Source organism: Stenella coeruleoalba, assembly GCF_951394435.1.
Source record: "Stenella coeruleoalba genome assembly, chromosome: 2".
In the NCBI taxonomy this organism is placed as follows: Eukaryota; Metazoa; Chordata; class Mammalia; order Artiodactyla; family Delphinidae; genus Stenella; species Stenella coeruleoalba.
This window is the reverse complement of record NC_137147.1, coordinates 159,180,604-159,252,692: the sequence shown is the minus strand read 5'-3', so window position 1 is coordinate 159,252,692 and position 72,089 is coordinate 159,180,604. Positions and strand designations below refer to the sequence as shown.

Below are 72,089 nucleotides of genomic sequence, written 5' to 3'. Positions count from 1 at the left end.
GCCCAGCCCAGGCCCCGCTGCTGCTGCTGCTGCGAGGTCCCATCACATGGAGCCCCCGCCGCCCCCAGCCCTGTACCCCGCAGCTCCGGCACCGACCTGGATGCAGACAGACTCCACCATGGCTAGAAATGCAGCTTGGTTTTAAGGCTCCAAAAACAGAAATGAGCTCAAGCTCTGGCCTCTCAGCCTTCCCTCCTCGTTGCCCACCTAGCTGCCCCAAGCAGGACAGCCCTTAGCTCCCAGGTATCCCTCACTGGCCTGGACCCTCCCTCTTCCCCAGCGGCTTTCCTCCACCGCCCTCTGAGGAAGTGCTTCCCCGGCATCCTGTCCTCCAGGACACGCTCAGGCCTCCCACACCTCCTTGCCAACGGTGAGCTGCTTCCCCACCCACCCCTGGCGCCGGTACACCTTCCCCACCCCAGCCTCTCTCTCCTTCCTCAGGCCGGCCCAACGCTCCCGTCCATCACTCACCTCTTTACCCAAGATATCAGTGTCAACGTGGGGACAACACCCAGCAAAACCCCAGGCCGTACCAGCTCCCACACAGGGAGGGTTTTGCCTTGACGATTTCCTACACCAGTGCCAAAGGGACTGGGTCCCATGCCCTGCCCTGCACATCCTATATTTCCTCATGGGTGTCTTGCGGCAAGACACCAGCCCAGAAAGCCCCTTTTCTTACTAAGGGGTCTGTGGTGTTTCCACTTAAGGATGCGATAAGGCCCTCCAGACAGCTCTGGGTCACCAGTAATTATTTCATTCTTCACCATATAAACGGTATCAAGCAAGTCGGAGCTCGGTCGGCATCAAATTCAACTTCAGATCTCCATGGGTTGGGATCCATGAAGCAACCTCGCTGCCTTCAACCGTTCCCCTGCTCACCTTGAGAACCTTCCACCTGCTCCTTTCACCTTCTGCCTCCTTGGGACAGCGGCCCAGGCCCTTTAAAGTGTCCAGGGAATTCCCTGGTGGTCCAGTAGTTAGGACTTGGTGCTTTCACTGCCAAGGGCCGGGGTTCAATCCCTGCTCGAGGAATTAAGATCCCACAAGGTATGTGGTACAGCAAAAAAAAAAAATTTTTAATAAAATAAAGTGGCCAGGCTTCCATGGTGGCACAGTGGTTGAGAATCTACCTGCCAATACAGGGAACATGGGTTCGAGCGCCGGTCCGAGAAGATCCCACATGGCCACAGAGCAACTAAGCCCGTGTGCCACAACTACTGAAGCCCATGTGCCACAACTACTGAAGCCCGCGCGCCTAGACCCTGTGCTCCGCAACAAGAGAAGCCACCGCAATCAGAGGCCTGTGCGCTGCAACGAAGAGTAGCCCCCGCTCGCCACAACTAGAGAAAGCCCACGTGCAGCAACGAAGACCCAACACAGCCAAAAATAAAAACAAATAATTATTTTTAAAAAATAAAAATAAAAAATAAAGCGGCCAACCCCCCGAGGACAAAGAGTAGCCTTCTTATTTCTTTGCCTTTCTCTCCCCAAGACCTAACACAACGTGTAGCTCACGGTTGAGGCTCGTTGCCTGGTGGGTCTGTTGACCTTCTAAGGGACACATTAGGGAGACGCAGGCTCTGAGAGTGAATTCTCTTTCCAGTGTTTCCCAGAAGGAGGTGTTACATCCACCTGCAGCAGAATCTCCTACAGTCCTTGCTGAAAATGCAGATTCTCCAGCCCCTTCCATACCTGCTGACTCAGAATGTTGGGGGTGGATCCTGGGACGCTGCATCTTTTAACAAGCTTCCCAGGTGCGTCTCCTGCACATTGGGGTTACTGGGCCATCAGTTCAACTCCATTTTAACTTCCTTAAGACCTTTCTAGGTGGTAGGGAAAGTTGAGTTTTGATTAAAGGAGGAATATGTGTGGAAGTGTTTTGTTTTGTTTTTTGCAGTACACGGGCCTCTCACTGTTGTGGCCTCTCCCGCTGTGGAGCACAGGCTCCGGACGCGCAGGCTCAGCGGCCATGGCTCACGGGCCCAGCCGCTCTGCGACATGTGGGATCTTCCCAGACCGGGGCACGAACCCGTGTCCCCTGCATCGGCAGGCGGACTCTCAACCACTGCACCACCAGGGAAGCCCTGGAAGTGGTTTTAAGTCCCTCAGCAACTGTAGACATCTGTGCACATCGGTGGCCTGCCTACTAACAACTGACGTGAGATCACCTTGCCTGACCCTGCCTGGACCATGAAGCCTCTTTGATTATCAGTCCAGCCTTTATAAGTTGGTCACGCATTGGCAAGTGGCGAGCCATCTTCTATCACATTTCCCATTTGCTATTGACCTGAGGCCTGAGCAAGAGAATCGTGGAGTCCCCGACCCTCGCTCAGGTGAGACAAGCCCCACAGGTGTGTGAAAAGCACAGCTTGCTGGACCCTATGGGTGCTGTCTTCTGGGTCAGGGTAAGGGCTGTAGGACATGAATTAGTTCATTCAGGGTTAGCAGTCTATCTGATGGTCAGGTTTTTGTGAGACAGTTCATTTGGTTCATTTTGATTAAACCAAAGAGCAGTTGAGTCATTGACTCAGTGAAATCAGGGTGGTCATGCACACACAGACCCAGCCCAGGAGAAGCTGCTTTGTGACAAGCCATCAGGATAAAAGAAAGAGGTGAGGACAGAGCGTAGTGATCTCTGCTACTCATAACTCCAAGTTGGCATCGTCTATCCTCCTGGAAAGGAGTAGAACTTGCCTGAAAATGTTATGTGATGAAAATGGAAGGAAGTGGCACAAGAGACACAGCCTATACCCAAAAGGGAAAACAGGTTTACAGTGTAGCTCTGCCCAGTGGACAAATATATGAAAATATGTGAAAAGAGATCTATTTCATTCTCTTTAGCCTTGTGATAGCGTACATATATTTCTCTCTTCTATAACCAGGTCTTCTTTGGCACAAAGTCCAGAGTGTTTGTCCCTGCTGTAGGAGGCTACTAGCCCAAAATACCTCCAGAGAGAAATATAGTCAGCCCTCTGCATCCACAGCTTTCACACCCACAAATTCAACCAACATGTCAAAAATATTCGGGAAAAAAATTCCAGAAAGTTCTACAAATCAAAACTTGAATTTGCCACGCCGGCAACAATTTACACAGCATTTCCATAGCATTAGGTATCATAAGTCATCCGGAGAGGATTCAAAGTATACAGGGGGATGTGCAGAGGTTATATGCAAACACCACGCCATCTTATATGGGGATTTGAGCATCCCGGGCTTTTGGTCTCCTGAGGGGTCCTAAAACGAACCTCCTGTGGATACTAAACAGCAACTGTACTCGATTACTTCTGAAATCATTTAAAAGGCTGAATTGTGGGAAAACTAGGTTTAGGAGATGCAGGGGAGGTGCTTGATGAAGGAGTGTGTGTGTGTGTGTGTGTGTGTGTGTGTGTTTTCTTTTAAAAGATGGGTGCTATTTCAGACTCTCTCACATAGAAATATAACAAAAGAGTGTGAAGCTCAGAGCCACAGCGTGCCCATCTGTCGACAGGCCGTTCAATTAACTTATTGTTACCAGTGAAACACCAGCTCGGTGTGTCTGCAGAAAGAGGAAGTCCCGGGTGCTAGAGTGACAACAGCCATTAAGCTGCTGGCAAAGCCGAGCAGACAAGTTGTTCCTCTGGAGTCAGGCTGCCTCTTCCTCCTTGGGTTCCTTCCTTCCCTCTCTGTCTTACTTCCTCATCTTTCCTCCTCCCAGCTCACACCTCTTGCCCTTTCTTCTCTTTATGCCTTCCCTCATCTGGGGAAGAGAAAAGGCCACCTCCTCCCTTTCAATCGGGCATTTCTTCCTGAGCACGAAGCCCTGGTGGAAGAGAAATGGGCTGGGTTCTGAGAATTTGCTGAAGCTTCTATTTATTTAAACAGAGCCAAGGAAGGGTGATGGGGGAAGATCGTTTTTGCCACCTCAAATGAACATCAAACCATTCCCCACCCTTCCCTCCCATCATGAGGTCTGATTTTCCGCCCTCCACCCTCTTGCTGACAGCTCTCCCACTCTCTAAGTCATTTCTTGGTTTCACTCTCAAGGGGCAGAGAAGACAGCAAGGCGGGGCACAAGCCCTGGTTCAAACCCCAGGGTGTACATACACTGGGGGCTCCCTCACCCGTTCCAATCTTGGGGGGGGGGGGCGTTGGTTTTCTGCAGGGGCAGAACTGGGCCTCTCTTGACTCATGGCCATGGAGCTTGCAAATTTAGGGCTGCCTTTATCATCATATTTTCACGATCTGAGTCCACTGGCAACTGCTCAGAGGGGAAAACAATAACCCTCAAAGGAGAAATGTGAATGCTATAGACATGGATATATTCTAAGCATTAGAGCTAATTATAGGGGATGAATCACAAATTTAAACGTCTTAAATATAGGCATAAAAAAATAATTAACCCTCAAACAGGAAGCTGCTGAACTGTCAGATCGCACCGTTTGAGAACCAAGAAAAGCAAGTCAGCACCCTGTAAGCATGAGAAAAGTGAGGTTAATCCTCTGCTGGGGTTTCAATATTCTGTTCATTTCTATAGGTGTGCTAAGGAAGGTCCTTATACGGGTGGAAGAGTCTACTCATGGGACTGAAACTGTCATGGTGGAAACACCCTCTCTTCTTTAGAAAGTGACAGTCTCCAGAAGATACATCCAGCCTGAATCTCCCAGTGGGAGCGATTCAGCACTCATCAGTATAAGGATGTTTCAACCTACAAGCAGACAGACTCCATAGTTTCATCAGGCAATTTCATTCATGTTTTAGTTGCCCTCCACTCAGTTTGAAAAGCTGTCTAAGAATCCCTTCACGGGCATTCTCTGCATAATCACAACATCTCTTTGTCTGGGATTAGACGCGCCTAGAAATAAGAAGTTGTGGTCTCATCCAACGATACCCCCTTTGTTCCCCACTGGGGGTCAAACCTAATAATACAGACCCACGTGACAGTCACAGGTGAGGGTGAAAATGAGTCTAATGGCGCCAGATGAAGGAAACGACTCCAGGAACCAGAAGCCGTGGGATCTAGGTTCAGTTACTTCAGCAGCACCGCTGTGGTCAAGCACGTGCACCTGCTGCCTGTGATGGGGATTAGCAGTCAGAGCACTTCCGTTCACGGCATCTGGTATCAGAGTTACCAAGGAAAAGGCACCAGGCACAGGATGGAGCCACACTTCCACGTGGAGAAGAGACAGAATCAAGGTCAGGAGAGGGGTCAGCTCTCCATGGCCACGGGTCCCTCCCTTCTTGTGCTGCTGCAGAAGGACTCCATCCCCTCCTCCCAGGGGAAAGACGTAGCGGTGGGGTTGGACGGATGCCTTGTGATGCACACGCCAAAGCAGAACAACGGAGCTCATGTGGAATCTGAAACAGGGAAAGATATCCCCACACAAGGTGGCAAGTCCAGCACCGGCTGTGAGGACCCTACATCTCTCAGTAAGCAAGTGTTCAGACCCAAGGCCCCTTCTCATGTGACCTAGTGGGGGTGAAAGGCCTCCATGCTCAAGGCTGCCCTCCCAACAACTAGGATCTTAATCCTCGAACCACTTAATCCCACCAATCTGTCTCCTCATCTATAAAATAGAGACAACAGGGACGACCCTACTTCTCCAGACAGGGCTCTCATTAGAGGAGGCCGTTTATGGAAAGGAGCTTTGAAAAATGATAAACCCGGGACATGGACGTGTAGTGAATAACCCAGTAAAGTTCTCAAGGAACAGTACAACTTTTACCCCATTTGAAGTAAATTGTTAATATCCAAGAGTCCACTTGGGGCCCAGTCTGAATGAAAATCAATTTCTTAGCACTTCTTGACACCCCTGGGTTCTTCCACATCAAATTTTGACATAAGAGTTCTTTCTTTCCGTCCAATGACTGTCTCGAGTTTTCATGTTCCCAATGCATTTCCCCTTCCCCGAGAGCACCCATGTCACTGCTCTCCTTCCTCTATAGACCTGTCTTAATTTTTTTTTGTTCCCAAATCCCCGGTTCCATGATGGTTGATGCTGGCTTTCACAATCCAACCTTCATCTCTCCACTTGTCAATTTGATTTTTTAAAGTGCTTAAATTGAATGCAATTCTGCCTTTTTTTTTTTTTTTCGGTCCGCGGGCCTCTCACTGTTGTGGCCTCTCCCGTTGCGGAGCACAGGCTCCGGACGCACAGGCTCAGCGGCCATGGCTCACGGGCCCAGCCGCTCCGCAGCACGTGGGATCTTCCCAGACCGGGGCACGAACCCGTGTCCTCTGCATCGGCAGGCGGACTCTCAACCACTGCGCCACCAGGGAAGCCCCAATTCTGCCATTTTAATGGTATTTTACAAAAGCAGTTAATACACACAAAATATCTGACTATGGTTATTTGAAAAGACCAAGTTACAAAATTTTATGTAGTAACAATTCCATTTAACGCATACACACACATCCTGCCCACTTACACACTTATCCTAAAAATTGAAAATGTACATACTTCAAAATATTGAGTAGTTATCTCTAGGTAGTGAGAACAAATTTCAATTTATTTTCCTTTGTGCTTATCTATATTCTCTATGGTCTTTAAAATAAGCATGCTTTTTTTTTGGAAAAAAGGAAAGAAATTTATTTTAAAATGCTGCCTCTTTCCTCCTGCAGAAGGGAACATATTGTACTAAATAAATCAAAGACAAAGTGTCCTCCTCTAACTGAAATTATCTTCATCATGGCCCCGGTGATCTGAGTAAGAATAAATCCATCATTTATTGCAGTGGCTGCAAACTTTTTCCAGAGTAAGAAAGTTTATGTCAACCCCATACACGCATATAGGTATACATGTGACTGAAAAAATTTTCAAGAAAGATTACGAAAACACAATATGTTCTGATATTTTGTATTCTATGCGATTCCAGTACTTTAAGGCTGGCTGCCTTGCACTGAATTCACTAACCACAGTTGGAAAGAATCTGATCTATTGCAGACTCCTCATCTTACAAAATTAGGAGCCTTACCGTCAAACTCGGTTGCCTTCCGGGACAAAAGGCAAGTCGCTCTAAAGAACATCCCTGGAAGAGATTGTTTCTCCATCACCTGCCGCATCTCCAGAAACGAATTACGCTTCCGTTCTCTGAGCCAGATCCACACATTTTCGGTGCCCGAATCAGCCAATACCAAAAGGAATGTTCCAACAGCTGCGCTTCCGTGAGAAAGTTTATGATACCGATGTCTTGATTTTAGAAATGGTGACATTGGAAACAGTGTTCCCTCTTGGAAATGAGTGTGAAGGCTCCTAAGCTTGGCAGACTCACAGATACAGAGAACAAACAAGTGGTCACCAGGGGACAGAGGGAAGAGGGGAAGGGCAACCTAGGGAGAGGGGATTTTAAAAAGGGTTAAAAAGGGTTATTATGGAATTATATGAAATCATGTGTGTGAAACTTTTGAAAATTGTAAAGCACTATAGAATTTAAAGAGTTTTTCATTCAATTAAAAAAATGTTTAAACTCCTTTTGGGATTAAAATATATACACAACTATATATAAAATAGATAACCAGTGGCACAACAATATAAATCAACTATACTTCAATAAAAAATAAATAAATAAAATAGATAACCAACAAGGACATACTGTATAGCACAAGGAACTATACTCAATATTTTGTAATAGCCTATAATGGAAAAGAACCTTAAAAATATATTTTTATATATATATATAATATAACTGAATCACTTTGCTGTACACCTGCAACTAACACAACATTGTAAATCAACTATATTTCAATTAAAAAAAATTTAAGTGTCTCTAGGAAAAAAAAACTCCTGCGCTTGGAAACCAGTATAAATTTCCATGGAGCAAAAGAGGTGAAGATGGAGCCAAATTCAATCACAATCTAGTATATTACACGGCTAGCATCTCACAGCTTCCTATCCTTGTCATCTTCTTGTCTTTTAGTTAACGATAGAATTGGATGCAATAATATTAATAATCATCTTCTTCAAGCTTATAAGATCTAAGATAACACCCAAGTTATGATGAGCTACAGAATATCCGTTATGTATAAGACGAATGCACGTTCCAGCATATAACTGTCCCCTGGAACACATCACACAAACAACAGCACTCTGCCTGGAGGGACAGGAGTGAAGGTCAGCGGTAAGGAATCAACCACATGCAAAGATGCTGGCCTCTGAGGACTGCTCCCCTATCAAATCAGGACGGTTCACTCACACGCTGATGTGATCCGAAAACACTTGCAAATTCTCGCGGTAACTGCTTCATCACCATGTAGATGAGTTTCTAACCAGTGTGACCAACATGCATGGTCAGAACGCTTTCTAGAATGATTCTGCCACTGAGAGTGTGGTTGTGGCCTGCTATCCCTAGGCTGAGGTTTCTGGAGTTTCCATTCGTGGTCTGGGCAGTGATGATCTGATTAAGCTGCACATCTGTGAAGGGTTTGAGGTGAAGGAAAAAGGGAACTGGAATGGTTCTCACCTCATCAATTCTGACCACATCCTCCCTCTCCGATTACCCCCAAGAGGAGGGAAGAGAAAAGAGAGCAGGAGTAGAATGAAACAGAAGAGATGAAACAGAATGGAAGGAAAAAAGGAAGAGGGGGGAAAAAGAAAGCTGGAGGGAAGCCCCAAAGTGACTTATTCTCAGAAACAGAAGCCCAGAGCCCAAGTCTCCAAAGAACCAGAGCTTTGTTTTATCTTAATTTCTGCTTCCCTTCCTTCTTTTCCTCCCCAGTCTATCTCCTACGTATGAACTTTTAAATGACAGTCATCTGTGAACATTGGTTTATTAAGTAAATATCTGGACATTCAAAATGGGCTTTTTATCAGCAATAAGATTATGTGAAACTACGTTTTACGTGCACAGTGTCCTGATGCCCTTGTTATAACGGTGGCATATTTGAAAATAAAAGCTTTCAATACAATATGCAAGATCCTCAAAACATTAAAAATAGGATTACCATATGATCCAGCAATTCCACTTCTGGAAATATGTCCAAAGGAAATTAAAACACTAACTCAAAAAGATATCTGCCCCCTTATATTCATAGCTATTTACAATAATCACGACATGGAAACAACCTAAGAGTCCATCACTGGATTAATGGATAAAGCAGTTGTGAGATAGACAGATAGATAGATAGATAGATAGATAGACAGATAATGGATTAGTATTCAGCCATTAACAAAACCCACGAAACTCTACCATTTTGGGACCTTCAAGGCACTAGGTTAAGTGAAATAAGTCATACAGACAAATACTGTACGATCTCACTTATATGTGGAATCTAAAAAACAAGCAAACAAAAACAAAAAAACTCATAGAAAAAGAGATCAGACCTGTGGTTACCAGAGGCGAGGGTGGAGGAAGAAGGAATTGGCCCAAGGTACATACTTCCAGTTACCAGATAATAAGTACTAGGGCTGTTACGTACCTGATGACTTCAGCTAACACTGCTGTATGATACACACCAAAGTCATTAAGAGAGTAAATCCTAACAATTCTCACGACAAGGGAAATCTTTTTTCCTTGTTTCTTTTCTTCTTTCTTTTCTTCTTATTGTATCTCTATGAGAAGACGGATGTTAGCTGAACCAGCTGTGGTCATCGTTTCACAATACACGTAAATCAAACCATCAAGCTGTATGCCTTAAACACTGATGCATATCGATTATTTCTCAAAAAGACAGAGGGGGAGCTTTCAAGTCATGACTTTTCTTTAGTTTTTTTTTTTTAATAAAGGCCTAATTCCACTCTGTTGCATCTATTATCTTTCCAATAAAATATATATCTAAGTGCATTACAATCTCAGTGGTGCAGGAACCCAGTGGAAAAGACGGCTGGGAAGGAAGAAGCAAAAGCGCATCCAAGAGCAAAGATGTAATGAACAGAAGACTGTTCACTCCCACAGCACTCGAGCATTTCAAAGTATTTTACTGTCTCCCTGAGTGGCAGGTACACGTTATACCCACACTGGGGCACGGATTCTCAGAATTTCTGCTGCTATCCCATCCACTAGTTCCCTTTTTCATTTCAGGAAATAGCTGACAGGGAAATTTGCGTAACTTGCCCAAGGCCACACAGGGACTGAGTTGGATGTGAAATTCACTTGTCCTCGAAGCTTCGTGCTAATCCCACCTCTTGACCGCCAGCCAGGGTTAGCCTTTCCGAGGCCACTTGAAGTCACATGGTGACTTCACAGAGCCTCTGCAGTGATAGAAAAAAGCCAGCTCAAACATGGAAAACGCAATCAACCAGTTGGCTTCATCTTCCTACCTCCGGACAACTAGCTTGACTCACCTGAGTCAGTCGAATGGACTAATTATTTTTCAACTCGTGAAATCACATAGACTCACTGTTTTGGCACTGCAGCGACAGTCAGAGTGAGTCATGGGACTAGAAGTTATAGGACAGCATTCAACATGGCAGGTGACCAGAATATTACTGTTTCAAGAGATCACTGTCATCGGACCCTTGCTTAGCTGTTGATCGATTTACTGAAAAACATAAATCAAGTGTACAACTGGTTTTAGCAGAACATCCTGGAAAGTGGTATCTACCTGCAGAGAAGCAGTAGATACATGTCAGTTTCAGTCACTCCTGCACTTACTCATTCGCTTTCACTGTGTACCTACTGCACGCCAGAGGATGACGCCGTATGGTGTTCAAAAATAAATAAATATGGTCCCTGCCATCCTGGCTTTTGCAATACAAAAAGGAGACCTAAATAAAATTGGGCAGGAATTTTTAAAGGGCTAAGTAGAGAGTTCTAAAACCTCTGTATGGGATCATAGGAGAGTGAATGATCCCGACAGTGAGTTCTGGGGGAGAACCACAAGAAGAGGTCGGTGTCTGATCAGGAAACTCTAGGACAGGAGAGTCAGGGGCAGGGGAACGTAGGCACGAAGATCTGTGGAGAGCCAAGGCCTAATCCAATGTGGCAACCAAAGAAGTGGACCCACACAGGGAACAACCCAAGACAGGGTTCCACAAATTCTAACTTCTCTCATGGGTCAGAAGGTGGGGGAAATGAGAACAAGGAGAATGACATCAGAGTCTTGGGTAGGAAACAAGTGGAGGCACGGGGAGGAGAACTACGTTTTGTTTATTGCCGTGTGTAAAGCAATGTGCTGGGAGCCTTACATAAGTCATCTCTCTTAGTCTTGGAGACAATCCTACAAATTGGGTATCTTTACCCCTGCTTTACCAATATCTTCCAGGATTTCCAGAGAGCATTACCAGTTTACAAAGAACTTTCACATGCACTCCATCCTCACATTCCTACTCAATAACTAAGACAGGGATCCTCATTTTATGAAAGAAGAAACTCTGGCCTTGGAACCCAGGCAGCTTGCCAAAGACAGGAGAAGAGCCACTGTGCTTTTTCCATTTTTAAAAATTTATCTACTTTTTAAAATTTATTTTATTGAAGTATAGTTGATTGACAATGTTGTGCTAATTTCTGAGGTACAGCAAAGTGATTCAGTTATACGTATACATATACATTTTTTTCATATTCTTTTCCATTCTGCTTTATCACACGTTATCGAATATGTGCTATATAGTAGGACCTTGTTGTTTATCCACTCTATATCTTTTTTTCATTTTTTGATAGCCTTACACAGCTGGCCATAGCGCCAACTTAATACCCTCACTCTCTCCCCAGCCTGAGTCCACATGTTATCTGTTATTCAATCACCAATCCAGCTATCTGAAATCCATTTGAAAGAAACTCAGATTTGTAGCAGCAGCCTCCAAACAGCTCGTGCAAGGTTTGGAAAATTCAGCTTCGTGGTAGGAACGGCAAGCAGGGAGTACCATCCCCACAGACATCTTGGGGGTGCACCATTATGCCCTGTTAACTTGAAAAGAAGACTCAGTCTGAAGGTCTTGTGGGGTCTACACAACCCAAGCGAAGCCACACAGCCCCAAGAGCCTACAAAACTATTGAGGTAGTACATTGTAGATCAGCCTGGAAAAAATTCCATATCGAGATTGCCCGTCTCAACAAAACTTAAAAAAAAAAAAAGCTAGTCTCACTTGGCAACTGTATGGAGACCACACCCTGTGCAGCACACACATACCTGGGCTTCATCATTCTTGCACAAGGGAGTTTCAGAACGGCCAATAAAACACTTCAAGATAAAGCTCCTTCAACTTTGAGCACTGTTTTAAAAGTCCTCAGGCAAAGAAGGTTCTGAATTTCTCCAAAACTATAATTTAGCAGCCATAGCAAACAAGCTAGTGGTTTGATAAGCTAGAGCCTACTGCCATCCGAAATCCCAGGAACACAGTTTTCCATTAAATATCTCAGCCATGTGGGTATTTACCTAGGGAAATCCACTACCACCACCCCCCACCCGAAGTGCTACTATCAATGCAAGAAGCATGAAGATTCAAGAAACCATAGGACACGATCCCATTCGTCTCTGCCTCTGGATTGAATCGCTCTCTAATTAAGCATTGCTCTTTTCTCAGAGATCGCCCAAATCCAGAAGAAGCCTGCACTATTCAGTCTCTTCCAACATGTGACTTACTCAAGTCTCAACAGCATTCAAGCCCAAGCCCAGACTATAAACAACTGGGCTGAAAAATAAACACCACCTAAGGCAATAGGCCAACTACTAGAAAACATTTAGTATAAATCTAATGGGGGGAAAAAAGGCAAAACAAACTCTGTTCCTGTCCCTCTCCATAGCTTTACCCAAAAACAGACTATCCATCTAGAAAGAGCCTAACGATTGAACGGAGAATACCCGTAGCTCCCTCCACCAGCTCGTGAAAAGAAGCCTATCATTTCATTTCCTTGAGCTTCCCTTTCCTCATGTGTAAAATAGGGATCATGAGAGCTGTGTCCTATTTACCCTGCAATGATGTATGGAAGAGTAGCAAGATACTGTCTGTAAAAATACCTCGATCTCCTCTGAGATAGGGTACCATGTAAATTTCAAGTGTTGTTATTACTACGTTTTAGCGCACGTGAAATCTGAGCAATAAAAGGCTGGTCATCACAGGGTGAAAACAGAACAGGATACAGCACGAGGAGAGCGGAAATCCAAGCTACGTGATTCGAGTGAAAAAGGAGAACTTCCATCTGACCAACAGAAGAGAGCCCAGTGACGGAAGAGAAACGTGTGTATCCAAGGAGAAAAGTCGACATCAGGACATCCTGACCCGGTTCTTGGAAATCAGTCAATAGATCAGAAGTGAAAATAAGGTGAACTGGATGTTTATTCAAGAAGCTCCTAAAATCCCAACTCCTCTAGGAAAAACTTGGAGAAAAGCTAGCAAATTGCCCACACGTCTACACTGTCTGTTCTTGGGTATCTTCCAGAACTCGCCATTATACAATCTGCACATTCCTCTGAACTTAGACTTGAGGAATGCTTTTATTTTAAAATGTTCGGTTTCTTGGACACATACCTTACATATATTTCTGCCATTTTCTGCTTTTCCTTTCTATAGCTCCTTTCCAATGTTGTCATTTTCTAATATTTTCAGGTAAATATCATGTCCAAGCAAAATCTTTTTTACCAACATGGCTCATTCATTAATTTACTTGAGCAGCATATATGGAGCACCTAACACGTACCTGAAAGAAGTTAGCAGAACGAGTAAGAGGGACAGACGAGTGATTCATAATTTGACCCTAATTCTGACCTTACTAGTTCTATATTCCTTTTAAATGACAATATACTTCCCCATTCATCTGTTAAAAGATAAAATAGCAATATATCTGCATGATCACATCGGAGCTATCCCAAACACAACTGAAATGCTGTAGTATTGATGTCCCAAACGTCAACAATATATCCCCATGATTAGTGGGGCAAATATAACTGAAATTACATCTCCATATTTGTATTTGTCCATCTCTGGACCTTCTTTAATTTCAGGAGAACTGGAATCATACCAAGTTTTCAAGAAAAAGAATGTGGACCGTGGTATCTATTTTGTTCTCAAGACTCTTCCAGTGGAGCCTGGAAAGTCTCAACACCTGAACATCTCTGGTTACTCAATAAGTATCTTGTGGATTGATTACTCTGGTGGTTCACGACTCCAGCAATACTCCTAGGTCACGTCCCAGGCTGGGAAGTGACAGCTCAACGTCAAGTTTCTGTCAGTTTGCCTTGGATGGTTTCCCCCGGTTAATTAACTTTCTCTTGCCCACACAGGGGCACAGATGCTGCTTTTCTCTCGGGCTCTCCCTGCTCTGTATTCCCATAGAATTTTGCCAACCGAAAGAGCCAGGGCTTCCCTGGTGGTGCAGTGGTTGCGAGTCCGCCTGCCGATGCGGGGGGCACGGGTTTGTGACCCGGTCGGGGAGGATCCCACGTGCCGCGGGGCGGCTGGGCCCGTGAGCCATGGCCGCTGAGCCTACGCGTCCGGAGCCTGCGCGTCCGGAGCCTGCGCGTCCCGAGCCTGTGCTCCGCGGCGGGAGAGGCCGCGGCAATAGGAGGCCCGCGTACCACAAAAAAAAAAAAAAAAAAAAAGAGCCGACTGTCATTCATAAACTGGGCAGCTTTCAGGTGTGCGTGCTCTGACGAAAGGACTCTACAGAGCTTACAGGACACCAGTGTCAGCTCAGGACTCTAGAGCTATGTTTTTCAAGCTTGGGTCCTTGTGGTCCTAGGAGTGGGGACTGTTAATGATTTGAAGGAGAAAATCTTAGTCAGAGAAGTCATTGAGGGTAGGATTTGAAAACAATCATTTTTCCCCAAAAAAATGACTCTATTCTTTGACTTATGTAACAAATATATTATTCAGTCATCACCTAGCTATTTTTTCCCTGTACCTATAAGCTAAAGAAATTGAGGCAATTAGCTGAAACTTTAAAAATACAATAGATTTGTCTGAAATATTACAATATTCAGAAAATGGAAGCTGGGAGGTAGAGTAGATTTCTTTGAGTTCCAGGTAGTTACTTTCTTTCCTTTTATATCTGTAGTGCCAGCCTTATTATAAGAAAGCATAAGAAATAGGAAGTTTTAGCAAGACTATTATACCAAAATCCCAAATCAAATAGAATAAACTCTACTGTTTTCCATGATATAAAAACTCAGACTCTTATGCGTGTTTCTTCTTTGGCTCCTTGGAAAACCTCATAGCCTCTCTCTTGTTTAATATAGAAGAGAGTTTGCATTTTAGGCAAATAAATATTTATGTTTGGTTCTGTGTCCACTTTAAAGCAGTTTTTTTTAATTGGTGTATAACATTCCTCAATGGATCTTGTGAAAAATTGTTTTGCAATACCCAAACTCCTTTTCTGAAATATTGTTTCGATTCGGTTTGTCTCTTAACACAGCTCCTATAAATATCTGCGTGTCTCCCTAATGCACTGCAAAATTGACAATTTCCAGACTGACCAGCGATCAAACAATCCTATCACACGGGCTCATTTGATTCAATCACTAAAACAGCTTAAATAACTAAGACACAGACTGAAACACCATAGAGCCATATATTGGTAATTAATCTGAATCAACTTCCAATGTTCCCTGCGTTGGTCTGTGTAGATGGGGCAATAGACTGAACCTCACCTTCACCTGCTCACACATATGTTAGGCAGCACGTACAGAAAAACAAAAACGAGATGAGATGTTGTCTTCCCTTCTTGAAGTGTAGCGCTTTTTTGGGTATCTGGATTTCACGGTAGCAAAGAACCTAGGAGCAAAATGGAATTTTCCTGAAGATTTTCTTTGGGAATCTTAGCTCCACCTTCATCCAAGTAGTCTCTCACTGGCAGGAACTTTGAGAGCGAAACTGTTAGCTGTCCCTCAGCTTTGTTTTAAAGCCTTGAGTGGAAAGATGTGGCATAGAAAAATGCAAATTTTCTGTACATGGGACCCAGCTGGTCTCATGCCTGTGGAAACATGAGCAAGTGATGCTTGAAGTACCCTCTTAGTAAATGTTCTTACTGCAGAGCACTGCAGAGAAAAGCAATCTGCGTGCGAACAGTACCGGCGGCCCAGAGGCCAGAGCCAGCTGAAAGGCAGGAGGGCAAAGGGTGATCTGGAACGGGAAGCTCGCCACTACATCCTAGAACAACCTCAAACAGCATGCAAATACCATCCAAACACATCGTCTCCATTAAAAAGCATGTTTTTCATGCAATGAGTTAATAACTTTCATTGGCTTCCTAATAGCATTTGCCTCTGGAGACCTTTTCACTATTTAAAAATCTCAGTAAGTAACCACAAAAATATTACCAAGAGCAGGGACTAACAGTGGGACCCGGGCTGAAGGGAGTGTTTTCATCTGTGGCACAGCCCCTAGGAAAGAAAAGAGAGCCCATTTCTCTGCCTATTACCCAGAGGAGGAAAAGAGTCAAGTGGAGATGCATTCGGATGAGTTCTTTCTGAGATGTTGGCGATATAAACCAGGCACACTTAGAAGCATGCAGAGAAGGGACAGCAGGAGAATCATTTCAACCGAAATGAAGGCGTCCATTCAAATCATGCTGATCCCAAATGCAATGGACGATGTTTTTTTCTTTTTTGGAGTTTCCAAGGAAAGTCTCGTGGATCCTTTTTAAGTCGTTTTTCTCTTCTCCAACTTCTGTGGATACCAATTCAAGGTAGAACTAAAGCTTTGCTCTTTCGGAGTCCCACAGTCAGAAGCTGTGCCACCCAACAAAACAGCTGATAGAAATGCGTTTAGAAATGTTACGCTCGGGACTTCCCTGGCGGCCCAGTGGTTAAGACTTCGCCTTCCAACGCCAGGGGTGCGGGTTCAACCCCTGGTCAGGGAGCTAAGATCCCACATGCCTCACGGCCAAAAAACCAAAATATAAAAATAGAAGCAATATTGTAACAAATTCAATAAAGACTTTAAAAATGGTCCACATCAAAAAAAAATCTTTAAAAAAAAAAAGAAAGAAATGCTACGCTCTACACCAATATATGTGTCAAAATATCACTTACCAAAATATGACATTAGAATAATTTCTGAAACAGGCTCACAGATGTAGAGAACGAACTTATGGTTACCAGGGAGGAGGGGTGCAGGGGAGGGATAGATCGGGACTTTGGGATTGACATGTACACACTGCCATATTTAAAATAGATAACAAGGTCCTACTGTATAGCACAGGGAACTCTGCTCAATATTCTGTAATAACCTAAACGGGAAAAGAATTTGGAAAAGAATAGATACATGTATAGATATAACTGAATCACTTTGCTGGACACCTGAAACTAACTCAACATTGCTAATCAACTCTACTCCAATATAAAATAAAAATTTTTTTTAATTTTTTAAAAAAGATTTATAGAAGAAAAAAATTAAACAAATTCAGAAAAGTGCAAAAACAGAGATGATTTCTGAATGTTTTTCGGCAAACTATGAAGTAGAATCCTAAACTCTTCATTCACTCCTTTTGCAAGCTTTCATTCAGCGCTCTTCTATTCCTTGATCTATGTGGGGCTTTAGGGAGGAAAGACATTCTTTGCCCTCAAAGAGGTCACAGTCTAATGGGGAAGGCAAAGAAGCGATCACTGGGCTTGATAAACGCTTTGACACAGGTAAACATAAGGTGCTGCTGGAGCCCGTAAAAAGAGTCTCCATCCAGATCTGGGTGGAGGGAGGAGTTGTAGGGAAGGTTTTCTGGATGAGAGGACACCTGAATCAAGCAAAGGGGTCAGCAGAGCCATCAAAGACAATGACAGGCAGCTTGAAGAGCTGAAACACGGCCCACAGGCTGAGTGGTGACCCTCGGGGTTGAGGCCATTAGCCCAGACCAGATAACGTCCTTTGCCACGGCATCCTGTGAAGTGGGGATGCTATCGTGGAGACAATGGGGACCTGGTAAAAGTTTAACAGGGGAGGACCATACTCATATTTGCTCTGTAGAAAGCTCACGGTGGCAGCAATTTGGAGATAACTGAAGTGGACGCAGATGAGAGACAGGGAGACTTGTCAGGACGCTGTTGGAAAAATCCAGGCTACAAAAAAAAAATGAGGAGGGTTTGAACAAGTGCCATGAAGAGCTATCTTCAGGTAATAGCAACAGGGTTTTATGACCAATTAGAGGTGAATGAGGACGAATCGTGGACGGCTGCCAGGCTTCTGGTTTGGGTGGCAGGGTGGCTCACGGTACCATTCGTCAAAATAAGGAAATCCAGTTCCTTCCTTCTGCCTGTGGCTCCTTCTGACCTCTAGATGATCCCATTTCTCAAAGCTTCAGCCAGTCACTGGGAAATTCTGCCCTCAGTGGCTGATGCCGGTCCACTCCGAGTGGACAATTTGGATGGACACCTTCTTTCTTCCAAAGGTGAGAACCAAGAGGAAGTTCTAATTGGGAGAGGCGTAAACCCGGGCCTGACCCACCAGACTGTCATCAAGGTACATTAGCAGAAGCCGTATGCAACCCTATGACGGAAGGAAGGCGTTACTATGGAGACGTTTGCCCTCATCGTGCGGATGCCAACGCTTCCAGAGGTTGGATTCCAAACTCACTGATGTCTTTGCCAAAATAAAGCCAAATGTACGTCTTTCCATTAGGTATCCAGGCAGGATGCACATAATTAACAGAAAACAGGCCATGAAAGAAATTCATTCAGTGGAAAACTGTATACGTCTTAGAAAATACAGTGTATCTCACTGAGAAAGGTTGGTGCTATTTGAGGGTACAAACTCTTTGAAGATTCCCGCTCATCAGGTTGTTGTTTTTTTAAATTTAAATGTCCATCGTGTATAGAAGTTTGTTTGTTTGTTTAGTTATTTATTGACCGCACCGCGTGGCATGCGGGATCTCAGTTCCCCAACCAGGGATCAAACCAGTGCCCCCTGCAGTGGAAGCACAGAGTCTCAACCGCTGGACCTCCAGGGAAGTCCCTCACCCATTTTTATTACGCTAAGGAATTCTGGCTCAATCTGAATTAATTTTGTTAAAATGTCTAGATCCATTTCGGATATTCTGGTTTGGGAATTGTACGCTTGAAACGATGACCACACCCCACCCAAAGGCGAAAGGTTTGGGGAAAAGAAATGTTTCCCCTGAAACCGTCACATTCTTCTCACTGGGAAGGAAGATGCTTGGACCTGGCTGGCAGCAGCGTTGGGAAGGATTAATGAGTGTTTGTAGAGCACTCCCAGGTCTGAAGATGAAAGACATCCTAGGAGCACAGCCTCTAATTGATGTTTGCTATTTTGAGTGTCTCACTAAAGGACTTTTCTCCATGTAAATGAACTCTCATCCCAAAGCTTTTAAGAAGGACATAGGATTGAAGAGTCTCAAGTGTAGTCTTCTACCAACACGCTTTTTTTTCATCAGTAATTTCAGACGTGGCAATTTCACACTCAGTAGTGATTATCCCTGCTCAGGAAGAATATTGACTTCAGGTGCTGTGATTTTTTTTTAGTCTGAGTCTATTTACAGCCAAAACAACCATTTAATTCCATTTCTTTGGAAGAAAATCAAATACATAGATAAACAAATAAATAAACCCAAGGCTTCAAAGGGCTAAATGATTTACTTTCCAGTCTATTTTTAAGCAGCGCTGAAATAGTTTTGTTTTTCTTGTACATTGGAAATAAACAGGTGATCAAACATCTGGATGTCGAAGTGTATATTTGGTTTGGCTTCATTTCCCAACAAGTTGTTTTCATAATCCAGAGACTCAAAGAAGAATCAAGTCGGTTCATTCAAGTCCCAAGACAGGCACTATTTCACTTTTAATTTAGCAATAAGTTATCCACCGGCACCTAACTCATTGCCCCATTTGGTCAAATGTCTATGCATCCCAGGTTAGAAAGTAAATTCAGTGTTATTTTATGGCAGACCTGGCCACTAAAGCAACATGCCCCAAATCTAAATGGAGAAGAACTGACTCCTTCTCTGATGACTTGCTTTTCCCAGTCCCAAGCAACCTAGCAACACCCCATCTCCATCCTTCCTTCCAGTTCATATTAGTATTTAGGACCATAGAAGATGATGAGCTCAAACCCACCATATCCTCAGTTGAACCAGAGACTTAAGTTCCCACATCAGCAGATAAAAAATTAAAGGACAGTAGTAATTATAGATTAAACATTACATCTTTCCCGATTTCCTTGATAGTTGTCAACGACTAAAGAAGCAGAGACACTCAATAAAGAATGGAATTCGGCCACCATTACACAGATCTTTCCAAATCTAATTTCACCAGCCAAACCTTAGGCTGGCTCTCCTAGAGTTGACCATTTCGAAAGAGACTGGACTTCAGGAAATGTCTCTGGGAAATTCATGACTTTATCTGTCATGTCGCTATCAGTCTCAAAAAGAAAATAGCTGAGTTTGAGTTTGGGTTCATGGTGGACACATCTCTAAATTAAAGCAAAAGGGCCAGTCACCTTGTTTCCAGTTGAGGGGGCCTGGGCTTTTATGAAGCCCATGGTACTTCCTTGATTATGAAGATTCAAGAATACAGGAAATGGGGACGAAGGTTCGCCTGATGTGTTAAACACTATCTGAGATCCTTTCATACATATAGCCTCCAGCTCCACACCCCCGCCTCCAATCCGGAAAGCACACCCTTTGGGTCTTGCCTCTGTTAAGCTTATCCCCTTCAAAGCTCCCTTCGGGATCTTTTAAACACAATTTTGCCTTTAAAAAAGATTTGTTTCGTAGATTTGTTCATTTGTATAGTATTTTAGATTCCACATATAAGTGATATCATATTGTGTTTGTCTTTCTGTCAGACTTACTTCGCTTAGTATGATAATCTCTAGGTCCATCCACGTTGCTACAAAAGTCATGATTTCATTCTATCGGGTGGCTATACAGAAGAAATAAACACAACATTGTAAATCAACTATACTTCAATACATTTTTTTTTTAAAGTGCAGGGATCTTGATATTTGCTGGAGGGGGGGTTGGTATACACCATGCCTTTCCCTGGGCACTGCACTCCCTCTACAGCTGGCCTGAATCTTGAGCCAGAATTATCCCAAACTGGAGGGGAGTTGGGGGGGATATCAGAACCAGTATAGAGCACTGTTCAGGCTGGGCGTGCACACACAACACAGCAGAGGCCGCGTGAGGCTGTTTGAGGAATACAGCTCCATCGTGAAATCAGATTTTTTTAAATAAAATTAAATGAAGGGCAGAGCAATGATCATCTGTTATAAAGTTTGCCCCTGACAGTAAAAGCTTTGTTATCGGACCCGCATGGGGAGTGGCTGCTGGTCAGCCAGATCTTCTGGTTAGCTAAGGCTGGATTCGCATTGCCCCGGGAGCTTTGCCTCTTATCTCTTCTCCGGCTCTCCCTTTTAGAAATGAAAGAAAGTGTATCTGGTTTGTGTGCAAGTCGCCATTTACAGTGAGTTCATTTTGTTTGTCCAAAAGCAGCAGGAATCATAGGGGCCACTTCCTAGCCACCCTGCCCTTTGGGTTCTCGCTGATCTAGTCTAGTCACTTTTAGCTGGTTACCAGGATGAAGATGTTGTTTGGTTTTTTGTTTTTGGTGTTTTTTTTTTTTTACTCTAACACCTTAGGGTTGATTTTACTACCAAAAACGGGGTTGACTTTTTATTAAACAATCTTCCAGTGGTAGACTCTCAAAGGCACAAAAATGGGAAAAATGAGCCTCAGGAAGAAGCTGAGAGGGATAGAAAGCTCAGCCTCCCGGGTGCCCACATGGCTCTCCTGTCTTTACCAATTATCACTCTTACGGACTTCAGCAAGTCATGTCACTTCCCTGGCTCTTCATTTTCTCATCTGTGAAATGCTCATATTAGAGCAAGGGATCCCTAAAGCCCCTCCCGAGCTAGGATTCTCCACACACCTTCAAGAGAAAAGATGTTTTACTTGCGTTCCTCCTCCATGAGCCTCCAAATGGCTGTTGCCCTGACCATCCAGACCATCTGAAGGTTTTAAATAACTCACCGTGGCTCAATCCCCTGGAAAAGGAAGTTCGTTTTAGGTCAATCCAGTGCAGATTGTCTTGGCAAACCCCTGACATTCAAACTAGGACATCCAAGCTCACGTGTGTCCGTGAATTCTCTCCATTTTGGACGTAAGGGGAGCCCCGAGTCAAAACTTGGCCTGAGCCTCTTTGTTGGAAGCCAAGACTCTGCGTGCTGGAACAGAACAAATGGAACAGGAGCCGGGAACAAGCCAGAGCTTGACACTGCCCCCAGGACATCCAGATGTGAGGGCCCTGCTCGCCAAAATAAGGGCGTCCCCACAAACCCAGATCAGGCAGGGGTTCCTGTCAGCCCCATCACACAATGTCACAGCGCAACGGTGTGATGGGAGACACCTTGGCTCTGAAGCCAGAAGTCTGGGTTTTGAGGCCTAGTGTTTCACTTATGGTGTGACTTTGGGTAGATGACTTATCTCTGCCTCTGAGCTTCCTCTTGTAGATCCTGGTGACCAGCTTTAGAATGATGATGGAGATTGAATGAAATAATATATAAAGTGCCACACACCATGCCTTGTACGTACTAGATACTCAACACATTGTGAGTATTAATATTTCAGCGAGTGGCTTGGGGGTCTCGGGAGTGGTTCATGCAAATCCTTAGAAAAGGTTGATGGGAAACCAGCTTGCACTGGCCGGGAAGACGGATCCAACTTATCTCACAGGCCGCCTTTTTATGAGGGTAGGAAGGAATTTCTACTCCTCAGGGGAGATTAAGAAATAGAAGGGGGCAAGATTCTCTTTGTCAAGGGTCGAAACTGACTCGTTCCTTCTGGCTGGAGGGAAGGGATGGCCCCAGAAGAACTTTAGGAATGAAGGGAATCAACTCATGAAGTGACACTGCAGTTTCTCTGTGCTAATAACAGCAGGGAGGTGAGGGAGAAGCGCATAGATGTGAGGTTCAAAGAATACCGAGGATCTCACCATCTGTACGAGATGGGGCAGACCAGCTGTAGGACCCAGGGGCCCCTACTTCCCTCCATAGGCATTGATTTGCCTTCCTACCTAAGAGGAAGCAGAATGGAAAAAAAAACACATGAAAACCAATCTTGGGACAGTCAACACCATATTGGCCGATGCTTGAAGTGCCACCTTCAAATCCCCAAACCAGAAAGGTGATGCCTAGAAGGGTCCTTTCAATAAGTGTCAACCTCCATAAACATAACAGATTCCATCTCAGGTCAAGCAGCACCCAAAGGAGAGGAGAAAAATCCAGAAGGGAAGGTCCATGTCCACTGTCCTCCCATTGAGTCTCCAGGATGTCAAGACAGGGTCGTGCTGAAGGCTCTTCCCTCTAGGCTTTCAGGGGCTTCACCTTCTGGTGGGGAGCCCAAAAGAAAGAAAAGCCAGAAAAGCAGATGTTCCCTATACTTTGGTGCTGCCTTGTCTCTGTGTGACAGTCTATTTTTAAAGATAATGGATTAAAGGATCATATCATTAAGTTGAAAAGAGAGGTCATTATTTGGTACACCATCTCACTTTAAAGAGAATCCTTGGAACAAAGAGCCACAACTAAAAGTAATTAGGCTGAGGACTCAGCTGTTGCAGACATATTATGGGTGACCCTATGCTACGTTATAGGGTGTCAGACAGACCCGAGGCCGGCAAACAAAATGGATTATTTTGTCATCAAATGTACCAGAGCAGGAGTCAAGAGGCCTGGGCTCCAGCTAGGTTGAAAATTTGCCGTGAAACTTGAGAAAACCACTCATTTCTTGGGGCCCTGGTTGGCTCACCTGACGTGAAGGCTGGACTAAAATGACTCCTTAGATCCCAGAGTTAGTGGTGGCCAAGGTCATGGGCTGTAGAGTCCTAGACCTGAATCTGGTTGAGTCCTGGCTCTGTCCCTTAACAGCTGTATGACCTTGGCAATCGTCTATAAAATGAGATGACAGAAATATCTACCTAGGGCTTCCCTGGTGGCGCAGTGGTTGAGAGTCCGCCTGCCGATGCAGGGGACACGGGTTCGTGCCCCGGTCTGGGAAGATCCCACATGCCGCGAAGCGGCTGGGCCTGTGAGCCATGGCCGCTGAGCCTGAGCGTCCAGAGCCTGTGCTCCGCAACGGGAGAGGCCACAACAGTGAGAGGCCCGCGTACCGCAAAATATATATATATCTACCTCATAGGATCTGGGGTACATTCAATAAGTTAATGCACCAGGCATTGTGTGTGAGCACCAAGATGGGAGAAAGAAGAGAGGGTCCCTGTCTTCAATGAGTTTTCAATCAGTAAACGGACCTAAAATGAGCCCATTTGGTAGAAATAAATCTCCACTAAAGGAATAAGGTAGGTTTGAGCACCTGTGTGACCTGGGTCGATACATTTCTTTATACGAATTCATTCTTAACTAATAATAGCTGCGATGCCCTAAAAGAAAAAAAATCAACATTAATAGTTATATGAAAGATCCTACCTGGGCATCTGACACATGGTGGGACCTCGAATAAGTAGGTCAGAATTTGTACAGAGATTCACGCATCAGAGCGACGTGTTTAAGAAAGGCAGAGATTATAGGGCTTGGGGCCAGATGGTGCCAGCTTGAAAAGACAAGAAGGAAAAGACATAGAAGAGAAGAGAGAAAAGAATTCTGAGCAAGGTGAAGGGAACTGAGGCAGTGAAATGGCTCGGCCATCCAGGGCCAAAGGGGCTCAGAGTAAGATGAGATCAAAACCACTCCTCAGGGAGAGGGGGAGGGGAGTTATCGTTTCATGGGTGTAGGGTTTCACTTGTACAAGAGGAAAAGAGTTCTGGAGATGGAAGATGGTGACGGTTGTACATTATGAATGCATTTAATACCGCTTAAAAATGGCTACTACGGTAAATTTTATGTGAGGTGTGTTTGACCACAAACCACAGTCTCTCCTCAGGACTGGAGAGAAAAGCAGCCCCAGGGAGGCAGATGGTACTGAAGCCAGGGAGAAGAAATCCATTTACACTCAACACTTAGGATCTAACGGGGAAAAGCAAACCGAAAGGCGATAAATCTTGATGGTCATGATAGCAGAGTAGTAGAATTATGGGTGACTTTCATATATTCTGTATATTTTTTAAATGGGTGACATTAAACCTGTATCACTCTTATAATACGGAGCAAACTACAACATTGTAAATCTAATATACTTCAATAAAAAAAAATTTTTTTAAAGAAACAAACTTACTTTTAAAAAAAATTTAAACCTCTGGCTGCCACACCAAATTTGATTCTTCTTCAGATTCAAAGTCAAGCCACAGTATTCATGGCAAGGACGAGTCCTGAACCAGGACTGCCCGTCAGATGAGGGACAGTCTCTATGGCTTCATTATGGTCTGCTTGTCCCCCACCCCTGACTTCTTGAAAGCCCTCCAGAGCTTGGGGCATTTGCAAAACAATCCCAAGGCTTTTTTTTTTTTTAAAACACCCTCAGGAATTTTCTGCCTCTAAAACGTACCTTCTCTATTTTTGTTTGTTTGTTTTGGATAGATATTTGTGCTTGTGACATCAAACCAGACTGTAAATTCCTGAGGACAGAAACTGGGTCTTGTTCCTCTTTTAAGCACACTTGGCATTTAGCACATAGAAGGGGATTTCATCAACGTCTGTTAAATGATGAACGTTCCCTGTCTGTCCCTTGCCATTTCCCCGGCCCCCTTTTCCCCTGGTGTCCTTTGCACCTGCTGGGATGCAGCATTATTTCTTGCTGTTCTAGAGATGGAAATGCATTTTACTAATCTCTGTCTAAGCAGAGGCCATCACCTGTCACTTCCCCAGGGCCCTGGTGTTTGGGAGCACAACCTCTGTGAATGCCAAGAGGTGACCCCAAACCCATGGTTAGTCACCCCGGGGCTGGCTACCGGATGGTGTGGTCCACTTAATAATAATACTTAACGCTTAAACTGCTGCTTCCACGAGCCCCTTCAAAGCCTTTTATGATCATTAACCAATTAAGGCACGGTCCTGCCCTAGTGACTACAGTTATAATTCCAACTTTACAGATGGGGAAACTGAGGTGGACTTTCGGTGAGCTGCCGTAGGCCAGAGTCCGCTCTCGAGCCAGAATTAGAAGTTGCAGATACCGACTTCTGGGTTGAAGCCGCTGTACCCCACACCTCTCTTATTCTAAATCAATGGTTCCTGAGTAAGTGGGTGGACAGGCCTCCACACAAGAACTGTGTCTACAGTTTTTGAGGGAGGAGTGTAATTCTTCATTCAGGACTTTTTGTCATTCTCCGGGCTGAAGTTGAGTTCAGCTTCCAAAGGGAATAATAAACAAACAAACAAAAAGAAAAAAAAATGGGTTTGCCATGGATTTTTATTTTCTACTCTACATACTTTCTGAGCATATGTGAAATGCATAGGGCAGTTTAGAGCAAATTAAATACTGTTACCTACTTCTGGCCACTCAGCAGCTTCCTCTTAGCAAAAAAGGATGAGAGAGAGAAAGAGAAAGGAGATGTAACAAAACTTAAAGCTCTGGGAATCCTCAGTCGGTGACAGAAATGATAATAACTGCTCACACCTACGTGACATAACATAGCAAATGACCAGGAGGATTAATACTTCTTGTCTGGACTTCCCTGGTGGCGCAGTGGTTAAGAATCCGCCTGCCAATGCAGGGGACACGGGTTCGAGCCCTGGTCCGGGAAGATCCCATTTGCCGTGGGGCAGCTAAGCCCGTGCTCCGCAACTACTGAGCCTGCGCTCTAGAGCCCGCGAGCCACAACTACTGAGCCCGTGCGCCTAGAGCCCCCATGCTCTGCAACAAGAGAAGCCACTGCAATGAGAAGCCCAAGCACCACAACGAAGAGTAGCCCCCGCTCACCGCAACTAGAGAAAGCCTGCGTGCAGCAACGAAGATTCAACGCGTCCAAAAATAAATTAAAAATTCAAAAAAAAAAAAAACTTCTTGTCTTAGAGGTTAAGACGCTACGTAGGAAATTTTGATTGATTTGTTTAGCAGAAAACTAAATGACTCAAACTATCCAAAAGAAAACCCAAGGCTCTGAATGTCTGAGTGCAGACTCCAGCAATTAGCACAAAATAAAACCGGGCACCTCTTCCAACATAGCGTGTTTGGGGTTTTTTATTAATACCAGGACTGGAAACAAATACTTGAGATTCTTATAAAAGCGAAGTACCTCTCTCTGGGCCTTCTGGTCTATGAAAAGATTAAATGCCACAGCAAAGGGATCCAGAGTACAGGAGAGATTTGCTGGGGTTCTGAAGGACCCCTTCTGGAGGGCCCAGCTTGCTCAGAATCTGGGGACCAGAGGGTTGGGGTCACCGGGAGGGTGTGCTGAGGACATGCCACACTTAGCACACATGAAGTCACAGAAGTGAGGAGGGACGAGTCAGGGGACCTGACCCAAAGAAAGGATGCGAGCTGAAGAAAAGGATGTTTATTGACTTTTAAATAAGACAATATTCTGTTGTTCTAAATCCCAGTAACCTACACACGCAGTTTCCTGGAGGGAGGGGGAGTTGAAGATAACAACGGGCCTCCCCCACCTAAGCCTGTGAGGCACACATTTCTTGTGTTCCAAAAAAGAGAGAATTCTTTCTGTGCCGCAGGAAACTCTTAAAAGCGGGCACAGCCCTTAAGATTTGCAGCTGAAAAACATTTCCGTTTATAACTCCCTGAGATGTCCAGCCAAATTCATCCCATGCTCATTAGCAACATGGCTGAAAACTCGGAACAGAGAACATATTTTAGGACAAAATTAAGACCTTCCTCTTAGGGGTCAGTGCAACGTGGTTCCCCAAACAAACGCCAGGAAACAAATGAAATCCTTAATAGTTAAGTCACAAGTTCCCTCTTTAGGCATACATGAGAGGTGAGTTCACGCCGAATACAGAATTGAAGGGGGTTTTTTGGTTTTGTTTTTATGGAATTAACCATTGGAATTAAAGTAATTAAATGCTATTAGCCTAACCGTTCTTGATTATTAGAATAGCCCAGGTTTGAACCGAGTGAACTCAAGGTGGCTTTCAGATCCCACAGATAGTTGGCCTTGAACTCTGTTTCATTTCTTGCAGAGGTGAAAGGAGCGAAGAAATAAATGCTGCGTGACTTGAAACAGAGAAAGATTTAGCCTTTCCCAAGCCCAAAGAGCACCGGACACAAATAGATGCTTACGGCACCTCTGCTCAGCCTTTCTCATCCCAAAGCCCCTGAATAGAGACAAAAGGGGGTAAGATCAGGAACTTGAGAGGATGTAACAGAAAGAAATATACAAGACGTGTATGTTCCTGGGATTCTCCCCTACAGAAAGTGGCTGTGAGGCATCGCATGAGAGGTCCGCTGGCTGTGGAAGAGTTAAAGTTTTATCTCCACACCTAGGGTTGCCAGATAAAATACAGAACACCCAGTTAAACTTTAATTTCAGGTAAGCAACCAATAATCATTTGGGATAAGTATATCCCAACTATTGGATGGGACATACTTTAACGTAATACTCTTCATTGATCTGAAATTCACCTTTAAGTGGGCATGCTATATTTTTATTTTCTAAATCTGGCAACCACAATCACAGCAAAAAGTTTTTTGCAATGTACAAAAGTGAAACATCGGGGAAGAGGAATATAAGTACATGTTTATAGATATAAAAGTAACACAAAAATAGCTAAGGTAGGGCTTCCCTGGTGGCGCAGTGGTTGAGAGTCCGCCTGCCGATGCGGGGGCCACGGGTTCGTGCCCCGGTCCGGGAAGATCCCTCATGCCGCGGAGCGGCTGGGCCCGTGAGCCATGGCCGCTGAGCCTGCGCGTCCGGAGCCTGTGCTCCGCAACGGGAGAGGCCGTAACAGTGAGAGGCCCGCGTACCGCAAAAAAAAAAAAAAAAAAAAAGAATTTAGCGGCTAATGACTGAGCTCTTACTAAATGCCAAGCACCGCAGGAAGAACTGGAGCCCATTATCACCTTTCATCTTCACGGCCACCCTACAAGATATTGTTATTGTCACTTTCAGATGAAGAATCAAGGCCAGTGGAGGTCAAGTGACTTGCCAGAGACCACCTAGCTGGCAAGTGGTGGAGCTGGGATTGAATCCCAGCACCTGTCGGACCGCAATCTCCTGCACTCAACCAACATGGTCCATCACCTCCCAGGTGTGAGGCTGGGTGCGAGGTTCTGGCAACAGCCCCGATTAGAACTCAGGGAGCTGAAGCTCCTCATGCCCATGGGTGCCATGAGAATGACCCTGGAGCATCCTCTGCCTTCTCCATCTCCCACTGTCATCGGGGTTCTGATGGCCTGGGATCCTGGTGCTTTGTCTCACAGTTTTCACAACGACCCCACCCAGGAAGAGAGCGTACCCCCACTGGGCTTCCACCCTGAGTGCCTCCTGCAATGGATAAAGGAATCTAAGTGTCGCCCAAGAGATGCTTTGTCATGGGCCTCTTGAAAGCCTGGAATTTTTGGAAAACATCATCCCATGTGCCTGTTTGTTTCCCACTTGAGAGTGAAGGGGCTGGGAGAGGAGTTACAGCCATCACTGGGGAGCTCTTCTGTGCCTGGGACTTTTCAAGCTTATGCTTCTAGAGCAAACAAACCTAGGGCAGCCCAAGACAACGCTGACATCTAAAAGCTGCCACTCAAATTAACACCTTTCTTCTCAGCTTTGATTCCCTTCAAGCCACGCCCCAACATGATGCAGTTATCTCCCCAGATCTGAGTTTTGGGGAATCGTCAAAGTTCTGCCACCTTCCTCCTCGTTGGTCCAGATTCAGGGTGGGAGAAAGAAAGAGCCCTATAACAGGGGCAATGGTGGCTACATGGTTCATCGTTATGATTATTATTTGCTGAAAGCCCAACTGCACATTCAGCAGGGTTGTAACTGCCCAGAACAGGCGGGGAATGCCCCCCGGTCATTCTCAGGGAAGCCAGCGGGCTCCCCTCTGCAGCATCAGATAATGGTGAAGATGATAAGTTTCAGCTCCCGGGCCTGAGCCTCCTCCAGTATTTGATCCCAGTAAGGATCTGATTCCCTCCTAATGGCAGTTCTCTTTGATGTCTGAGATTCTCCTGAGGATAAGGGAGGTGACTCCGGGCTCCTGGCCTGACTCAGTTTTGACTTTCTTGCAGCTCTTAAGAATGACTCCCACCCTGCAACCTATTTGCCAAGGTCTGCATGGAAGTTACTAGTGCCATTTTTAAAAAACAAACATCCGGCAAGGCCTTCTCTTTTTTTACGCTAAGGATGTAAGTCTTTAGCCACCCAATAGGAGTCCATTGTTTCAAGAAGCCAAAGGGACGGAATATTGTGAAGATTCTGGCCTCTAGACACTCTGCAGGTCCCGGCTCTTCTCTGCCATTGAACAGAGTTTCCGTGTGGGTCTCACCGACTAGCTGGGTGTAGCTTAGGGAGTAAACTCAATACCCTACTTCATATTCAGTCACAAATATTTGTAAGCCACCAGCATGGAGGTCTCCATTTCCCTCTCAGGCAGGTAAGTGAGGGTTGGCTCACCCATCCTGGGAAGGAGGCTAGTGGCTGGTGGGGCTGAGCCCCGGGTCAGGGAGCTGCGCCTACTGGTGTGTCACCTCACTTGCTGAGTCACTGAAAACCCCAAAGTGTCCAGCTGGGTTGGGAACTGTAAGAAGAAAACAGACTTCCGGGAGCTCCCCTGACTGGCATCTGAGAATGGTCAGCGGCCCCATTGTTACTGTGGGATGGGAAGGGGTTTATTCCAAGTGCTCAAGGTCTGGACCAGAAAAAAAAGTTCTCGCATTAATCAAATTCACACACACACACACACACACACACACACACACACACACACACATCTCAGAACAATTGATAGCTTGCTTATGTAAACAAGATCAGCTCACAGGGTCTGCGAGCCCAGGTGGGGTTAATTGCAGGAATGGAGCATCGAACAGCAGTTCAGAGGCCGCCGTGCAGCTCCGGGCTGGGCTCCCAACAGAACCAGGGGCTGGACTCCCAACAGAACTCATCCATCTAGTGACCCGGTTTCCCCCAGGAGGTAGGTCACTGCCTTGGGAAAGGTCAGGAAGCTGAGTTGGACCAAGAAGGTGGAGGGGGTGGGGAGAGAGAAGAGCTGGACCATGGGGCAAATTCCAGCAGGTCTGAATCCAACATCCAGGATGATAGGATTCTTCTGCGCCTGCTTCCTCCTTCCAGAACCTCATTCTTCCAGATTCTGCACCTTCTAAAGTAGGGACGACTCCAAAGGCCTAAAATATTCTGGACGAGGGGACACCCACCACCCTGAGATCTCTACTTCTTTAAACCTTGCAAACACCTCCCTACTCCCAGCTACCTCCGCCCTCCGGCCGGCAAGCAGCAGCACAAGGTAGGTCGCAGCTGCCTTCCCTCCGCCCGGGAAAGGGAGGGAGCAGGTGGGGCTCCTTCCCAGCAGGTGCCTGGGCCTCGCCTTTTCCCCTGGGGCGAGAAGCAAACACAGGTGCCTCCTGCCGCTCCTTTCCTCCTAGAGAGGTGTCCCAGCCGCTCCCTCTGGCCCCCCAGGGCTGGAGGCCTAGAGAGGGCCCTTTCCTACCAACTCTTTCCTCAGAGCAGAAGCCTGGGGACCCAAACCTCGCCCTCCCTCGCTCCTTTCCCACCAGTCCCACCACCTGCAAGGAGCTTTAGGACTCCCCGTAAGGTCTGCTTTCTCCACGACCCAAGCCTCCTCCTCAAGTCTGCCCCCAGCCAGCACCCGGGCTGCGGCCACCCTGCAGGAGGCGGCCCCGTCCTCGAGGAGCTGACAGGTCCAAGAGCACACAATTTGGTTAGTTAGGCTTACAACGTGCCCTGAAGCTCTGGTTTGATCTTTGAGTCCCTGCTTCTGGATCTTATCTGACCCTGGACAGAACAGGACTCCGGAGAACATACCTCTTCTCCCCCATTTTTAGTGCCCTCCCTGGGAAGGAGATGGGAAAGAGGATTCTTCGAGGTTATGAAGGCAGAGGGTGAAGGATAGCCATCAGGTCTTTTCTAGAAGTTCTTCAAGGAGAACCTCAGGTCCAGAATTGATGTGTAAGGCTAAGCTGGAAAGGGTAACGTCAGGAGAATGAATGACACACCGAGGGCCCTTCCTGGAAACGGCCACCATGTGTGTCCATGGACCCCTGCCTCCTGTCTCCGTGCGTTCAGGGCTGCCAAGAGGAATCCCAGACAGACTGAGATCAACCCATCACAGGACGGTTCACCGCCTCCAATCCATCCCAGCTGCTCCGGAGAAGGGATATTTCTTCGTGACCCAGGAAGGGTCATGATTCCCTGGTAGGGAGCAATTCAGGGAAGCCATGTTCTAAGGAAACCCAGAAGCTCTAAACCTCCCACATGGGCCTTCCAGAAGGAATCCCACAGGGAAAAGGCAAACATGGCGGAGAAAGTGGTCCAAGGAAGGTCCTCCAGGGAGGCTGGCAGTGACGTGTGGCTGGAAGAAGAGGGACAGGAAGGTTGACGTGGTCGGGAGTGATACAAAAGTGGCCTAGCCTATAAAATCTACCCAAAAAACCAAGGTTTAAAAATAATTATAATTTTTGAAAGACCAAACATGGTTCTAATTTGGGGAAGAAGGAAAGTCAGAGAAGCAGAAAAGGCAACAACAGGTAGGGACAGGATGGGATTGGGCAGAAAGCATGACGGAGAAGGGAAAGGGAAACAGACGCCATGCAGGAGATGCGGCCAAGATGCTGTCCTTTGTGCCTGGGGCCCCTCTCAGGGTCCATGTCCCTTTTCTCCTGGACGTGGACAAGCTCAGACCCTGTCCATCTAGTCTGAACTTGAGCTGAAATGCCAGAAGGCCCCCAGCTCCTTTCTGCTGAAAATATAGTCACTAGATGTTTGGGCAAAAGGAACATTTTCCCAGAAGCAATCAACTAGGGTTTGGGGGTTCCTCTTGATGATGACCCCTCATTATTAAGCCTGAAGGCTGAATCCCTTCTTCTGAGACCTGCCAGTGAAGCAGTGAGAATTCCTACATTATGGAGGTGGAATATCCTTGGTCCTCCTCTTCGTTTAACCCACTTTTCTCAGCCCAGCAGCCTTGATAATCAGTCTTCTCGTGAAGCTTCCATAAGTCAAGCTGAGAACTGACCAATACACCATTTTATAGATGGGGAAACTGAGGCACTTAGGGAGGTGAGCACCCCAGCAAAGAAGACCCCCGTCTCCAGCAGCCCTCATATGACCGGGAGTCTCTAGAGCCCAGTGCCCAGGGGAGGAGAACATCAATGTCCCTGTCATTCCTGCTGGGAGAAGGGGAATATCTAATGTTGGGTCTATCCAGGCTGAGCTTCTAGCGTCCTTCCTAAAAGGATGTAACAATAACACCACCATCTTCTAGAAAGGTTGTTTCTTGTCTCCCATGAAATTCCTTCCAAGCAATAGGACTACAACCAGATAAAAGGTAATTCCAAAATGGCTTGCATAACTCCCAAAGAGAGCCCTAGCTGCCCATCCGCACAGCTGAATGTGTTCAAAGACTAGACCTAGAAGGACCTACAGAGACTAGCCAGGCCATACTCCAATTAGATGAACAATGAGGTGTCAAAGGACCATATGACATGTTCAAGAGCACACACTAGGAATTGACTAAATTGGCATTACAACTTAAGAGGAAGAAATTAGCATTATTATAATGAGCGAGGCCCTCTCTCCTAGCCTATATACAGAATACTGCTGTGAGCATGGTGCCTATGAGTTACCTCACTGCTAACTACAGAATGAGTTATACTGTCAACAATATAAGCTGGGATAAAACGTCCTCCCAGAGCCTCGAAAAAAGAGAGAAACATGACATTGGGGTTCATCATAATTCAGAAAATTGAGGGTATGCCTTACTTCCAGCAAATTCTGCCCTATTGTATTTATATTGAGTTTTTGTAGTGGTAGCCTTTGAATGGACTGGGGAGTTGGCTGTGGAAAGTAATCCTATGGTGAATCCTTTCTATTAGCAAAGCATCTTTTTGCAAAGCAAATAATTCCTCCCGACATTCCTTAATCAGTTTTACTTAAACTGAAGTGTGTTGTCTGTCCTGAAAGCTGATCTCCACATTACTCCACGCACAGCTCAGGTTCCATAAAGGACAATATTTTGGGAGCAGCTTGGGAAGAAAGCATCTGGGGAGAAGTGGATCCGGAAGACAAATCAGATAGATTCACTCCTTTCCTAATTCTTCCCCTCTACTCACCAGAGCGAAGCCCCGACCTTCATGCCCACAAAGAAAGGTTTCTGAGGAATTTTGTGAAAGAAAAATAATTGTTAACAGGATGGACAAGGAAGCCTGTCTTACGGTGAAGAATAAATGGTATCAAAAGGCAAATATTCACTAATTCTCAGCAGCATTATTCCAGTGGGAAGACACGAGAGGGAGGGTCCTAGATTGATGAAGAAAAGAGGAAGAGAAGTTCGGAAATTGATGAAGAGATGAAACCCATCCCAGGAGTATAATTAATATTTTTAGCTCTATTATTGGTTGGAGTTTTTTAGTGAAGCTATAAAGAAAAGTTAAAGGACCAGGGATTGCTTCAAGGGTAAACCGAGGTGGAGTCCATTCAGAGGAAGGGGGTGGCCAGTTTTTTCTGCCCCCACCATCCGCACCAAAAAAAACGACAGTGAGGAATCAGGGAGAGCTCAAAGGAAGGCTAACGTTCTTCTAGAGTTTTCCTTGTGTTCTCTGATTATTAAAGCAATTCATGAACCATTGTGGGAAATGTGGAAAGTTAAGTATGAAGAAGTAGGGGCACCTATAATCCCAGTAACCGCTGTTAATTTGGGGGCATATCTCTGGAGGTCTTTAAAGGCAGAGGTCATCCTTGCTTTCTGAAACGCTGCACAGGAGGGCAACTCCAGGGCAGGACATTTTAATTCCACACCAAGGAAGCCATGGTGCTATGCTCTGGTTCCTGCCATGTAAGACTGCGTTCTGTGGGGCAAGGGTCCTGGACTATCACAACTGCACATTCCCAGGGCCCCTTTCCCCACCCACAACCCCAGCAAGTGAGCCCTAGCCTGGGGAGCCGCCGCCAGGTCCAGTCCCTGCCTGGCCCGTCTGCAACGCCACACACCCATCCAGGTGAGGGTGGACCGCTCTGCGTCCTGACAAATGGGAAAGCATCACCCGGGGGCACTGACTGCTCCTAAATCGAGTTTTCAGTTCAGGGAAAAAAAATAAGCCAAGCGAGGAATTTTCCACTGCTCCATTCATCATGAGAGCAACAGCCTGGGAGCAGGAAACAGCGAGGCAGCCCGTCCAAGGCTCAGGGCCCTCCCGGCCCAACTATGACTCTCCATTCCCTGGCAGGAGTCGCCTTCCACTGGGTCCACCCTGATGGATGTTTCTGACCTAATACATAAGTGGGCAGCAGGCCGAGTGGCCTCATTTCTTTCCACGTTCCACGGGAGCTGCAATTTGAATACTATCAGAGGGATGCTTCTGACAGGGTATCTTCCCATCTTGGGTTCCCAGTGGCTGATACACCCCTGAGATTCAACTCCTTGGAGGAAGCCTTTTCCTGCCCCTGTGTTTCTCTCCCGAGACAGCTCAGAACAGTGGCTAAGAGGTCACTCGACCACCAGCCAGCTGTTCGTCACTGACCCTCCCTCGGCCGCAACATCCTCCTCTGTAAAATAATAATAGTATTTCCCCCACTGAGTTGTTTGTGAAGATTTATTAGGATAACACAGGCACTAAACCTGGTACATGAACCCTTAGTGAGTGCTGGTTGTTTCTGTCTAGCAATGCATTCATTCAACAACCATTTATTGATAACATGTCCTCTGAGGACACGTGGTTTCTGCCTTCAAGGAACTCATCATCCGGTGGGGGAGACAAATGTTAAAAACAAACAACAGTGACATGGCATGATAACATCTGTGAGGTGCGTGTTCTAATCAACCTTTTGCACACTATCTCATACATCTCCTCAGTGACGCTTCAAGGTAGCTATTACTGTGCCCATTTTACACATGATGAGCTGAGGTCCTGAGGCCGCTGGGTTGGTTAGTAGATGCTCGCAGATTTGAACCCAGGTCTTCAGAGTCCAACCCCTATGCTCTCGATCCACAGTCACCAGTCCCTTTTTTCTCTCTCTTACAGGGTCCCTCAAAGCTTCAGCTGAACTTCCTGAGGATAACTCAGAAGACCACCCGATGCCGAACACGACTTTAAATCCTAACTCGAGTGCCTTCACCCATCACGTGATCAGCTCCGCCAGGCTGATGCAAGATTACCGGCAGATTCCCATGCATCTCGGTTCACGCTATGGTCACCGCCACTGCTTCTTGTCCTTATAGAACTGCAACCTTGAAAGTCACTCTGGGACATACAACCAGGGACTAGAAACAGCCACCAGGCCATTGCCGCTGAAGCCTGCCCTTCAATGCCTCGCAGTGATGATTAAACATCCCCTGTTACAGGAGCATAAGGAAGCCAGGCGTCCTGCACAGACGAGTAGAGCAGAGAACAATGGGCCAGATTTTCCTGTCTCTCAGGGGAGTCACTCTCTCATCTTTCAGAGAAAAAAAAAAATCCCACAATGAGAATCTGGCAGGGTAACCTAAAGGTGGCCCAGAGGAGGGCAGGCGTCAGGAGAGGTTGCCGGGACACAAAGGTCCACCCAATACCTGAGCTGCCCACATTCCTACCCCAGGCTAAGAAGCAGAGAGGAATTTTATTTCCTGTGACTTCTTATTGTCTGCACCACTCATTTGCATCACATACCACCCTTGATGGTGGGATTGACTCAGTCTGTACTCTCAGAGACAGACTCTGACTCAGTCTGTCTCAAGACAGCTGAGAGTACAGTCTCAGTCTCCTTTCCCCACTCTGGTCCCGGACTTCTGGGCATAGCTACAGAAAGTACCTACCTTCACCCAGGCCCACCCTCCAGCGTGGCCTCCACACCCTGCCTGGCCCCCCTGGCCTCCCTGCAGACAGCCTGGCCACCCGCCTTATGAGAATATGGTCTCATCATGACGTCTCTCGAGATCCCGCCATAGCCCCGAACCATAGAGGTGTGACATGTGTGTGGTGACACTTTCCTCTGCCCCCTCAACTTCTGAATCTTTTTCCATCTCTTCTTCTTTTTTCTCAGGAGAAGACTGATGCTACTTCCTTTTTCCAAGGCCTTTGCTCCCGACCCCTCTCTGTGGGGTTCTCTCCACTCGGCCCCATCTGTCTTGCACCTTGCATCTTGCCTTGTTTCCAGCTACTCCTTCCCTTCTGCTCACCCACCTGATTCCATGGTGGCCCTCCCAGCCCTTGAACTGAATCCCCCCACCTTTCCTCTGGCAGGGATTCCCCAGGGCAGGGTCTGCGTGTCTTGAGCCTCTTCTCCCTCACCACCAACTCCTCCTTTTACTCCTAACGATCCTGCAGCCACTGTGGCCGTCTACCCGGAACTCTTTTTCCAGGTCAAAATAGTGGCCAAACTCCGAAAGCTAGTGGTCTTCTCTCCACCTTGAACCCTTGATTTCTGCAACACTTGACTTTACTTCTCGAAGTGGCTCCTCTCCCGACTTCCAGGAGGTAGCCCTTCCCTGGCTCCATCCTTGTCTCTCAGACAGTCTTCTGCATTAGCCTTGCCAGCTCCTGTGCTTCCTGTCTTCCACCTCTTTTTTTTTTCTTTTAATTTTTCTTTTTTGGCTGCACTGTGTGGCATGCAGGATCTTAATTCCCCAACCAGGGATCGAACCTGTGTCCCCTACAGTGGAAGCACAGAGTCCTAACCACTGGACGGCCAGGGAACTCCCCTGCCTTCTATCTCTTACATGGGGTGATCTTCAAAGTTATGTTCCCATTCATGAATCCATAATCTATCTCAAACCTCAAGCTCTCTCTTTGTGACCTCATAGGCTTACCATGGCCTCAAGCATAACTTTACCTAGATCACCCCCAAAAGTTCATCTCTTCCAAACTCCACGTTCATATATCTCCCCACCTGTTGGACAATTTGATCAAGATACCCCACCAACAACTCAATATGTCTGAGGCTTGGTTTATCATCCCATCTGGATTCACTGCCACCCTGAGACTGGACGTACACTTCTAGGAGGGACCTGGGGTGTTTTGGAAGGCCGAGCAAATGAGAATGGTAGTCATTTTCACTGTCACCCAGTGTAGACGCCCACTCTACCTCAACCCATGTCATCTAACCAGTTTCCAGATTCTACTGAGTTTTCCTTCAGGAGATCTCTCCCATCTGTCCCCACCTCCTCAAGCTGTTACCCTGAATTAGATGCCATTTATTACCTTCTACTTGGGTGCCTGCCATGGCCTCTTGGCTGGTGTCTCTTCTTCCATCTTTCTGCCCCCAACCCATCCTATTCCCATTATCACACATACAGCTGTGACTGGACCACTCCTCTGCTGAAAGACCTTTCACACCTCCATATTGAGGAGTGAAGAAACTCCCAGCTCTCTGACCTGCCACTCATAATCTGGCCCCGACGTCTCTTTTTAACTTTTATGTGTCCTCTGTAGTCTTAGAAACCTGGGCAACTCCAAGTAAGAGCCTCCTCCTTCCCTGCCTCCACATGTAGCTCACACGCTTTCCTCTGCATGCAGTGCCTCTGCCCTCCATACCAAGCTGCCTAGTAAAATCCTACTACCCCTCAAACTCACATCAAATGGTACTCACTCTCCACAGCCTCCCTTGGTCCACTCCTTGTCATTTTCCTTTTCATCTGCACCTTCCTAATCAGACTTAAAGGTGTGGTTGTTCATGACATGATTCATGCTCCCTCCTAGATGCTAAGCTTCTGAAGGGTAATGCCCATGGTTATTAGTTCTTAACATCCCTCCTTGGGCCTGGTATTGTCTTGCCTTGTGCCAACTCTCAGGAAGCATTTGTCAATTCTACAGCTGGAAAATGTTCTGATCATTCATTGAATCTATAGAGTTCTTGACCCAAACGTCTTGGTCACGGACATCTTTGTTTTGACAGACAGCTACATAGCAGCATCAGCATCCTTTTCTTTTTCTTTTTGTTAATTGTCTTCTCTATCCTCGCTGATTTTTTTTCATTTTTATCTTATTGCGGTAAGAACACTTAACATGAGATCTACCCTCGACACATTTTTAAGTGTACGGCCTATTATCATGGATTCAGGTACAATGTACAATCTAGGTACAATCTCTAGAGCTTATTCATCTCTATTAACCGAAACTTTATTCCCATTGATTAGTAACTCCTCTTCTCCCCTTCCCTGGCCCTGGCAACCACCATTCTACTTTTTGATTCTATGAATTTGACTACTGTAGATCCTCTATATAAGTAGAATCAGGCAGTATTTGTCCTTCTGTGATGGTTTAGTTCACTTAGCATAATGTCCTCCAGGTTCATCCCTGTTTCACGGATTGCAGAATCTTCTTGTTTTTAAAGGCTGAATAGTATTCCGCTGTAAGTATAGAGCACGTTTTCTTTATCCATTCGTCTGTTGATGGACATGCAGGTTGTTCCCCATCTCAGCCATTGTGGGTAGTGCTGTGATGGACATGCATAGTAGAGGCAATATCTCTTTAAGATCTTGGTTTTAGTTCTTTTGGATAAATACCCAGAAGTGGAGTAGATCAGATGGCTGTTCTATTTTTAATTTTTTGATGTACAAAGTTTCTAATTTCTCCACCTCCTCACTGACACATGTTATCTTTAACATCATTTTCCAAGGTATTAAACATATGGATGACTGAGCCTTTCTAATAATACTAAGAACAGTCACCATCTGCTGAATAGCTATGCGCTAGGCTAAATGTTCTACCTGTGTTATCATCTTCATAGAAACGCCCATTTTACTGAGGAGAAAATACATTTTCTACAATCGAAAAAAATGCATGAGTCAGTTATTCTGCCCCTGTGAGCTCTCCTTAAGCTCTGGGAGCCTGGGGAGTGACCTGGAACTTAGCCTCGGTGCCTCTTTTTCAGAATACCTGAGTTTGTGCAGCCACTGATTCTCTTTATGAAGAGCCACTCATATGGGACTTGCCACTGCTATTAATCAGCTCCAGCCACGAGTCAATCTGACACCAGAGGCAGGAGAAGCAGTCAAACCTGTTTGTCTTAATGTGTCTGAATCATTTCTTTTTCGGTTTTGAAGTTTTATGCATCTTTCAAACCATCAGATCACCATGAAAGGCAGAGCCCAATGTTTACCACACAGCGGGTACTTCATACCTTTACTGAAATTTTTTTTTCTTTAGGATGTAATTGAATTACTGTGCATGCCCAGCTATAATATGTAATCAGACAAGTTTGCCTTGCCAAAATGAAAACACATCTTCTAATCGTGCAAAGGAGAAAGGTGACTCCTTGTCCCCTCTAGGGCTCTAAGATGCTTCCAGATTGGGGAGAGTTAGAGACCTGAGTCTACGTGACGGCTGACTGCAGTCCTTACCCAAATGCTTTAGGAAACTGCTTTAGATAAGAGTTCAGATCACTGGTTAACCCTTAAAGGAGTCCATAAGAGTCCGCGGGAAGCATCATTGGAGCTCGAGGCCAGCAGCTACACCCAGAGCAGAGCCTGCCTACCGGTGGCTGTCTCCCCGAGGAAGAGCAGGGTCTTAGAGTTCTTGCCAGGTCGGTCCCCCATCCAAACGTCAGAGAATCAGAGTGAACATCACCAGCCTTTTCCTCCAGAAAATTTAGCCCTACATTAAAGAGAAGGCAACCCTGGGACTTCCCTGGCGGTCCAGTAGTTAAGAATCCACGCTTGCACTGCAGGGGGGCACAGGTTCGATCCCTGGTCGGGGAACTAAAATCCCACATGATGCACCATGCAGCAAAAAAAAAAAAAAAGAGAGAGAGAGAGAGAGAGAGAAGGCAACCCTGAAAAACATTCTCTTTCCTACCCAAATATTGTGCTTCTGCTATCTTCTCTGATGGAAGAGGAAAAAGACATGGGCATTTCAAGATCATGAATAAACCTAAACTGATTTATATTTGGATTGGGAACGTCAAGAGAAACACACAAACATGCAAACACCTGCCCATCCACGGACAAACATGTAGACACACACACTGTCAGACACAAACACCTACATTTGGGACCATCCTCAATAAATAACGACTTATTTGAAACGACTTATATGAATCTGATCCTATTATTGGAAGCCAACGTCTTGATCATGTTGAGTTTTATTAAGTGTTTATTTTTCTGAGGATCTCCCTGAACACGTGTGAGGCTGATGTCCAGGCTGGTGTCCACGCTGCCAGTCGTACTCCAGGTGCCAAGGGTATTTTATACATCGGGTTAAATAGCACACTGTAGTCCAACATTTTTCAGTATTGCCCAACAACTTGGCCTCACCCTTGGCTAAACTAACAACACTTGGGGGAAACAAAATAGGCCATGATGGAGTTGCCAACACTTTCCTATTGATACACCCTTCACCAAAGGACCCACAAGCTGTAATTTCCATAATATTCCGTGGTCTTGAAATGAGGAAACTGTAGCACAAGGAAAGTAAGCCCCTTGTCCGGTCTCATGTAACAAGTGAAAGTTATGACAGAGACTGAGAAGCTCTACCATTCTGGACATTTTTCATCACCTTCAGTCATGAACCATATGGTTCCAAGAGGAAGAAGAGAGAAGTTGAGAGCTCAGATCCAATCCTTGGTGGGTATTCTCCTCTCTTCATATGAATGATATTAGTTCTCGCCTTTTTCACAACACTGACAGAGAAAACTACAAACGAAAACCTAAACTGTACTTCCCACCGCTATGCCAATCCTTAGAATTCTAGGGACTTTTGTAAAAGAGTTTCAGGCAAGCTATACTCCAATAAGATATTTTTTAAAATTAAAAAGTAAAAAAATAAATAAATAGAATAAATAAAAAATTTCAAAAAGGAGTTTCAGACAGACATTTAGAAAATTGACTCTGTTGGCCAATCCCTGGCAAGGGGCAGCCTCCCTATTCCTATCATTGCCTTGGGAGAGCAGATTCTGTCATTGTTCAATAACCGCCTTTGTAAAAGGCCAGTAGCCGCCTCTTGGAAGGCCAGTCATTCTGACTCTTATCTAGTTTGGATCTGTTTGAATGCTTCTATCTGTTCCACCATCCCTTGCTGGATATCATTCATGGCATGCTGGCGTGGAGCACCCATTCAACACAACATGGAACCGTCTGGTTTCGGGGGTGCTCTGGTTTTCAGAGTAATAGCAAGAATGAATCCTAATACCCAGCCTTATCTTGGATATCACAGATGGCAACGGGTTGCCTTCACCACCCCTAAAATGTATAAAATGGTTGACCTCCCTGGGACGCAAGACCAGTCTTCAGTTGAGGTTTTTATATTACTCTTGCGGTTTTAAACATGCCTAGAGACAGAAATGCACTAAACCAGTCTTCCCCAGTGGCTCTGTCCCAATTCTGGTGCCTTAAGCCTTCCTTTTAGCATCACATCCACCCATCCTCTGTGATGCCATCCTCCATGCTGCCTGTAGAAATTCTCCCAATCTGAGATGTTTGTCCTGAATACATTATTTGGAATTGTTTTCTAAGGCACTGGGTTTTGGCTCACTTAGCATCGCTTAGCATCCACCCTGCTCCCACCTTTGCCCATGAATGTGCTGGAGCAGCAGTTTCAAGTCCACAGCCCATTGGAGGGCCTCGCACACAATTGCAAATGGCAGAGACAGAAGGAGGTGAATATATCTTTGTAGCCATCTCAACTCACCCTGTCCAAGTGATCCTTTCCCATCCCGGATACCTCTCCTGTGACCCTGCCGTTAACTAATCCTTGCCAGGCAATCTTTCGGTAACTAAACTCTGGAAAGACTTCAGTCGTTGAAGGGATAATGATAACTCTTCACCGTTATAGGCTGAATTGGTGTCCAACATAGTGCTAAGGTATATAGTGTTTCATTTAATCCCCATAATGACTAAATGCATAGTATATCCCCTTACTACAGATGAAGCTACTGACGCCTAGAGAGCCAGAGTTTGCATCCGGGCTACCTGGCTCCAAAATCTGTGCTCTTTACCACTCTGCTACAGCTGGAAGGTGAACAGACAGATGGCTGCCTGTTTCAGGGCTGACCCTGATCTTGGCAGCCCAGTTCGCAGGTCCAGGAGTCTGCCTGGACCCTCCTATCCTCATCTCTTCCCAAATCTTCCATCCGATGGGTGGCTTGGGAGAGTGTGTCCCTCCGGTTGCCACGATTCCACCCCAAACTCATGGGGAATAAAGAAATGCACAACTGACACACCACCTTTGGAGAGTTTGCCGCACACGCTGGGTCTTCCCCGTCCCCTTCATTCCTTCTTCCAAAGCAACAGCATCAGTGATCTGGGTCCTCGGGAGCCCATTTCAATCACTAACCAAACCTGCTTCTCGGCCAAGCCCAGCAAACCTGGGGATAGAAACCAAATACACCCAGAGGTGAAGTACACAGTACCCTAGGTTGAAACCAGGCTTCTAAAATTCTGCCCTAAGGAGTTCCCCGGTGGTCCAGTGGTTAGGACGCCACACTTTCAATCCCAAAGGCTCGGGTTCAATCCCTGGTCAGGGAACTGAGATCCCACAAGCCACGCTGTGCGGCCAAAAATAAAATAAAATGAAATTCCGTGCTGGTAGTAATTCTGTTCAAAGCCCAAATGGGGAGGGAACCATGTCAAGCCCACACTCTTCCTCAAAAGAAGGCAAGACTGGACCCAAATGTCACAGGAATTCCGGGACAGAAGACCTGACAATGTCAGGGAGTCTGGAATCCCAGTCCTAGAAGCTTCAATACAGGACTTTAGAAGGCACTCAAGTCCTCGGACAAAAGCTCCAGTGTTGCATCTCCACCTTCGTTTCGGCCAAGCCAAGAGGCACAATTTATAAAAGCAAACGAACAAACAAATCCCTGCTTCCTCTCTAGACCCACACATAGTTCTGACTGGGCAAGTCGTATTAATTAGCATTAGCCAGTCAGTATCAGATCTGGGATGAAAGGCAGGAGGCCATGTACCGTGTACCACTCTTCATATTATTGTTATTATAATTATATTTTATGACAGTTTCCTTAACCCCTACTGCTCAACACTGGTTAATTTCTCCATCGTAAAAAATGGATTCTTTTATTGCACTAAGTGTTTTGTGTTTAGTTTGGTTGCATTTTACCAGCCAAGACATAATTAAGGGAGGCAGGTCTCCAAGTGGGGCCCGAAACCCCGCTATCCAGTGTGCGGGCAAGCCAGCAATTTGGAAGGCAATGACCACGCTTTACATGTCGTGCAATGGAAAATTGCATTCTTTTTCAGTCTTGGAAGGGGATTTTTTTAAGTTGAAGTATAGTTGATTGACAATATTGTGTTAGTTTCAGGTGTACAGCAAAGTGATTCAGATATAGATATAGACATAGATATATTCTTTTTCAGATTCTTTTCCATTATAGGTTATTACAAGATATTGAATATAGTTCCCTGTGCTATACAGTGAATTCTTTCTGTTTATCTACTTTATATATAGTAGTGTGCATCTGTTAGTCCCATATTCCTCATTTATCCACCCCCCCTTTCCCTTTTGGTAACCACAATCTTGTTTTCTATGTCTGTGAGTCTGTTTCTATTTTGTAAATAAGTTCACTTGTATTTTTTTTAGATTCCACATATAAGTAATATCATACAATATTTGTCTTTCTCTGTCTGACTTAACAGTATGATAATCTCTAGGTCCATCCACATTGCTGCAAACGGCCTTATTTCATTTTCTTTTTAATCGCTGAGTAGTATTCCATTATATATTTATATATACCTCATCTTTTTTATCCATTCATCTGTCAAGGGACATTTAGGTTCCTTCCATGTCTTGGCTATGTAAATATGCTGTTAAGAACACTGCGGTGAGTTTTCCTTTTCAGAAAGGGATTCTAAAACCAGACCTTCCACACTGAGATTATGCTGGGCTCCCACGAAGACCGCCGGTGACCAGCAAGCAATCGAATTTAAACATAACCTGCCTCTGCTAAGCGCATTCCCCACGGGACACCAGCCCCGAGCTCTGCCTGTGAGTTTTCACCCCAGTTTTGACCTTTGCCTGCCATGAGATGTTGGGCAAGTAACTTAACCTCTTGGGAGAGAGGTTAGGCTGCATTTTAAGGGAGAAACTGCAAGACGAATCACTCAGCCTAAAGAATCAATGGAAAATGCTTCCCCCCAAAATCCAAAAGCCTGAGAACACGGGAGCACAGCATCCATTCTTCAGCTCCTGGTTGCTGTTCATGAGGAGAAGCTCTCAGACGAGAGGGGAAAATGCAGCAACGCAGCTGCAACACAGCTCCGGAGCCTACATTCATGACTCATTTAGCTTCTTTAAGTTTTGTCCTCCTATGTAAACCAGGGATGATTAAGAGTAATACCTACGGGCTTCCCTGGTGGCGCAGTGGTTGAGAGTCCGCCTGCCGATGAGGGGGTCGCGGGTTCGTGCCCCGGTCCGGGAAGATCGCACGTGCCGCGGAGCGGCTGGGCCGGTGAGCCATGGCCGCTGAGCCTGCGCGTCCGGGGCCTGTGCTCCGCAGCGGGAGGGGCCACAGCAGTGAGAGGCCCGCGTACCGGAAAAAAAAAAAAGAGACGGAGAGCCAGAATAAGAGTAATACCTACAGCCCAGGACCGTTGGGATAATTAAATGAGAAGCATACGTAAAGCACCTGGTAAGTGCTCAATATTCAGGGTGGCCCCCAAGTCTAAAAACATGGGGGAATACATCATTGGTTTATTGACAGTGATCTCCTTACATGCTAAAATCATCGCTACGTTTCCAGATTTGGTGGCCATTTTATGCATTAGCTGATACGACTGTTCAACAGATAGCACTGCCCTAGGTGTTGAAAGACACCAAAAAAGTCCCTTTGCCCAAAGATATCCTATGGTCCCTGGGGCCTAGAACTCCCATGGGACTCTTGTGTTGGTTTAAGTTGTAAGGCAGGACAAGCTTCTTTGACATGGAAAGCACAGAAAAGAAGGGTAAGTTTAAGCCATTAGGGCTCATGAACATCCTTAGCTCAAAAGGGTGAAGTTAGCATAGAGCCAGAACAGTGGTTTCCAAGGGCTGGGGGTGGGGGAGATGAGGAGATGCTGGTCAAAGGTTACAAACTTCCAGTTTTAAGACGAATAAGTTCCGAGGATCTAATGTGCAGCATAGTGACTATTGTTAATAATACTATATTGTATACTTGAAATCTGCTGAGAGAACAGATCTTAAATGTCACACCACACACACACAAAAAGGCATCTATATAAAGTGATGGCTTTGTTAATTAACTTGATTGTGGTAATCATCTCACAATGTCTATGTATATTAAATCATGACGTTGTACACCCTACATACGTACAATTTTTCTGTGTCAATTACACCTCAAAAAAGCTGGAAAAAAATTTAAAAAGAAAAAAAAAAGAGTGGAGTCAGGGAGATCAGTTGACACGGCCCAGAGTTCCAGGCTCTGCTTGCATCTGGTTTCCAGGGTGAATGAGGGACGGTACCTGGGGCTTAGCTTCACAGTGAGAGACGCCAAAAGAGAGTAGGTGGAAGTCAGCAAGAGGTGATAGAGGCGAATCCACAGCAAACTTCACCTCCTTGGATTAGTCACCTATTCATCATCCGTCTCCCCACATAACTCATGATTCTTAAAATCAACATCTCTCAAAATAAATGCCTTCTCTACCCTACCAACCTCCAGGAAAATAAACTTTTCTTTTCTTTTCTTTTTAGTAAAAAACTCACTGTTCATCCCTCTCTTAGCATAGAAGTCCATTTGACAGTGACATTCTCAGGCCAGCCTAGGTGGGACTTCTGCAAAGAAGCCCCTTGATTGCCGGAAACTGATCTCAGACGTGGAGAAAGAGATCCCTCCCCCTCCCCCTCCCCCTCCTGCACAGAGCCTAAAGGAAGCTGTAGACGGTGCAGTTTGCCATGTTTTGTTTTTTGTTTTTTGTTTTTTTTGCGGCACGCGGGCCTCTCACTGCTGTGGCCTCTCCCGTTGCAGAGCACAGGCTCCGGACGCGCAGGCCCAGCGGCCATGGCTCACGGGCCCAGCCGCTCCATGGCATGCAGGATCCTCCCGGACCGGGGCACGAACCCGTGTCCCCTGCATCGGCAGGCGGACTCTCAACCACTGCACCACCAGGGAAACCCTGCCATGTTGTTGTATGACCTAAGCCTACCTTAAACATCCTCTGGAGGTACCAGCCCATGAGTTCAGCGAGGCCATGCCTACCTAGAGCTCTAGGCAGGGTGGTATCCACCAGGAAGCTGGAGCCATGTTAATTACAGGGCCAAAAGGTTGGGCCGAAGGCGTGCATGAGGCTTCTGTATTAGACATTCCATATTTCATGTGGACGAGTTTGATCCTTTAAGCTCCGAAAACACCCAGAGGGCAAACTGTCAGCACCGTGCACAAGAATTTTGCCCTGAACAAAATGACCTTTGACTTCTTAACTGGTTTCATATTCTCCGGGTCTCCGCGTACATATTCCTCGGTCGATCACTCTCAACATCTTAAATGTATTTATTTGCTGGTGGGGTTGGCCCTCTCTGGCCAACAGCCACTGATTAACATCTAGTCTGCAAACCATGTAGAAATGTAATCCTTAACAAAATGGGGAAGTTCCGAGCAAGCCAACACACTGTATTGATTTGCAAACTTCAGCCCACAGTGAGCATCTTTTCTCACTAAACTCCGGCTGTCTGTCTTCCGTGAGGCTCCATGGAGACTCAAAGGGTCAAGCCAGGACTCTCTCTTTGTCACATGTCACAGACATTAAATTCAGTGGCTGATGGGAGCAAAGCACGGTGCTAAGACGTCCTCGGACAGGAATGGGACTTATTGTTTAAGATGTGAAATCAAGGTGACATCTTCCATCAGAGGTATCTTTTTCTAGATATCAAACATTGTTTTCTCAGCAGTAAGTAAACCAAAGCAGCATTTCCCTTACGTGTTAAGACTTACAGGGTAGGCTTTTCTGTCTTTTACTGTCTAGGCTGAGAACAGATACGCCAGCACTCACACGGTCTAGGACGGGCCCTTGGGGACAAGCTTCTCTGTGTCTTTGGGTAACTCAGATATGCCCCTCCATCTTCTGTTTCCCAGGTCGTGACAGTGAGGAAACACGGGCCGGCTATGTACCTCCGAGGACCTCGGAGATGGAAAAAGTGGATTGATACATGCCTCTTTCTTTCCTCCTCTCCTTTCACCTCGGTCCAGCCAGCTGGCTATGAGAGTGGACATCCTGCCAGCTCTTCTATCTGCCGTAATGGAAAGCAGACACCTAATCCCCAACCCTCTTCTTAGACTCTGCTGCCGTTGAAAACCTGTACCTTCATCAGAGCTGCTGGTGACGAGGCCAGCAGGCTGGCAGAGGTGTTTTGCTTTCTCTTCCCCATCTTTGAATGGGTGAGCTAAGGAGCAGAGGGGCGGGCTTGCTCTGGAATCTCCAAAGAAACTTTGCGGAAAGTCTAATCCCCAAACTGGAGAGTCAGCCTCGGATGGAATCAGGGACGCAGTGAGTTAAGCTCCAAGCCCCATGCCTTAACATCGCCACCCGTCACAGGTCGGGAGCCCGAGTGGCAGCTCCAGGCCCCCGATCCAATTAAGACAGTAAGGTCCTCTCTTCTCCTGGTTACAAGCAGAGGACTGAGGCTCAGAACCTGCTCCACCAGTGAACCAGATCTGCATTCCCAATTTAATTGTTCTCAGGCCCTCTCATCTCCCCAGAGAGGCTGTAAACCTCTTAAGGGAAGGGTTGACTTCACTTATAGCTGGATTAGATGCTCACTTGCTTGGTATAATTTGGGGGAAGCTGAGAGAGGGCTGTTTCTCACCCAGATATATCCTGCTACTCACCAGCTAGAGCCTCTGAAATTCCATTCCAAAGCACTGTCACATGGGTAAAATGCTGTCCTGGAAATGCCCTCATTTATACCCAATTAAGGAGGGCAGACTCAAGGGTCTCCACCATTGCCTTACACTCCACCATCACAGAAAGGGCCTAAGGAGCACGAAGGTGGAAAAAGGGCTCCGTCCCTGCCCTGCTCACAGGAAGCCATCTCGTCCACCTGCCTCAATACATGCATCATAAAGTGAAAAACTCACTCCCAGCATGCCTTGCAGTCCAAGAAACCCAAGTCACCCTGTGAGATTAGGGGCCGTGTCTAAGACTGCCCTGGGCTCGGATAAAGAATTTCTTCATTCCCTTCTTTCTTTCATCAATACCCGGGTATCAGAGTACGCAGCAGCCAGTGAGACCAAACGCAGTCACTTAAGGCCTGATGCCAATAAAGACAAGATCAGAGACCCCAGCTTCACATAGCGCGGCTAACCCTGGAGAGGGAGGGGTCGGGACCCTTCCCCCGCCCAAGCCGTATCCTTCTCCAGGGGAACTGTCAGCTACTATTTTTTGACAAAAGACGAGCAGGAGATGTGATGATGAAAACAAGGGGTTGGAGTGAAACAAGGAAGGGGCCCTGAGCCAAGGAAGGCAGGAGGCCTCTTGAAGCTCAAAAAGGCAAGAGAACAGATCCTCCCCTAGAGCCACCGACAAGGAGCCCACCCCGTGACCCCGTGACCTCATGATCCTGTAACTCAAGCTGGTGAAACTGACTTCAGACTTGGACCTCCAGAAGTGAGTGGTAAACCAGCAAGGCTGCCGTAGTTTGTTACAGCAGCAGGAAGAAAATGATACAAATGTTGGCTTCCTGGAGGCACCGGACCTGAGGTTCCCCAAGAATTTGCCTGGGAGACAAAGCTGTGTTGCTGTTGCTGTGGACCAGTTACCAGGCCTTGGGGGAACTTCAAAGGCATCCTGTCGGCCTCACACACCCCCGACCCCTTCTCCCCACCCAGAACTCAGTCAGATTGGAGGCCGCTGTGTCCAATGAGGGATTTCAATTTCTCCTCTGAGAAAGGGACCGATCTAGGTTCAAAGCAGTTCATTGCACAGTCGTTTGTGAATCAAACGAAATGTGTTGCTTGTGTCTTAGGAGCCCGGCACCGAGCTGAGCACAAGGGGCTGGCTGCCCCTCACGGGGCTAAGCCCCCATCGGGGGGCCCGCTGTGCACCCAGGGGGTTCCGTCTCAGCAAACCCCCTCACCAGATGTGTGACCTTGGGTGTTCCTCAGCCTCTCCACCCTACCTTTTTCTCTTCCATAAAATGAGGAGGATACTCTTCTCACTGGACTTGGCTTTTCTGGGAAGCGGGCTTTGGAAGCCCTGAGCACCGTGCCTTCCATACAGGGTGTGTGCAACACAAAGGCAGCTCTCATTTCTCTGTGGTTTGACGGGCCCTGGGCCTTGGTAGGGAGCCAGTGTGTACTATAGCCTGCAGGCCACGTTCTCACCCTCGTTCCTCTCATTGTCCAGTCCACGTGAGTCCCGAGGGCCAGACAGAACAAGTGACCAGCCCCCCTGTCCTTCTGGGAGGTCCCCATGGTTCCAGGCCGCTGTCAGTGGTCCTCGGGTCTTCAGAAGAGTGAACGCAATGGGTTGACCGCTGGGAAGCTGGGTATTCTCTGAAGGAGGCCGAGCTTAAGGCCACCAGGGAGCCCTGAAAAGTTCCAGGTGAAGGACAGGGGGCTTCATGCACTCACCTCTCAAGTTCACAGAAGACAGGTCCGCTCTGGGCCTGCCGTGGAGAACTTGGCAGGATTTCTGACTCAATGTCACAGGCTGTCAACGAGGGAGTCCAGGCAGCTTCAGCTCAGAGCTGGCAGTGACCGTGGACGGGGCTGCGGCCGAGGAAGCTGCTGTGTTCAGAGACGCCTGCTTTACAAGACGCCCAGCAGCTGTCCTGTCCAGCTGTTAGAGGCCAGCCCGACAAAGGGGGGGAGCAAACCTCCCAATACCAAGAAGGAGAGGGTGGCCGCATTCACCGGGTGGATTTTACTTAACGACCCCTCCCAATTCATAAGCTGGAGTTGTAATGACCCCCCAAAAGCACACGCTGTACCCAAGCCCCCGCTCCACCAGCCCCATACCTGGGGCCACCAGATTCAAAAAACGATTCCAGACCAACTATTCAAAAGACTGGACCACACACGGCCCATTCAATAGCATCCCCCCCAAATCTTGTTTCTTCTGCTTCTTTAAAATAAAAAAATGGGAAAAAAGTAAAACTTAACTTTAAAAATTTGAGGGGTATTTTACAAGTTTGGTTAAGAAGTATTAACTAATCCTATAATGAGAAAAAAGCAATCAAAATAACAAAGAAAATAGCAAAACTTTCATTTTCTGGAAATGTCCACTGGCCTCTCCTCCAAAAAAGTTAGACCAGATTGGCTGATGTCTTGGTCGACTACCTGGTAGTCTGGGCATCGAGCCGACCCCATCCGGATCCTTCTGCAGGGGGGTCCCCATCAGGTCAATGCACTGAATTAGGAGCCGGTGCCAGGGGCTGGTTTGCCCTGTCACCACACGGCATCCCTCATTTGCACAAGGCTGGGCCCACAGCTGCTTCCCTAGGAATCAGCGGCTCCCCTCCAGGTATTTGCAGGCCTTGGGACTGCTGCTGGGCCCGGGCAGCATGGCGGAGTGCTTTGCACTGCACGCCTTTTGTTTAGCCTGAGACAGGGAGGGTGCCCGCTCTCCAAATCCCCACTCCAAACTGTGCACACAGACATGACAGGGGATTGAAAAAGCGCACCGCAAACAATGTGTCTAATGGACCAGGATCCCCTGCAAAGAAGGTCAAGGGTGACGGAGGAACAGCCCAGAGAAACCGGAATCCGGACAGAGCACCCCAAAAGGAACAGCTCTGGGGGAACATTGATCTATTTCCTCTGCTGATCCTCCTCTCCTGAGAGAGAGAGAGAGAACGCAAGGAAAAAGAAAGGCTGGACGCTGGCTATCTCCCTAGAATGGGCTATAAGCAATTCAGGCAGACTTTCTTTACACAATGGATGAGTGAAATATGAATCACACTGCCAACATCAGCAGGACAAGCAAGTCCTGTGTGTTCCGCTCAGGAGGGGCCTGGACACATTGCGGAAAGAGCAGGGAATCCGCAGGCTGGGACACTAACTCCTGTCCCAGGGTGACAGTCACAAAATACAAGTTAATTTGTGTTTTGCAAGATAGTACTAAGGGCAGATGAGAGTGGGACGACCCCAGCCCATCTGGAACCTCATTACAGCCTGCTCAAGATTCTAACCAGGGCTGTGAGGACGTCTTTCCTAATAAAGGGTGTTCTCCAAAAGAAGTTTAAAAATCCAATGGAATCATGGCATTTTTCTTCTCACATGGGTCTTAGACAGCATGTCTTCTAATGATGTAAAGAGCCCACCCCCAGAGAAATCAAACAAAAGTCCCCAGATAACCCTGTTTGTTAGTGGTACAGCCAGGAATAAAAACCCAAGTTCCCAGACTCCTAAGACAGTGGTGGTCAGACGTTTCAGATGATCAGTGAATTTCTCTGAATTCTGGGGTTTTCCCTTTATTGGGTTTTTGCAAAGAAGTGCAGACAAGTCCCAGTCTGAGGGTGTGTTCACACCAACATGAGAAAGATGGAATAAGCGAAAATGAAAATGTTTTTCAGAAGCTCATTTCATTTGAAAGTGCAGAAAGGGGTTAGTGTATTACTCAGCTATTTTGGATCATGGTTAAAATTTCTACTCTGTGGATAAAACAATAAAATGCTATCGTTCAAAGGTTGTCTTTTTGTGATTTTTAAATTTTTAATTAAAAAAAAATTTTTTAATCTCTGCTTAGCTTGGAAATGGAAGGGAATTTCTCTACAGAGGAGTCAGTAATGCCTGCTGTCCAGGAAGGATCACAAGAATGGTTTGAGGATTTGGGGTGGATTTGGGGTTGAGGACAGGGGGATAGTACACAGAAGAACGTGGAATCATAATGCTTCTAAATCTCTGAAAGGTCAGTGGGACAATTCACCATTGTGAGGAACATATCAGATGTGGGAAATGGATGGCATTTGAGTTTCTGAGTTTGAATTTTGTGAACAGGTGTTTTACTGAATTCGGATCCGACATGCATTACCTGGGAAGGATTTGCTCCTTTCACACAGTTTCTAGACTTAGGAAATACTAAAATGATGTCCTGCGATGAGGACTCAGCTTTAAAAATAATTCTAAACGCTTAAAAAATGGTTTAGAAAATAGACATTGCTCTCAGAAGGCAGGTTCTGAGTGTCCCCACTTGTGTCACACCTTCTGCTTGCATGGAGACCAACCCAGGGGCCCAACCTCGCCACAGTTCACGTTGTTTTTTTCAAAGGGGAATAACCTGTAAATGTCACCAGACTGAGACACTGGAACCTTGGTTTCTCTATTTCCTAATCTGCTTTTTTTTAATTAAAAAAAAAAAAGTTTTTAAATGGACTTCAACCTAGATCCTCAAAGGTATTATGTGTTGCATCAATGAAAGAAGTGTTTTCATTCAGAATTTTTACATCACGAACGTCCATAAATGGCAAAACTGTTCAACAGCTATGTAGTTTGTTTTTTTTCTATTATGTTGGCTTTTAAAATGTTTTTAAGAAATATTCCAAATCTTCACATATATTCCCATGGATGTGCTAAGTGCAGCTATTTCAAAAGCGAGGCAGAAGAGATGGAAAATTAATCAGGCGTACAATTTACTCAAGAATATTGGAGTAGCATTTTAGATCTACAATCTTGTTGTTTTTCTAGAGGAAACCCTCTCTCCTGTGGCTGTTCTAGTGTGTCTTTTTTCTTTTAAGTGAAGAAAAAAAGAAAGAACAAAACTATTGAAGCCATGAAAACATATGATAACATTCGAAAGGACAAACTGGAGAATAGTTACATAGTTGTTTTAAAATCTTTTGCGTCATCCTCCAAAAATATCTTAGAATGTAAAATCCACGTACAGAATGATAAAATGGCATTTGTCTGAGGCAGGAATAGGATCAAACGTACCACTATCGCTATAGCACCTAAAACAAAATGTAGCTGGAGTGTTGAGTTTGGGATTTTGCTACGTGTGCCCCCCACCCCTGCCCGCCCTTCTCCTACCCCCAAGAATGTCAAGAATTTGAACTCCTGTTCTTAAGGTGAAAGGGCATTCACTCAAATCTGTATGAAGGAAAAAAGTGGCAAATCCTGAAACATTGGAACTCTCCAGTAACAGCGCCCAAGTTTAAGATGGCAACAGACGACCACTGCCTTGGGTGTTTCACAAGTAACCAGAAACCGCATCCGAATTAGGAGCCAGTCAGATCTTCATTTGCATCTCAGTAATCCTCTACTTCTTTATTTCAACATTGAGCTTTAGGCTTGAAATATTTGCTAAGAAAGCAGAGAGGCGATTAACAGAGATTTTTCAGATGTGTGCCAGCGTTACACATTCTGTCAACAGAGTAAAAGGAAACTATACAGCGTAGGTTACAAAATGGTTATTTCATGTTTCGCAAACATTCCAATCAACCCTTCACTGTGATGTTATTCAATTCAACAGTAGAAAAGCAAAACAGACGTGAAGCCCAGCTCCTTTCCATCTTGCAGAGATCCAGCAACTGCAAATCCGCCCGAGAATCCGCCGAGATTTCCCAACGAGGAAATCTTCCTGTTTCTCCTGCTAGAAGATCGTCTCCTTGAGGCTAGACAAGGAGGAGGGAACGGCAGCTCAGAGAGGACCACAGAACCTACTCCAGCCTGGGCATGCCTTCCTCTGGGCTGCATCCCATAAGCCCCAAAGATCCCCAGTTTCCCAAATGAACTGATGTTGACTATCTGGGGTTTGCCTTATCTCCTAGTGAATAACTGAACAACTTTGGGCTTTGTTGTTTTGTTTTGTTTTGTTTAAACTCCTTTTGCTTCAATTAGCTAGAGCTACCAGATTTTAGAAGAGCTTGGCCGCCACTCTTGATACCATGTTATGTGGTTGTTTTTAAATCTTTTAACTTATTATCTTTTTATATTATTATTCCAACAGACTGCATGAAAGGCAGTGATCACTAACACAGAACACAACAGGGGCTAACATTCAGCCCGGTTGCTCTCAGAACCCGGGCTGTCGGGCCCGAGCCGCTGACATGCACGCGGGTAGCTCATACACTGCTACCCTCATAGCACAGGCTGCAGGAGAAGTGACAAAGGACAGATGCTCTTGTACCCTTAGAAGCTATTTAATAAATATCATTGAGGAACAAAAAGGAAAAACAAAATCAGCCCTGTGGAGCACAACCGCCTTAGGTCAACTGAACGTCATCTAGTTTATTCAACCAAAAATTGAGAGAGAAGGAAAATATTAAAACGGAAACACACACACACAAAAAAAGCAGTTCTTAACACTAGCAGGAAATAAATTTGTACAACCATTCAGTCTGTATAATATGATGAAATAAATCTACAACTTCTCTTACTTTGGTGCTTTGAATTATACATACAAACGACAATTACAGGGACTTGTTCACAAAGCATGGAGGCCTAGGAAAGTCTAACTGAACCCTCCATGGCAATCTGGGAGTGTAACGCGTTGCCCGGAGTGATAGAATTTCCTACGCAGAGGCCCACAGCTTTGAACGAATGATTCGCCTACAACATTTTTCTTTTTTTTTTTCCTTTTTTTTTTTTTTTCTTTTAATGCATCAAACTGTGACCAGGAAAAGGAAACAAAACTGGTAGTTTGTCCATTTGGATATCAGAACTAGTTTCTTCTTAATTTCCACACTTTATTTTCTTCCATCGTCCTTAAAATGCATGGCGTCCTTCGTGCCTTCCTGACAGAGGCAATAAAGTCTTCTTCTTCCAATGTACAGTATTTCTTACAATATAAGTTATATGCAATGTTTAGCGATTTTTTTTTTTTCACAGCACTAGAGAGACCCTGTTCAATAGGGAATATGAGTCTGAATGGCTTATTCACAAATGGTATCCAGATTCAGGGAGTGAGAACACAGACACCACAGCGGGCTCCTCTGTCCAAGTGGCAAACATCGTGTTGCTTTCTGCCTGCAAAAACATATAGATCCATCGGGTTTCGGTTTCATGATACTGCTCCTGCAAAAATGCACGTAGAAGGGGCTGGAGGGACTCTCGCCTGGAGATCTTTGAGCATCGAGCAGGGACCCTAACCCATGGCGGTGACCATACTGGAAGGGTGGTGAGGTCCGAAGGAGAGGCTGGAGGGCGGGTGCATCGGCGTGGGCGTGGTCAGCATGTGGCTGGAGTGGCTGAAGGGTGAGATGTGACTGAGGGAAGACATGTGTCTGGAGAGGGCGGCGGGGTTGAACGAGCTGCTCTTGGGGAAGTCCTCCAGCGTGTCGTGCACCTTTTTGCACTTTTTGGATTTGCTAGACATTTTTCGGTTTCTGGTCTGGATGCCTTCCTTCTTCATAGTCAGGGGTCTGTTAATCTAAACAGAGATCAATTTTTTTTTTTTTTTTTTACTTTATTTGGCTGGCTCTGAAATAGTGCAGACTTTCACACCCCAACCCGGGTTCCTCTGACTGCCCCATATCGGGGATCTGCTTTCAGGAGGCCCCTTCCTCCCCACCTTCCTGCCTCCTTCCCAGGGACCCAGAGTCCTGCAGGCTAGGCTTCTGCGGCGGGGGTCTGTCAGCCTCTATCAATTTCAGAAACCCAGAGGCCATAGGTAAGGTGTTCCAAGCAGGGCTTATTCATTACATTCATCTGCACCAATCATTTGGGGGAAAGTTTGCCTCAGGGAACTTTCTGTCTCCAAGGACATATTCTAGAGACCCACCCAAGATGGTTGTATTTCTCTGCTAACTGAAATATAATAATAACTTGTCTTCTTCCATTAGAATGACCTTAGACTACTTCATGAGCATGGAGGCAATGGAGGGGTTTTCAAGGGGAGAAATAATATCTTGTCTACTGGTCCAAAATCTGTGTTAGGACTGTGCAAGGCAATCGATCTTAAGTGTCTGTCTCTGCCTTGAGAAGCTAGGACCGCTTCCCTCTTCAAAGTCATGTCTGGTTGTCTCTCTTCTGACGAACTTCTCTAAACAAGAGGTGCTGTAAAATCTTCCCCTGAAATGTGTAAGTTCTGGGGTCATAATTTAATACAAAGTGTCTTTCCGAAACATAAGCTCTTGCCCACGTCACAGCCACGGTGATGACTGAAAGTTGCAATTTCTACCTGGTCCTGACTATCCACTTCTTACTAGACAAACAGCGAAACAACCAATCCACGAGAATTTAATATCCACTTACGGGGTACAAAGCTAGCCTGAAAGCACTCTCCTCCTAAAAATCAAAGACCAGGCCTGAAGTTGAGTAAAGAGACAGAGGCAAGCGCTAGTCTTCCGTCCCGTCCCCGGGGCAGCAGACCATCGCTCTCTTTCTGATAAGCCTCATGTGTTTTGTTTTGAATACACATTTGTTTTAGGGGGGTGGGGAGAAGAATCAAGAGAGGGGACTTGACAAAGCAAACTGAGGTCATTCCCCACGAGGAGTCAGAATCAGATTGACCTCAATAGCGGCCATCTGCCCCGTAGAGCAAACCAACCACACATCTGGCCGTGTTTCTGGGGAAATGGGCAAAGGGACTCAAGAGAGGGAAGGTCAGGGTCTCAGTCACTCCTGACTGCTTGGGAAACAAACAACTCCTTCCTCCAGGGTCCTCAAGGGTGGAGGAAGAGAAGATTTCATGGCTCTAGGACCTGCCTGTTTGCTCCAAAGGCTAGAAAGGGATAGTTAAGGAAGAAAGAATCTAGCAGCCAAGAAGGCCAGGCTCCGACAACACTACTGGTAGCAGCAAACCCACAGCTTCCTGGGCCTGAGCTGGGCCTGAGCTGGAGAGGGGTACAGAACCACTCCGTGGGACAGACACCTGCCTTCCCCCTTGTGCAGGAAGGCCACGTGAGTGACGACAGAGGACCTAAAAGGTCGTTGCCCAAAGAACATCTCAGGGTTCCTTCCTCAAAGTCATAGTCAAGATAAAGATGCAGCCTACAGAGGCGATAGGAATCTACTGTCACATCGAATCTCCCCCAAGATACTGCCTAGACACATGGCTCTTTACGCTGATATCTAGATATACAGAGCCAGGTATCTAAATATAATATCTAGTTACACAGATAGACACACAAAGCCAGATAACTAGTCGCAACACTGATACTGAGATAGGTAGTTATCTACACACCTAGATAAGAAAACAGGAACTAACTTAGGTCGTGCATGGTATCTCGATGGGCAGAACAAAACACAACAAGAGGAGAATGTTAATAGATTATTATCTCTTATTGTTAAATACACAACAAATCCGCCTCCTTCTGTGAATTCTTACTAAACCAGAGAAGGCAGAACCGCTCTGGAGGATGAGCACGTTTCTATCTCCCAGCCACTGGGGCCCAACCATGAAGTCGGGAGCTAATTTAGAATAGGGTGGGAGTGAGGAGTGAAGAAGGTTCCTTGACCTGTCTTTGATTTAATGAGAAATTCGTATTCTTCAGAAACAGATATTTTTTTAGATTGGACACAATTGAGAGCCTATCTCACTGCGGCTGAGTAGTCAAAGGAATTTATAGCTGGTTCGTTTCTCATAATTCCTATACTTCTGTGGAAATAGGAAGGAAGTATATATACACACACAATGCATTACTTTGAACAGAACTTTGGTACATTCTAAAATGAGAAGGTGCTTACTCTCCTCTGTTCCCTATTAGTCCTGAGGTTACTGATCTCCCCGCAAGGCGTTTCGCAATTCAGAAATCCATCCTGGCCCTTCTACTTCATCAGCCATGTTCCTTACTTCTCTGAGTCATCATTTCTTCAAGTAAAAGGGAAATCAAAATAATCTCTGCCCTGCCTACATCATGGGACTCTTTGAGGCTCAAATGTAATCAAGTAACATGAAAGTTCTTTGCAAAACCATACATTACAACCCCCAAATCATTTGATCGGCTGTACCAACCACTGGGTAGCTCATAAACCTGAAAGGCCCCAAATCTTCCAGATTTTAATCACAAATCTGCTTCTCTTCACGGCAGTGAGTAAGGAAATTCCCCAAAGTGAGAACGGGCCTGGGGTTTCATTGCTGATAAATGTACACAGACCACAGTCTGAGGACGTGTGGGAGAGAAACGATGGACTGTAGTAAGAGCCCCGTTCCGTCAGCGCCGGGCCCCTCCTCTCGAGAGCGGACGGCATATGGGCAGGGAGGTGAGTGTTACGGGGGTCCCCAGGAATCAAATCAACTCATTCCCAAGAAGCACAAAAGGACTAGTTGCTGGGGTCACCCTGGGAAGTTCTCCTGTGGTTCAAAAACGCTAACCAAAAAAGCTTCCTCCCCAATTCCCAGGTGTTTTTGGTAAGATGCGTTGACTGTCAGAATGGTTCTGAGCAAAGCCCTCCGCCTTTCCCCATTCGCTCCCAGACATTACCAAAATCAGACTGGTCAAGAGACTTCAGGAGAACCGGACAGAGCCAGAGAGATGATGTGAGAGAGACAGGGAAAGACAGACAGAGACAGACAGACAGAGACAAAATTCTTTCTCTGGGATCAACATAAACTTCTGGCCTCATAAGGGTCATGGCCTGTCAGCCAGAGTTGTTGCAGGGAAAAAAAAAAAAAAAGCTGAAAAATTTTTTTAAAGGTAAACATATTACAAAATGGGAGGACCCCCAAATTGAAAGATTAAAAATGACACAGCCAAACCCATGTGACTGACTGACAATTATCATTCTGCTAATGTGATCTAGAAGGAGAAAAGCATTCTTTTCCCTGGTAAGGATAACCTCCGTCGGCTGCTTTGCAAGAGTTCCCCTGGTGAGGACAAACTCAGCAGATGAAATCTCTCATCTCGTATCTTTTATTCAGAGAATCCGTTTAAAATTCACCAAGGCTCTTTACCCCTCAGTGACTGAATCGCCCTGAACTCCTGTGCCGTGCATTACAATCCTATTTACCTTTCTCTTTTCACTGGCTCATTCTCTTTTTTTTTTTTTTGCAAAACGTTTAAAAACTCAAGGAAACATCAAAATATGACTGGTGACTTTGGTTTTTCCAAGAGAAAGATTTTTCTCCCCTTAAAAACCCAGACCAGGCCCACCATGCGTACTGTTTCCAATACAAACTAAGGGGCTGGGTCATCTGCTTCAGAGTCTTCAATCTCAGCAAGGCTACGCTGTGCCGAGTCCCTTCCTACACTGGGTCCTATTGTAGTGCCTTTTCTGAGCCTTGTCATTGGGCGATTCAAATGGATAACCAACAAGGACCTACTGTAGAGCACAGGGAACTCTACTCAGTATTCTGTAATAACCTAGATGGATAAAGAATCTGAAAAAGAATAGATATAGTATAGGTATAACTGAACCACTTTTGCTGTACACCTGAAACTAACACAACATGGTAAATCAACTATACTCCAGTAAAATTCTTTTTTAAAAAACTCAGAAAGGGGACCAGGGAAGGGGGATGCTGGGCACTGGGCCTCATGCGAAGGGGGCCATTCCGGGAGGAGGGGCGGGTCCCCGGGACACTTACATTGTGCAGCTTGTAGTACAGCCCGCAGGCATTGCAGACAGGGTCTCCATTGGCATTTCTTCTCCAGAGAGTCGTGGTTGTGGTTTGACAGTTTGCACAGGACGTACCTGCCCTTCTTGCTGCTGACTGGGGAGCGGGAAGAGAGGGGAGGATAAAAATCAAAACAAGTGTTAAATGGGTTTGCAGAGCTACGGAGGCCAACTCAAAAAAAATTATCACTGAAATCAAAACTAGCAAGTGGCCCACATGAAAGTAATAAAGATCCCCAAAACCTGCATCTAGAAGAAACATGAAGCCAATCCACTGGCATAGGAGCAGGTCAGACCATAGTCCGGTGGTCAGCACACAGCCTGCTGTCCCCTGGGGAAGGATTCGGGAGGATGAGAAAGCCGACATCACCTCACCGACATAACGAGCCCCCCTCCCTCCCCCCAAAGTTTTCCAGATCTTTCATTTTTATGGGTAGCAATTTTGAATTAACCAGACTCGTTTGGGTACCAGGCTCTCAGTGGCTTCCTCTGCCAGGCCTACAGGCGGTCTTTTTCAAGAGCAACTGCCCAGAAAAGCAGTTCTCAACAAGGATACTGGTCATCACAATAGAGCAACAGCCAAGGAAGAACAAACCCAAGCATCAGAAGCGCTTTCTAGATCCCAAATCAAGAAACGCTGGATGATAAGGAGGGCAGAGTGCTGACAGAATGAGAGAACGTCTGCGCACGTGTGGCTGGCACCCACGGGATGGGCCACGGAGAAAGCACCAAGCCAGACATCCTAACTGAACAAGACCTCAGCCAACTTGCAGGCATCCTAACTGTGCACGGCCCACGCTTTCAGATTTGGTCACTCGTGGTGACAGCCATCTTCAGGTGGCTTTCAGTTAGTGAGACAAACTGAGAGGAACAAGGAATTTTGCAATCCACCAGGAACACTGGCCCCGCTCCTAACTTCATTTCATTTCACCCTCTTGAAAGTAGGTGCTTCCTATCTGCTGTTCACAGAGCAAAATGGTTACAGGTCAGATGTCAGCCCCAAGCTGAATTTTCATTATTTGATTGTGTCACTGCCCTCATTTCCTTTAAAAGGGAGATTTTTCTTTCACTTTTCGACGCACTTAAATGTAGAAGGGGACTATTTCCTATGTCCATACGTTAAAAAAGAAAACTTAAGCTCAAAAACTTTTGAAAGGAAATGAGGTTGGGTCACTTGTAACCATATATCTCTCATCTCCTCACACCCCCTTGCAACATAAAAAGAAAATTTCAACTGCAAAATTATTTCGGTCCCTGGGACTCAAAGATATTATCAAAGGCAAGAGAAGGAGTAAGAATTCAGCTGGTGGGCTTCCCTGGTGGCACAGTGGTTGAGAGTCCGCCTGCCGATGCAGGGGACACGGGTTCGTGCCCCGGTCCGGGAAGATGCCACATGCCGCGGAGTGGCTGGGCCCGTGAGCCATGGCCGCTGAGCCTGCGCGTCCGGAGCCTGTGCTCCGCAACGGGAGAGGCCACAACAGTGAGAGGCCCGCGTACCGCAAAAAAAAAAAAAAAGAATTCATCTGGTCTTTATCTGTGATCAAGAAAACTCTGGCATGGTTATGAAAGCACAGAACGAAAGGACAGGGATCAGGGTGTGCTTTTCCCTCAGTATTTTATCCAGCAAGAAGTTGGGCCAAACACCCGAAGAGGTCAGATGTTGAAAACCCACTGGCAATTCTGAATGAACCAAGCTGATTCCTTTCCTTTCAAAGCTACTCAATTGTTCCACAGAGATGCTGCCCCTTCCCACAGGTTTAAATAGCAGAGCTGTGGCTTTTTTCATTTGTTTGTTTGTTTTTAGTAATTCTTAGTTTCTGCGTCCTGAGGAACTAGAAAGGAAAAACAGCTCTTCTCCCTCATAACTGAGAAGGTTCTACTTTTGAGTTGTCCGTTTGGAAAATAATTCACCGCAGTCCAAGGGTGCTGTCTCTTATCCCACATGCCTCTGGTCCACCTGCCTTTATGAAACGTGATAATTTAAGACTTAACCATTGCTCTTGTGTACTCTTGGGAGGAAAACGATATATGAAATTGGTGCTTAAGGATTTTGACAACTACATGATCATGTGATTATTATTATAGTCCTGGACTGGTCTTCCCCCTTTAAAAGAAATACCTGGATATAATAGACTAATATCTACGCAAGTGCCGGATTTCCCGGCCCAACAACTGAGAAGGGATGGTACAAGTGCTCAATGCCAACCGATAAAATAAGAGTTCCAAATAACCACGCTCATGGTGCAGCCCTTTGCAGTGTATTGAAGGTAACATGAATCCAAACAGGCTTAGACTTTATGAGGATTTATACAGAACCTCTAAAAGTCACAGTTTGGGTCACTAGCAGAAGACAAAGTACATTAATAAAGCAAGCTAGTTGTGAGACTTATGAAAATCTTGCAACACTAGGAAAACAATTCTATGGGTCTTCCCTTCTATTTCCTGCACGAGTTCATTCAGTGTTAGATATGCATCTATGGAAGAGCTGACTACACAGAGCGGGCAGGCGGGGTGGTCTTCAGCAAGTCTGCAAGTGTGCAAAAGCAGCGAACTGGAGAGACAGAGCAGGGAAGGAGGAACAGGAAATATAGGAAAGAACAAAGTTCTAGATATTCAGAAGTCAAATATATCTAAGGGCTAAAAAGATACGTATATATATCCTGAATGGGCCCCGAGTATCTCTCTGGAGCATGTGAATTCTATGGAACTAAAAATAAAAAAACACCCGGAAGAGATGAGTAAGAAAGAGAAGGCAGCTTCACATGTGATGGCGAAGAAACTCTAGAATTAAAAGTAATTATTACTCAGAGTTCTAGAGATTTCTTATGAAAGGTGAATGAAGACAAAATTATGTAGAATGCAAGTCCAGCCCTCCTGTACAATCTACCCAGACAGAAGAAACCCCAAGAAAATGTCAAATGTACTCTTGCTTATCAACCAGACAACTACGGGGTCAGACACTTCACTGCTCTCTTTTTCCTTCTTTACTTTTACATTAAAAAAAAAAAAAGTCCAATTATAATGGTACCATGACTTATTTTAACAAGAAGTTTTTTGTTGTTAGTTTTCTTTCTTTTGTTTTCCTTTCCTTTTCTTTTTTTCTCTCTTTTTTTTTTTTTTTTTCCTAAGGCCAGGTTTTGAGTGATTCAGAACATTCTTTTGTGGTGCGATCATATTCATTCTGTGCTAACATCTCCAGCCATTTTTTTTTTTTCAAACACGTCTTGTTCTGATACGTTCAAACATCTTGATGTTTAAGTTGGGGAAGCTGAGTTGTTGTTTATGAGTTATCTCCAGAGCTCAGATATCCGGCAGCTTTTTCCTAGGAAGTTAGCTTTGCACATGAGAGAAAGGAAAAAAAAAAAGTACCAAAGAGCATGGGGACAAGTCGGGGGAAGGTTGAGAGAGCTGGAGAAAGGGGCAAAGATCAGAAAGAATAAAGCCTAGAGACCTAGGATTGCCAAAAATTACAGTCACGTGGGCGCTGCCATCCCTAGACAGATTTTCCTTCTTCTGAAGAGGATGTGAAAGGTGTTGATTTGCACTAACATCGGATGGAGAAGACAAATAATTCTTTAAAAAGAATGCAGAGGATTTGGGAAGGGTCCACCTTAGAATCTGAGGGATGCGGCTTCATCCATTAATTTGCATGGGGAAATTCCCCTCCTCCCCTCTCTACTTGGTGAATCACCACAAAAAGCATTTTGATCTCTTGACTGTGGTTACAGTTATCATTTGCCAAGCCTGCTTTTATTTGTCTGTTACATACACTTGCTATTCAATCTGGCCTGAGATTCCAAAGACAAGTTTGCAAATGAACCTCTCAGGCTAGTTTTCCTTATAAATGCTTGCCAGGGCCAGGTTTTCTCAAGTATTCCTAGGGGTCAAGAGGTTTAAGAAGGGGACAAAGAGGGGGGAGAGAGGAAACTATCACCCGACCGGCAGGAGTTCAAAGGGAAAATAAGACCAGACACTAGGGGAGACCAAGAAGCAGGACAGGAATCGCACAGTTCTCCCCGCAGGAATTACCTGTGGCAATTCCTCAATTCTTCGGACGAAGGAAGAAGAAAAACTCCACTGAGCCCAATGGCCGCTGTTTGTGAAATTCAGTTAATTAGCCCTGGCCCATGAGATCTCATCCGTGTCACTAAGGCAACCCTGAGACTGTAATTACTTCCTAGGAGCCCACTTGTATGACTTCAGAAACAAGTTCTGGGTGGCACCTGGGACACTCCATCCCCGTACTGAATTCCTCTGTGACACCGTGACTATCAATGCATCTTAAATCAGTCACCCTGGTCCTGTGAAAGCAATCATTCTATCAGTGAAGACGTTTAAGATTTGATAACCCAGAAGTGAGCATCCTTAAAAATGTGATAAGTGACTTAAGAACCATGGAGGGGGAGAAAGGCAGGGGCGGGGGGCCCTTTCTGTATATGTAATTTGCAAAAAAGAAAACAAAGAAGAAAAAAGAAAACTATCCCAAGCGAGCTGATTTTGAGCCGTCCTGCCAATTTCCAGCAGAAGCCCTTCTTCCTGAAGAGAGGAACTTAAAGACACAAAACGGAGAGTGTCGGGCCAGTGCTTCCCTAGGACAACTCACCAGCCTTCGCTTGGGTTTGATGAGGGGCCGGTTCTGTCCGTTCATCTTGTGGTAGAGCCCACAGGCGTTGCACAGGTAATGCCCTGTTCCATCTCGACGCCACAGCGGGGTGGACGTTGCCCCACAGTTCACACACTCCCTGCCTTCTGAAAACAAGATCACACATAAGTCACTTATGGAAGGAAGACACACAGAAAAGCTGTCAGCAGAATTAGGCAATGAAAGTTCAATGGAGAACTTCTTCTCTATCTCTTTTTTCCTCTTTTGGGGAACTTGCCCAGCTCCCTTGAAGGTGGCTCCTGAGTTGAAAAGAGTTACTGTGTGACACTTTCATGGCCTAACCATTCCCCGTGGACACACACACACACAGCTCCCAGCCCAAGAAACAGCACAGGAATCAGTAGCAGCAGAACCTCGTCCTGGGCCTGCCTGACTTGACGGGGAAGGTCAGGCAGAGCCAAGGAGGAAGGCGAATTTCAACTTGAAACAGTTCCCTGAGAAAACCCTGAGCCCCGGTCGATGGCGAAAGCACAACATTCCATTCGCTTCCCTCGGACGAAAACAAAGATGATCCATTATCGTCACCAGCTCTGTCTATGCGGATTGATTAAATAATGAAGATTACGATGGGGCCAAAGGAGAGATTCATCGATAGCTAGATGGAGAAACAGATAATCCACAGATGAACAGATGGATCAATTGGCTGATTGATTTTAGCACCGAGGGCCTTAGATTTTACTTCCAATAAAACTGTAAGATGTCCCCGGCTGGCAAGAAATAGATGAAGACCCAGCAGGGTCCACTCATTCATTCCCCCATCATCTTTTTTACTCTCTAGAAAAAACCCAAGGTTTTCTGTGGTTTTCCAGCCACTGAGACCCCAGTCTGAAGGTTGGAGGGAAACGCAGAGCAATCTGGAAGGCGAGGAAGCTGGAGATGGGGAGGGAGGGAAACAGAACGAGGGGAAGCGCTGGGAGGGGCAGAGTCAGGAGAAGGGGCCAGTTTATGGGGGGAGGGCAGGGGGGAGGCCCTTGGGTTGTGGCTCATTAACCAAGACTTGCCTGCAGTCGCTCTTTTTCCAAAAAAAACAAACAAACAAAATCAACAGAAAACCGGCCAGGCCGGGTTGAAACAGCACTCAGTCCCGGGGCTGGAGAGTGACGGGGACCCACCTCGAGAGCGAAAGCCCCGGGAGAGAATCCCTCCAGATACCATTTTAGGAGGAGGGGAGTTTGCTCACAGAGTTCTTCTCAACTTCCCCGAGAGGAAGAAGGACAGGACGGTTTCTGGGAGAACCTGCCCCGCTCCTGGGGGGCCTCGTTCTCCTGGCGAGGACGCACCAGCCTCACTGCCAACCGAGAGGGACCCAGGAGGAGCCCCCAACCCTACAGGGCCAGTGGCTTCAGCAGAGCTGGTGCCCCCCAGAAGAGGAGTCAGGAAAGGGTCTTTAGGGTGCTGGGAAGGGGCTCGGGGATGGTAGGGGAGAAAGATGAGCCCCTACCAGTTGTTTTAAGAGATTAATCAGCTGACCCCAAGCTACCAGGAAGACGGGGTGGAGGAAGGGAACCCGCAGGCAGGACGCTTGGGAATCTTGACTCCCCACGAGGAGGGCAAGGCCAGCCCAGGGCCCGGGGACCCCCAGACCAAGGATGAGGGTGGCAAGGAATTTACACCCCTGAGCCTGGGCTTTTCTCCAGGGACAGGCTCTCAAAAAAAAAAAAAAAAGTTAAGGAGTTGAGAGATTTCAATTTCTTGCTCCAAATTCCAAAAGTTCTTAACCCGGGGTCTACAGAGAGCCTTCCAAGCACCCCTGAGATTATCCACAGAAATGTGGCCCTCATGGGCCAGGAGCATTTGCTAGGCATCCAGCAGCTCTGAGTAGGCTCTGGGCTGAATCACATCCAGGTTCCTCTGCTCTGGGGTCACAAGCCTTCGGGACGTGGCTGCTGAAGGTGGGAGAGGCACGGGGGGAGGAGAGGGCGAGTGGGTGAGGAGGTGTGGCCGCAGGCATAGCCAGGGCCCCCGCAGTGCTCGTGCCCCCGGTGGGCGCTGTGTCAGCCTCTTCTGGGGACACTGGCCAGGCCTGGCACGCTCCCCATCCTGTGCAGACAGGGGCCTCGGGCTCCCAGCCGTTTTGTCCCAGACCTCTGGGGGTTTTCTCAGGCTCCCAGTCCCCTGCATCCCCAGCAGCTCGGGCTGGACTGCCCCGCTCCTGGGCACCTGGGCCAGGGGATCTCCCTGCCTGACACGATTAGTCTGATTTCCTTTCCTTTGTCAGCCAGTGGGGAGAATAACAGCTTCCTTTTCCGAGGGACCTTGAAAGCCAGCAACAGTTGCTTCTCCAGCAATTGCACATTAGAGCAATTTTCTGTCTTGATTCACTCGGCAAGTTTGTGATTGCCTTGCGTGGCTTTTTCTTATTTTATTTTATTTTTTTTCTCTCCTTGTTGCCTCTCATCTGTGACTTCAGCAAACAAGCAGTTTTCCTAACGGAGGCCCTGACTGTCTCCTGCTTTCTTTCTCCTCGCTCACCGCCTGCTGTGAGCTGCTCAGACAGACACCTCGCTCTTAGGTGACAACCACAGCGCCGGGAGGCCTCCTCACGCTCAACAGCCATTTTCAAACACCCCTTGGCCTCCGACTGAAATCCTGAAACTGAGGCCGGACTGAAGGAGTAGGGAGGCTGCAGAGAAAAAGGGGGAGCTGGATGCCCACGGTGGAGGGGGTGGGAGCTAAGAAATGGTCCCCCCACACACACACACACAAAAGGCTTGGTGTCTTGTTTGCAAAGACACATCTCAGCCCGGACAGCCCGGGCGTTAAAAAAGCAATAGGTGCTCTAAACCACAACTCAACCGTTTCTCCAAAATGCGACAACCCTCCCTTCTCTGGGCTCCTCCTTCAGACGATAGCAAAGAAGAGGTTAAAGAAAAAAAAAAAAAAAAACAGAAAAGCAACCACTAAAACCAAGAGAATCCCCTTCTCAGGAATTCCCACTCCTTCCACCCTCTTCACGGAGCCTCGAAACCTGCCCTGCGCGCTCCACGTTCCCGAAAGTCCCAGCTCCCTCGCCGCCCAATTGTGTTGCTCTGGGTTTTTCTGACTGTGAGAAAGGAATAAGGAGGAGGAAGTCAAAAGCCAAATTTAAACCGGCTCCTCTCCTCTCCAAAAAAAATAAAAGAAAATAGGTATACAGGTACCCCTGGTTCTGGTTTAGGGAAACCACAGCCCTCGCCCTCGCCCCTCCCCCCTCCCCAAATGTCCCGGTCTCCAGGGAAGACACAGAAAAGCCAGGCAAACCCGAAGGCAGAAGGTGTGCCCGATGGAGGGGGAGAGATCACATGCGGAAATGAGGGCAGAGGACGAGAGGCATTTGGAAAAGTCACTCTGGCCCCTCCCTACACAAACCACCACCCCAGCCTCAGACACCACGATCTGGCCCCCAACTTCTTAGCCCTACCAGAAAAGAGAACTTCCCCCCAAAAAATCCCACCCCGACTTCAAAATGGACAGGTTGTTCTCTTACTGCCGTCAGCCTCGGAGCCCTGATCGAGCCCCCTCCGCCCCGCCCCCGCTTTTGTGAGCAGATCTGTACCCCGCTTCCCGGGGACCCTCCACTCGCCGAGGCAGCCAGGCCACTTTCCTGCCCTGTGCTCCCTTCCTCTTGCTTTCTCTTCAGCTCCACCAGCGAGCCTACCTCCCTCTCCCTCTGCCGACTTTCATGTACTGAACACGCAGGTCTGAGTTTTCTGTCAGCCTAACCGCATCCGGGCTCTATTAAAGTTCCTGGCTCGGGATAAACAATGCAACTGTCGCGTGCAGCAGTCTGAAAATAATTGGATTAGCTAAAACATATCAACTAAATAGAGACAGTCCTGCCCAGGCAGTCGGAGTGAATGTCACCCTGGAAAAAAACCCTGGAAACTGATCTCATGGTCACTGGGCACCCAGAGCCCTCCCTCGGAAGTTTTCTAAACCCCGGTTTTGCAGGTTCTGTTTCAAGACTGGTTGTCTCATCCAGCAAAGACAAGTGATTTCCACCACTTCTGTGTATACAGAGTCTCTACAGAGAGAGAGCAGAGGGTACCCAGTTGGGACAGACCAGGACAGAGACTGTCCACCCTGAAATGGACACCCCCAAGGAGACATGCCAATCTTCCCCAAACCATCTCAAAAAATACAGTGAAATCTCATCTCAGAGACTCCCCGACTCTGTTTCAGCTGCTTCGACATTGGTGGTGGATTATTTTATTTTTAAAGCAGAAATACTTTGTGCGGGCTTTCCTGTTTCTTTCCATGCCAGCCTCTACACCAAGAGAATAAAGCTGGGGTGTGCTTTTCTGAGAGAAGATGGGCAGAGGAAGCAGAGACACACCTGGGCAATCTTTTTCCATCCTTCCTAACCCCTCTGGCTTCAGATCAGTCGGGGAGTAGCTCGTAAGACGCCTTCCTTCCCTGCCTGAGCTCGCAGCACTGGAAGATACTGCAGTTAACTAGCCCTTCTGACTTCCACTGAACTGCCTCCCCAGGGCAGAGCCCACCTCTCTACCCAGAAGTCAGGATGGGAGACTTCTTTTCCACGCAGAGAATGTGTGTCCTGTCTTTGCCACGGTCCCGCCCCCGGCGAAAAATATACACACGCTTTATTTATACATGTCTGTGTGAAGGGCTGTCCTCTGGTGACTGTATGACCCCCTCTGAGCTGAGCGGAGGAGAACGGTCAGGATGCAGAGGCCAGGGGGGTCAGAGGAGGGACCTGTGTTTGTTTGGGTTTCAGGAGGTTTCGTTTTTAGCACTAAACACTAAAGATGTATTCCCTCCCCTTCCATTTGCGCTTGGAAACTGACTAAAGGTTACTGCCAGCACCCAGAAGTTCCCTGGCAGGACAGGCAGGAGATGGGGGTTTGTTTTTGTTTGTCTTTTTCCTTCCCCAGCTCTTGCGGGTGGCTTTTTAAATCAGATCTCACTTGCCCTCTGCTCTGAAGACAGGAATGAGAGAGGACACACCTCATTCTTTCCCCACTGGAAGAATGGGAAGATATTAAATCTTTGAAGGGTCTGAACGGCCACCCAGCCCCCGGGAGGGGCTGGAGAGCACGCTCTAGTCCCTGTCCCGGATTTTGGAGCAGGGAGGGGGGCGAGGGGAAAGGTCTCGAGGGGAGAGAACGTTCCTACCTGTGCTGGATCTGGCCTTGGGCCTCGACTTGCATCCGAAGCCAGTGGGGGAGCCCCCGAGCAGGCTGCTGGGCGGGAAGAGTCCGGAGCTGTACTCGGGAACGTAGGGCGGGTAGGTGGTGATGGGGTGGTGGGCTGAGGCCGCCGCCCCTCCCAGGGTGGTCATGCTGCTGCGGGGATGCGCCGACTCGAGCTTCATGCTGTCAGGCAGAGGCACCTGGTACTTGATGCACTCCTTCTCGTCCTGGCGGCCCGAGCCGGCTGAGCCCGGGGTGGACAGGGACGGGTCCGGGGAGACGTCCTTCGGCGGGGTGGGTGGAAAGGTGAAGAGGTGCGGGCTGGAGTGGCCCGCCGACAGGGACGAGGACGAGGCTGGGGGGTAGACCGACAGGGGCCCCGGGGAGCCGTGGTGGATGGACGTCTTGGAGAAGGGGCTGAGGTTCCAGGGCGAAGCGGTGTGGTGGCTGCCCAGCGCCTTGCCGCCGTCCAGCCAGGGCAGGGATCCGTGCAGCAGAGGCGGCCGGCACACCTGGCTCCCTGCGTGGGTAAAGGCGAAGGCCCGCGAGAGAGACAGGCGAGTGAGAGTAGCCCCCAGAGGCCTTCAGGCACCTGGGCATCCTCCTCCTCCACCCCAGCCTCCCTGGCAAGACAACCCCCACACAGACCGGACCTCACACTCCCCGATCTTGGGGGCCCCAGCAGGACCTGGGCCAACACACCCCCTTCACCCCTATCTCCCCACCAATGTCCCATCAAATCCAGGGAATTAAGGGCCTGCGTCTGACGCCCAAGGGGTGCTGCCGTGGAGCGAGAAGGGCCCTGGCTTCCTTGGCCTCTCCAGACACACTTTCTGAATCGCAGCCCTGAGGTCCCTCTCTGGAACCTGACTTGATTTATTGGTTTCCTTCAATGGCCCAGCGGCCCCCAGCCCAGACCTAATCCCAGGCAGCCTGATAAGAGGGTGGGCTGGGAAGGATGAGGGCTGACGGGGTGAGCCACACAACCGCTCAAAGCCAGGAGAACACACGGACCCTAAGAGAGGCCCAGCTGCAGAGCCGGCTCCCCAGGCCCAGAGCAGGGAGAGGGCCTGAAAGAGAGGAGAGGGAGCACTTTAGGGTTACTTGCACGTAACCCCACTTCACTGATTGCTCGGAATTGGCCCGGCCTGGAATGGGATTTGCAGGGAAGTGAACCGCTCAGGCTGTCGGAGAAAGTTTCCAAGCCTGGACTCTGGGATGGTACTTCTATCTGCCGTTCTCACCCTCCCAGATCCTACTGGAAAAAAATAAAACGGGCCCATATGCCCCCAGAGTTGTGACTCCACCCGTGCAATACGTGCATTTTCACCTGAGCCCCTGAGACACAAAAAATTCCAGTTTCTGTGTCTATTTCACTCACACACACAGTAAACAGAGCTGTCGTTTGAAATGCAGAGTTTTAAGGCAGCTGTAACTCAGACCAGAAGAGGCTCTGAGAGGGGTAAGTTTAAACGGCAAGTACAAATCCACACACTTATTGATCTTTTAATCCAGTACCTGTCTCAGCGTTTGACATTCTATTTAACCATTAAGAACAATACCGAAACTAAAATCTTAAGAGAAAGGAAGGGGAGGGGAGTCGAGGGGGAAGGAGAGCTCTCCGCACACCAAGGGTCAAGCTTCACATTATGCAGGAAGTAGTATAGTAAATAATATTAAGGCTGCATCTACCGCATTTCCACTTAACTGCTGATCTGCACAGGACAAGAGCAAAGAGCGCCCCAGCCGCAGAAGCAATTGTTTGAAACCTGGTGACAGCAGGGAGGAGAACGCCTGCTGCCCTAGGGGCTCTGTCATCGGCCCCAGCCCCGGGATCTAAGTCGGGGAACCAAGGCAGACCTCAACTGAGATGGCCTCACAGCCCCTCTGTCTGAAATGTTGCCATTTCTTCTTTGGGAACATGCTTACAGATGCGAAGCCTTAAAAGCCTTTTCCCACCAACTACATGGGGCTGGGTTTCTCTCTACCATTTCAGAACTCTCCTGAATTCCTCAAGGTGAAGGAGAAAGAAAAAAAGAAAAGAAAGAAAGAAAGAAAAGAA

The 72,089-nt window shown here is 46.7% G+C and overlaps 1 protein-coding gene across 1 annotated transcript; it reads right to left on the bottom strand.

The window, feature by feature from the left end:
* Window positions 1-54,058: 54,058 nt before the first annotated feature.
* On the bottom strand, window positions 54,059-71,724 carry GATA3 (GATA binding protein 3; the record flags this gene model as incomplete). Its single annotated transcript, XM_079913618.1, has 5 exons — window positions 54,059-56,105; window positions 60,204-60,329; window positions 64,836-64,981; window positions 70,011-70,609; window positions 71,720-71,724. 5 exons carry the CDS (start codon window positions 71,722-71,724, stop codon window positions 55,821-55,823), a joined length of 1,161 nt encoding a protein of 386 aa, XP_079769744.1. The 3' UTR covers window positions 54,059-55,820.
* Window positions 71,725-72,089: the final 365 nt, after the last annotated feature.